This window comes from Crocuta crocuta, unplaced genomic scaffold, assembly GCF_008692635.1.
Source record: "Crocuta crocuta isolate KB4526 unplaced genomic scaffold, BGI_CrCroc_1.0 scaffold237, whole genome shotgun sequence".
Lineage (NCBI taxonomy): Eukaryota > Metazoa > Chordata > Mammalia > Carnivora > Hyaenidae > Crocuta > Crocuta crocuta.
In genome coordinates, this window is record NW_027531914.1 from 1,971,804 (window position 1) to 2,043,892 (window position 72,089).

The following is a 72,089-nucleotide window of genomic DNA, read 5'->3' on the forward strand; positions in this document are numbered from 1 at the left end:
TCTGAGGTGTAGGTAAACAGATCTTCCTGAATTTCTCAGGGCTCCTATGAAACAAACTGGCCTGCTGAGATACAGAGCTGTATATAGTATAATGATAGAGAATGTTCACCTTCACTTCCCCTAGAAATATTTTACTTTCTACATACCACGAAGATCAGATCTATAGCCCTTTGTCTAGTGAATTGCCTGATCCAGAAGGATGATAAAATTTCTTATCTCCCTGATATGGACACGTAGTTACAGCCCAAACTAGATTTCTAGTTTAAGCTCTGTGTTGTTTCCCCAGCAATTCCCAACTCTCCTAACCTCTGAAACCAACTGTGTGTCCTAAATTCAACTCATTTCTGTAATTCACTGGACAGACTTAGTGCAGACCCCGTTATTTAAGGGCTCAGTCCCCCCAGACTGTCCCTACTTCAGATGGCAGCAACAAATGGGGTGTTCGGGCTAATTTCACTTCTGCAATTTGGATTACAAATTTAGGTATTTCTGTGATCCTCCCTCAGGTATGAAATTCTCTAGAATGACTCATAGAGCTGAAGGAAGCACTACATTTATGATTATATTTTATTGTAAAAGATATAAACGAACAGCCAGATAAAGAGGTATACAGAGGGCAAGGTTCAGAAGGGTCCAAAACACAGAAAGATCCCTGTGGAGTCAGACTGACCCACCCTCCTGCCCTGTCAACATGTCCAACAACCAGGAAGCACTCTGGATCTTGTTGTTCAAGAGTTTTTTAATCAAGTCTTCATTATATAGGCACTATTGATTAAATCGTTGATTAGCAGTGATTGATCTTAATCTCCAGCCTCCCTCCTCTCTCCTGAGTCTCCTGAGGCTCTTTCCCGGGTCTCTAGCTTACTGCCCTACTCTGCAGATGTGGGCCTTGCCAGCCTCCATAATCATGTGAGCCAATTCTTAAAATAAATCCTATATATGTGTATATCATATGTATACACACATATATAATCTGGTTTTATTTTTCTAGAGAACCGTACCTAAAACAGGAGCATAACACCTGGTAGATAATGAATGAATTCATTCACTCCACAGATATTTGTTTAAACGATGAGTCAAGCAGCACATTTCACTTTATGGTAATCCGCTTCCCTTCCACTCCGCTCGCTGTTCTCCATGCTTTCACTTTCCAGTGGTTTCATTTACCTGAGGTCAATTGTCTTTGAAGAAGCAGATGATCTTCCTCCTGACAAATCATCAGAAGGTCAGTAGTAGCCAGAGGCTACATGACAGTGCCTACACAATTTACTTCATTTCGTCTCATCACGCAGGCATTTTATCATCTCCCAAGAAGAAGGGTGTCCTACAAGAAGAGTGAGTACAGTATGAGAAGATATTTTGAGAGAGAGAGGGAGACGACATTGACAACTTTTATTGTAGTATATTGTTATAACTTCTATTTTGTTATTAGTTTTTAATGTTAACCCTATAAATTCTAAATTAAACTTTATCGTAGGCATACGTACATAGAAAAAAACCAGTATATTTAGGGTTTAGTACAACCTATGGTTTCAGGCATTCACTGGGGGTCTTGGAAAACTCTCCCCTGTGGATAGAAGAAGACCACTGTATCTGTATCCTTTAGTTAAACAGGTTTACCTAGTTTAAGTACTTCTATATTCATCATAATATTTGATCCTTAGAACAATGTTTACATCTCTACTACATTTCATCGGATTTGAGGGGTGAGTCCTCAAGAAGGTGTTTTAGATTTTTTAAAAAAATGTTTTATTTATTTCTAGGAGAGAGAGAGAGACAGCGTGAGCAGGGGAGGATCAGAGAGAGAGGGAGTCACAGACTGAAACAGGCTCCAGGCTCTGAGCTGGCAGTCAGCACAGAGCCCGACGCGGGGCTCGAACCCACGAACCAGGAGATCATGACCTAAGCGAAAGTCAGACGCTTAACCGACTAAGCCACCCAGGTGCCCCTAGAGTTTTAAAAAAATATCATTTGACTCCCCAAATGGGATGTTAAAGTTGTGAAAGTGACTTTTGAGCTTAAATAGAAGAATCATTAAGTGTCATTGCTTCAAGTCTTAAAACAATTTTACTTGAAGCTGATGTTGTTTATGGAAATTATAATTGGCAATTTAGTGCCTATAAAATGATAGTTGCTGAGAAATATGAGAATAATGAAAGAAAAACTCGGGGAGGCACCCGGTAAGCTTCTCAGCAGTACTGGCAGCCATGCTCCGTGCTCGTGCTCTTGTTGCATACTGCAGGAAACTTGGCAACAGACCTTACCTCCTTGTCTTCCACTCCATTCTCCCCGATCTCTCACCCCGGCTTCCCTAAATCTCTCCCTTAACATTACCTAACCCTAAGTCCGGGTCTCAGGCTTGCTTTGGACAAACCCCCAGCATCTGACACCTAAGCATGAGAAGGGGCTGAACCTAATAACGCTAGTGGGTCTGTATCCTGTTTCTAGACTCCCTAAACACCTGATTGTTGCCTTACTCGGAGCAGTGGACCCGAATTGGTAATTCTGTTAATTCTGGCCAGTGGAGTAAATTTATAACTTTGGCTTGGAGAAATGATATTTTTATCTAAGATGTAGTTATATAGATTTTACTATCATTTGGTTTTGAAAGATGCCTGAATGTTTAGGAGCTTCAACACAGTAAGTGCTTAGGACACTTAATTTGCTAACTTTGTGTGTGATTTACTAGATGTATAAGAGTTTTGAAAATGTGTTTGAAGCAATGTGTTAAAGATGCAAGTTTGCCTTACTAAGTTTGGAGTGCTGTGGAATGGGACAAACTAGCCTTGGGGTATTGTCCTTTGAAAGGTCTGTGGGAATTTAAATAAATATGTAAGTTGGATTTAACAATGTAACCTATCCCTGAAAAAAAAAGTAACCTAAAAACCAATTAAAAACTAGTGGGCTTTCATCAAATGTGTGAAAATAAAGAACAAATTTGATTTAAATCAAGGGTGTCATAAAAATTTATAGCGTTTAATATTATACTGATAATGACAATAATAGAAAAGGTTTTTTAAATAACGTTAAATTTTTAAGTATCTAAATTTCTCCAGGGTTTTCCAACCCATAAGTCTGTAAAATTAATGTTATAAAATTGGAAAAGGACAAGACCAGAGTATTTTATCCTTGAAAGAACCCCAAGTCTCTGACCCAGACATGGAGTAAGTGAGTTGGTCTGCACATCATCAGTAACATTTTCTAAAGGATCACTAAATATGCCTGCAGTTGAAAGGAGTCATTCATTCTGCTATTTAATTGTAAACACTCCTGCTTTGATTTTGTACCACATTGTCAGACTAGACAGATGAGTGTTTGTGTTCTCTTTGTTGGTAATCAAAATTAGGGCCAGAAGGATATAAAGGTTGACCAGCCATGAGAGGATTCAACAGATTGATGGGATACATCATTGTTTTCAGAAAAAGAAAAAAGGAGTATCATTACTGAATGGACAAGCCCTGAGCACACGAGGTTCACAACAGGACTTAGAACTTACCAATATCAAGGAGATAAAGTGATAAAAGACAAAAATTAAGTTGAACCAATATAAGAAGATGTAGGAAATAAATGTACTTGATTAATTAAATACCAGTGGAAGTGTGTGGGCTTAAAACATCTCACTGACACTATAAGCAAGAGTTTCTTCTCAGGAAGCTTAAGAAACCTTAATATTAATACATATAATATTCACTAATATATAACTAGGAGCACTCCTTTCTTCACATAGCCATGCCCCCATAACCATCTACCATTAGTAAGAGCTCACTAGTAATCATTTTTAAGACTTTTTATTTTATTTAATTAAAAAACATTTTTTTAAACATTCATTTTCAAGAGGCAGAGAGACAGAGTGTTATCAGAGGGGCAAAGAGAAATTACATTAACTTTTTCTGCACATTAAAAGTTAAAATACCGAGGCTAGTTTCAAATTTATTCTTCTCTGTCATTAAGGAAACATCTGAGTGGCTACTATGTGTCAGACAATATGCTAAGTACAGGGAATGCAAAGATGATTTAGATACTGTACCTCTTATAAACTTAGAGTCAAGTTGGAAAGATATATGGATACAATTAAAATGCATTAAGTGACATAGTAAATGTTCAACTGCTAAAGGAACAAACAGATGGGAATAAAGCTTCTTAAATGATAGGGGAGTTATGGAAACTGATGTTTGAGAAGGTCTTATTTTTACTTATTTATTTATTTAGAGAGCACATGTGTGTGCATGAGCAGGGGAGGGGCAGGAAGAGAGGGAGGGAGAGAATCCCATAAAGGCTCCATGCTGTCAGTACAGAGCTGAATGAGGGGCTTGATCCCACAAACCATGAGATCATGACGTGAGCCAAAATCAAGAGTCAGAGGCTTAACCGGCTGAGCCACTCAGGAGCCCCAGAGAAGGTTTTAATGAACACGAAAATTTGCCACATAGAGAGGAGAGTTAGGAGACTGGTCTGGGTGAAGAACAGAAGGAGCAGCACCAAAGGTTCAGACCCCCAACCAATGTGTGGGCTGGGGAACAGAATTCATGGTGAGAGTAACAAGAGTTGAGGCTGAAGAAAGAGGCAGGTGCCATGTTATGGGGCAGCTTATTGTGACTATACGAAGTGGGGAACCATCTAAGAATTTTAAGCAAAGTCAGGGAGAACAATTAAGAGATTATTATAATAATACAAGTGAGAGATTAAGCTTTAAATTGATTAAGTGGCAGAGGGGACAGGGAAAAGAAAAATTGGACAGGACTTTGCTCTTGCTTGAATCTACATGATCAGAGAGGATATTGTGTTTGTGTCTGATGATCTCTTTTCTTCAAGGTCAACTCTTCTGATGTGGGGGAAGCTGAAGGGAGAGAGAAAAGTAGGAAGTATAAACAAGGTGCTGAAGGAAAATAAAGCTTGCAAATAAAGGGACCTGCAGGCTTAAGGTTGTTTGTTTCCATGCTTGAGTGTTATTAAAAGAATAATCATGCAATATTGAGGTTATAAAAATTACTTTATTTTGAATGTGAAAATATAAAAACTACTTATAAAATTTAGGGTACTGAAGCATTCAGACTCTGGGTTCTGTCTTTATCTCTTTATAAATATACTTAACTTTAATAGAGACAATATTCATAGCAGGCATAAATATAAAGAGAATTCTATCTCTAGAAAGTAAGATAAAGGAGAAAATAATACCTTCTGTCACTGATAAAAGCACAGAAGTATAGTGGCCAGTGCCATGGACTTCCCAACACACTCTCCATTCCAAAAGATCACTAGGAGACAATTACAAGGCTCTCACTGATGTTGGTAGTGACAGGGAGAATGGCCGTGTGACCCATTCCTGACCAATAAGACACGAGGAGACATGAGGGGGGGTTCGCTGAGAGAACCTCTGAGACAGGGCTTTTCAAGTCTATGAAGGAGATGCAGAAAAAGCTGCTCATCTTCTTTCTCTGGCTGCTGCTGGGTCTGAATGGGTCCATGGAATAGCTCCAGCCATCACGTCACCAGCTGGAGAATAAAGCCAACACTAAACGTGACAGAGCAGAGAGATGGAAACGACCTGATTCCTGGGTGGCATCCTGAGCCCACCCTACTTGAACTTCTTGTTCTGTAGGATTATAAATGTCCTCGTGGTATAAGCCACTTGAATCAGGGTTTTCTGCCACTTGCATTGGAGAGTCTCCCAACAAAAATAACAACTAAAGGTAGATTAAAAGTCAACAGTAACAGGTGGTTATAATGTATCGAATTACCTTTTCTCCTCTTGGTAAGTCGATTTCATTTACAGTCACTTTAAAATTTCATTTGAAGTTTACGTAATCCAGTCCCTCTGAATTGTCATTAATTCTTTTTCTATACTATCACTTCTAGCCATCTGTCCTCTCACACAGTATTGTTGACAAAGAACAGCGAGAAGAGAAGCAGCAGCTAAATCTAGCTCTCTGTTAAGGTGATAAGAGACTGTCACTCATTTATAGACAGTTTGAAGATGGTGGCAGTAAACTTTTTCTGCTGGGAGCACGCATAGACAGCATATGGAGTAAAGAATCCTGCAGTCTTTTTTTAAACTGCTTTTTTAAAATAAAAACAACTAAGCACTTTCTTAAAAATAGTCCTGTATCCTTCACTTACTTGCCTCCTGGCTATATTGGGAGCACCCATATACCTTTTTAATAACTTTAAGTAAAAATAGAACATGCAAAGCACTGAGCATAGTGTTTGGCACCAGGCATTATTATTAGCAGTGGTCTACTTTAGAACAAAAGACTGCTAAATCTAGCACCGCGTGAGTGTCCCCGTGTCCTTAAAGCTTCCCTGGCTGATCTGTAATGTTGTCTGCTTGCCTTCCTATAGCTTGGGCTTTGCTCCCCTCTTATCAAACACTTGAAAAATTCAATCTCAGGGCTGGTGTATGCCTTTCATTTTCAGAGGCAAGCGGTAACTTTGGCATTCCTTATCACAAAAAACCCATAGGAGAAAGCTGGCAAGCCCAGTGTACTTCCTGGGCGGAGAGGTTTTTCTGTCAAAGCTGGGAGAGTGTGATCATCTACCATCTTCAGAGTTTGACCGTTGAGTTGGACAGATCTGCAAAGGGGAAAGATACACCCAAGTTAGCCCAGTTGTGTGTGCTGTACCTTCTTTGCCCAAGTTGTGACATCTTTTTAAGGCCCCCAAAACAGTGACAGCCTGTATTATAGAACTTGTATTTCAATTCTATATCGGGTAAGTATTTGACCCAGATGATCTTTAAGCTACACGGGGAGAGCTGAGTCATTCTGACAGAGACCATATGGCCTGCAAAGCCTGAAATACTTACTCTCTGGCCTTTCATAGAAAATGGAACACACATAATCTATAGTAGGCACTACGATGGAGGTATAAAAAGGATAAACAGGACGTAACTTCTGGATCTGTAGCAATTTTATTTGATGGTAAGTAATTGAAAACATTTTTAGATCAGCAAATAGGTAGAAGGGAATGTAAATATTACAAGTTTAACATGAAAAATGACATAAAATTTCCGACTTTTAACTGTGCCCTTAAACCCTCTCACTCCTCTTCCCCCAGGCTATACGTATTCATTTGCATATCTTATGTCCTTAAGATATTTTGGTAGAATATATATTGCTGGAGTGAAACAAGAATAATTTTGTGTCACTAAACCAGAAGTTTCCCAAAAAAATGTACGTTTACTTTGCATTCTGCTCTTGGAATTCAAATTCAAAACCGAGTCCAAAAATGTGGAAAATATTTTGAGGACAAATGTTTTTTATACACATTTACTATTATTTAAATCAAATTAATACATGCTCACAGCAACAGATCCAATATTAACAAGAGCTTATAAAGAAAACTTTTAGTCTGCTTTTAGTTCCACTGATAGTTAATTCCGTAATTCTAAACAATGCTTACATTTCTATGATCTTTTCCTTAAGTGCTTTTAACACTATGAAGTTTTTATAATGTGAAAATTTTTATTTTATATTATTTTAGTTTTTAAAATATTTTGAGAGAGCAAGCAGGGGCGATGCAGAAAAGAGGACAGAGGATCTAAAGTGGGCTCCATGCTGACAGCACAGAGTCTGATGCAGGGCTCGAACTTACAGACCGTGAGATCATGACCTGAGCCAAAGTCAGACACTCAGCCCACTGAGCCACCCAGATGCCCCTCCAAAAATTATATTGTTGAAAATGGGTTAATGTCAGAGTTATATGTGTGTCATATATGTACTACATGTAATATATGTAGAACACTTACAAGATTGCCTTGCAGAGTAAGCACCACAAAAGTATTATCTATGATCACCATTATTCTGATAAATATAACTGGTTAATTCATTATAACCATTTTTTTCTTTTTCTTTTTTTTTAAGTTTTTATTTTGAGAGAGAAAGAGTGGGGAAGGGCAGAGAGAGAGAGAGGGAGAGAAAGAATCTCAAGCAGGCACTGTGCTGCAACATCAAATCCGATGCGGGACTCCATCCCACAAATCTTGAGATTATGACTCGAGCTGAAATGAAGAGTTGCTTGGACTGACTGAGCCACCCAGGCACTGCTCATCATAACCATTTTTAGTATTTTGATGTATATTCCTTCATTTCTTTTATGCATATACACATATATTTTCACTTAAACAAAATTGAGGATATAGTACATAGTCTCTCTCTCTCTCTCTCTCTTTTAATGTTTATTTTTGAAAAGGGGGGAGGCAAAGAGAGTAGGACAGAGCCCGATGTGGGGCTCAAACTCACAAACTCTGAGATCATGACCTGAGTCGAAGTCGGATGCTTGACTGACCGAACCATCCAGGCGCCCCAGTCTCTTAAAACTTGATTCTCTTTTCCTTAGCACTTCTTAATGTTTGCTCACACCATTGAAACATTCATCTACTGCATCATTTTAACAGCTGTTCAGGATTCCATTGTGTGAGTATATTAGCCTATTGTCTAGTGTTAGACGTTTGGTTGTTTACAATTTAGAATTATTATTAAAGATTCCTTAAGTTCGGGTCACCTGGATGGCTCAGCTGGTTAAGTGTTGGACTTTGGCTCAGGTCATGATCTCCTGGTTTGTGAGTTTGAGTGCCACATCGGGCTCCATGCTGACAGCTCAGAGCCTGGAGCCTGCTTCGGATTCTGTGTCTACCTCTCTCTCTGCCCCTCCTCTGCTTGCACTCTATCTCTCTCAAAAATAAATAAACATTAAAAAAAAAAAGATCCTTCAAACCCTATCCTAAGTTTCAGTCAGCAGAAAAATTAGTTTCCATTTAACCTTCGTTAGGTGCCCAGCTCTGGGGTCTGTACCTAAAGGCTTAATAAGATAACCATGATTGTGCTAGAAGCTATCAAGCCCACACTGCATTTATACTCTGTCCACATCCACATGAGTTTTGTTTTAGTTCCTATATCACATCAATTTTTAGAGGGGATGGAGGAGGAAACGCCATGACCATCATCAGGAAACCACAAACAAAAACAGGCCTTGAAAACATCTCTACATGTTAGTAGTAAGAGCTACTCTACATGAAATTGAGAACTATTTTCAAGGTTACATAAAAAAGTTTCAGAAATGCTTTAGGAGAGGCCATAGAGCTTAAAGGTAAATCTCATCATAAATTAATATTGCTGTGGGTTAAGATGATGAAACATGGGCAAAATAATACCTCATACCATCTGGCTATATTGTTTAATCAGCTGTAAAAACTGCTAAGGGAGGCTATCAATACATTGAGTATGAGCTTAAAGCATGCTGATTATTTCTGCATCAGGCTAGGTGAATCAGGGTACGATTTTATGCAAGATTAGTACCTTGTTTCATATTCTGAAGTCAGTAACATGATGACAAGAAATAGAAGACATGCTTGTCAAGTTTCAGATGAAAACAGCAGAACAGAATTAGCAAGTAATAGTAACCTGAATTAGGGATTATGGACAAAGTTGATCTGAGATAAATACAGAATACTACGAATATATTAAAAATATATTCACTCAAATATTTACTAATCGCTTACTATGGAAGACCTTCTGTGGGGAGTATACACATTGTTCAACTAAAAAATGATTTTGGGGGAGGGGGTGCCTAGAGGCTCAGTTGATTAAGCGTCCAACTTCATGGTGGCTCAGTTGGTTAAGTGTCTGACTTCAGAGCAGGTCATGATCTCACAGTTCATGAGTTTAAGCCCTGCGCTGGGCTCTGTGCTAACAGCCCAGAGCCTGGAGCCTGCTTCAGGTTCTGCGTCTCCCTTTTTCTCAGCCCACCCTGCTCACACTCTGCTTCTCTCTCTCTCTCAAAAATAAACATTAAAAAAAAATGATTTTTTAAAGATGATCATTGTTTAACCCTCTGAGGTCATTATAATGAACAAGCTGCAGACTGTACACTCATCAAACCTACCTGGGATACTTTTGCAACAGTTTATTTTATTTTTTGCAACATTTTAAAGAGAGAAAAGTAAAAGTAATATACACTCATGAAAAAGAAGTTAGGGTAATGAAACATCCATAATTTCATGAATTTTCCATTAATAATAAGAATGAAATGTGTGCAGAATGCAATGGGGTCTGATAAATAGAGCAAAGAGAAGAATCATTGAAGAAATTGGGCATATTTAGCCTGGAGAGACGACAATCCAATTGTCCTTCAGATATTGGAGTTATTCTGGAGAAAAAGAGGTATTTGGTATTGTTCCAGATTAAGGGTACCAAACTCAAGTACCCACAAGAGCCAAGGAATTTATACGTTCAAGTGTAGTAGGGCAGAGTCCTAGAGAGAACAGGATCATGGAGGGACTGAGGAGAACCTGCCTCAAGTAAACAGCCCCAGTTCAACTCCATCTACTTGGGAAAATAAGCCCAGAGTTGCTAGAGTATCTGTTTTTAAAGAAAAGCTGGAAATCCAGATATTTTCATAGTGGTCAGTTTTCAAATGTTCACAACTTAGTAAAAATAAGAATTAATACGGAGCGCATGCCAACCTCCCCTACCAGAAAAAAGAGGAAAAATTGCTCTCTGGACCCACTTGTCCACAGGCATGAGGTGCAGTTTCCGACCTCGGCTCCCCAGGACAGAACTCAAAACAGCAGATGAAAGGCAGAGAGAGGCTCACATTACCCTGGAGAGGACAGCTGCCTGGAGAGGCTTCAAGATTCAACAGGAGAGCCATCCAGCAGATGAATGGCCTAAACTACCCATCTGAGGTTGGACCAAAATATCTCTTAACACACTTCCAACTCTACAACTATTATTCAGGTACTTCAGAAAAGCTTTTCCCTTGTCAGCATCAGACCCAAATATGCTAAAAATACCCATACCCATTTATTTTTTGTTTTTGTTTTTTTAAATTTTTTCATGTTTATTCATTTTTGAGAGAGAGACAGGGCACACACAGGGAAGTCACAGAGAGAGAGAGGGGGACAGAATCAAAGCAGGCTCCAGGCTTTTAGCTGTCAGCACAGAGCCCAACATGGGGCTCAAACTCACAAGTCCCAAGATCATGACCTGAGCCAAAGTCTGAAGCTTAACCGACTGAGCCACCCAGGTGCCCCTAAAAATACTCATTTCAAAAAGCCAGAACTGAAATAGAAAAAAAAAGTATCTGTTACCCAAATATGTATTATTTATATTACAAAAAAGATTTAAACAGCAGGAAAATGGGTGAGTACACCACGATATTTTATAAAACATATAGCCCATTAAAAATGTCTATGAAGGCTATGTAAGGAAAGCCATTTTGGAAAACTTGTGGGTGCCCCTCCCTTTTTCTTTTCCCATTAGGATTATGTGATTACAGTTGTAGTAAAATAAAGCAAAGGGGGAAAATAAAGAATGGACCCAATGCTAATGATGTTTGTCTAAGGAAGATAGATAGGTCTTTGGAGAAAGCATGCTTACTGTCCTTTGTCAGGTTCTGAGGTTCTAATTATCACTGAAAACATCACCCATTTGCAAAGATGGGAGGAGATGGTGAGAATTTTGTAAACTCTTAATTTTTTATGCTCCAGTGTGAGAACAGTCATGATGAAGAGAGCTCCTTCCAACACACACTGGACAGAATCTTACAATGTTTTTGTGCCTGACTCTTCAAGGGTCATGGCCCTTTGGAATGTTCTGTTGAATATGGTCTCTTATAAGACATATCCAAGAACCAAAATGTATTATGACTGACTTCAAATAATCTACCTAAAAGCTACACTTCTAGACATTTTATTTTCTTGCTTTAGCCAAAACAAACAAACAAACAAACAAACCAAACTACTTTAACACTTTGAGGGAATCACACTCAGCTCACATGGTGTATTGACACCAACCCCCATGTCCTTAGTAGCAATTATACATAGGTATGTTTTGCTTTACTGACTCTGTTACCAAGAATCATAACTCTTATTTGAGCAAATAATCTAAATGTCTTGAGGGGATCTTGACATATCAAGTTGTTTTGAAATGCAAACTATTCCCTAAGTTAACTGGTAAGTTGTATTCATATCCTTCTGCGTTTGGACTCTGAGTGAGTTATATCTGTATGGATAAGTATTCATTTATAAACTTCCTGAATATTAAGAATTGTTAGAACTTGAAATCGTTGACTTTTTTTTTTTGCTCCCTATCAACACTCTCTATTCTGATAAATACCAATCAATTTGGTGAAAGTTTGAAATGAAAAAAGGAAAATTACTCACTTAGAAAGTAATCCATCAGGCCCTAAAGGTTTTACGAGGTATTTGTCCACTTCTTTGTCAAATAAATGATATGGCAACTGCAAGCGTTTGGTGACATTATGGAGGTTTAAGGCATACAGGGTTAAATCTCCTGCTTTATACCTTGGGCTAAAAGCAAATAGATTAACTCAATAACAATATTTATCTAACTTAAGCAATTAAAAACTCAGTTACAAACATAATCATGGGTACTAAGTATTAGTATCTATAATGATGATGGGCCTTCTTTTTATCCTTCTTTCATGATTACATTGGACCACTGATGTGGTCCTATTTGAAAAGATGATTTAAACTATTGCTCTTCACACTACCATTTTCTGGGGAACAGCATTCTGAGATCTTTGCTGCTTAGCCAGGCTCAGTTGCTAGGAAGCTGGTCAGCCCACCCATGTTTAAACACAGGAAGGATAAATAATAAAGTGAATTTTGTGAGTTTTTATGAATTCAAATTATAAACCATGTACACAGCAGCTTTTTCTAGCCTTATTTAAAAAAAAAAAACAAGAAAGTTAAATCTATTGACACTTTTCAGAATTTCCATCCAGACCATTTGCCTACTTCTCAGTGGGTCCTCACTATTTAAAGAGTTCCCACTCACCAGAAATGATGAATGGCTTTTTTTGGGCTACAGTTATTATTTTAATATCATCCTATCAGGAAGGACATATTAATGATTAAAAGTTGACTGGAAAAGGGTGTGTTACATACTTACTGATTGATGTTGGTACAGTGAAGGTATACTCGAAGTTTGCTGCTGTCTGGACCTTTCACTCTCACCATTAATACATGGGTGCCTACCAATTTCTTGAACAGAAGAGATAGCCAATAATCCTAGTTGGGCAGGTGGGGAGAGGAGGGACAAAAGTAGATCTTTACTTATTTCTTTATTTAACAAAAACAGTGTGAGCAAATAGTTAACGGTATGAAGACTGTGACTATTAAATGGAATACATCTTTTGATCCATGTTCCCACCATGAACCTGAGGGCAATTTCTTGTTTGCTGCTTTTTATCATTGGAGGACTGTATATCCAGAATTCCAAAAGCCATGAACTCTAGGAGATACATCTTCAAGAATGCAATTCATTGCTGAGAGAATTTAAATGTTCTTTACTGTCTATCACCAAGAATTCAAAACAAAGCTCAAAGCAGAACTTTTAGGTACACACATGTACACACACGCACATACACACAAAGGCAGGTTTTTACAATAAAATTTCTATCTGTTTAAGAGATTAAAATAGTTTATTTCTGAGACGCCTGGGTGGCTCAGTCAGTTAAGCATCCAACTTCAGCTCAGGTCTCGTGGTTTGTGAGTTCCAGCCCCCTATCAGGCTCAGAGCCTGGAGCCTGCTTTGGATTCTGTGTCTCCGCCACTCTCTGCCCCTCCCATGCTCATGCTCTCTCTCTGTCTCTCAGTAATAAATAAACATTAAAAATTTTAAATAAATAAATAAAAATAAATTAAAAAATAAAATGCTTTATTTCTTTAAGATTTTTTTTAAAATTTTTAAGTAATCTCTATACTCAACATGGGGTTCAAACCCATAACCCTGAGATTGAGTGTCACATGCTCCATGGACTGAGTCAGCTAAGAGCCTCTAAAATACTTTCTTTTAGAACCTAATGATCCCCCTTCCTGAATGGGTTAGGCAATAATCATCACTAGCTATCAAGGTAAAAAAAAAAAAGAGAGAGAGAGAGAGAGAGAAACAACTAGAGATCAAGTGCCTCTTGATGGAAGTATGCTACATCTCCTTTGAAGAATTATTCACGCAGGGACACCTGCGTGGCCCAGTCAGTTGGTTAAGCATCTGACTCTTGATCTTGGCTCAGGTCATGATCTCACGGTTCGTGAATTTGAGCCTTGCGTCAGGCTCTGCGCTGACATCATGGAGCCTGCTTGGGATCCTCTCTCTCCCTTTCCCTCTCAAAAAAATAAACAAAAAACATTTAAAAAATTATTTCAAAACAAAACAAAACCCAAAAAGCTGAATAAGCTCAACCCTCTAGGTCTAACTGCCAGTTTATAAGAAACGGAGGAACATACTAAAGGACAGTGCAGGAAGAAATTTAGTGAAATCTAGAATGTGGGAAACACAATAGAACAAATTTCCTGCTCTCTTTCAATAATTAATTCCATAACACAAAAAAGGAGCAGGAGGGGAAACTTTAAGATTAGCAGACTTGAGAGATATTTCAACCAAGTGCAATATATGGATATTGTTTGTATCCTGATGTGAATAGGCCAACTATGAAATACATTTGAAAAATAAAAAAATAAAAACATCTGAGACAATAAGGATAATGTGAAACACCCACTGACTAAACATTAGATGATATTGAGGAATTATTGTTAATATTTTAAAGTATGATAATACTTTATGTTTGTCTAAAGAAGATTCATACTGACCTATTGATGGATAGTGATATATCTGAGATTTGTTTGAAGTAATCTAGTAAGTGGGAGGTGAGGAGTGGGTAGGATTATGGATTAAACAAAACTGAGGATTAAATGCTTTTCTCTCTACTTTGAAAATTTCCATACTAAAAAGTTTGGGGTTTTTTTAGTTTATTTATTTATATTGAGAGAGACAGTGTCCATGAGTGTGCACACAGGGGAGGGGCAGAGAGAGGAAGAGAGACAATCCCAAGCGGGCTCTGTGCTGATAGATCAATCTCACAACCTTGAGATCATGAGCTGAGCTGAAATTAAGAGTTGAAGGCTTAGCCAACCAAGCCACTCAGATGCCCCTAAAATTTGTTGTTGTTGTTTTGAAGAACCCTACTCAACATATATTCCAACTCTTCCTTCTTGAGCTGAGGAAATGTAGACTCAACAGGACAAACAGCTTTTGTTTCTCTGCTTACATTGAAATTTTTCACTGGAGACAAGAGCAGAATCAATTAAACATTTACAAAGGAGACATAACTTCAGCGTGGTTTGGTGACTCGTAGGATAGAAAGCGTTCAGGCCTCAGAGCCAGGATTTGTATGGAATTCTAGAGCAACACAGGACAGCTGTGTGACATCCAGCTTGTCCCACAGCCTTGTCTCAGTTTGAACTTCCACATCTGGAAAATAGATCTAAGATACCTGCCTTGCCAGCTTCCAGGATTGCTATATAAATCAAATAAGAAAACAATCAGGTATGTTGGATTTAAGACTGATTTCCTTGGACCCTGCAGATGTTATGGGTGCCATTTACTCTTGCAAGTTTTTCTAGATGACTATGAACCTTGAGAAAAGGGGAGCCTGGGTGGCTCAGTTGGTTGAGCCTCTGACTCTTGATTTTGGCTCCGATCATAATCCCAGGGTTGTGTGACCAAACCCATCTTTGGGCTCAGCACTGAGCATGGAGTCTGCTCGGGATTCTCTCTCTCCCTCTCTCTCTGCCCCACTCCCCTGCTTGCGCCCTCTCTCTAAAACTGAAATATTAATTAATTAACTAATTAATTAATTTTAAAACAAGCAAACAAAAAACCACAAAGGATCTTGAACCAAAGATGTATGTTTGGGCACTGAAAAGATATAGACAACATAATAAATAGCTGGTACTATTTACGCTGACAGGATAAGCTGGCTAATTTCTAGGCAAAGTCAACTTTGTAGAAACTATTTATGTACCTTCCTTGTTCAAAGTCCATTTCAGAAAGGGCCAGCAGCAGATTTGGGATATTTGTCTAATGAAATGATCATGTTGGGTTTAACTCTATAGTTGATTCATAATATACTTGGGGAAGATATATTCCACTTGTTACAAGGTCATTTTTGTAAAAATTTTTTAAAAGTTATGAACCATGTGCTCTCTGAGTTGGGACTACTATAGATTAAAAGAACTTTCTTGGGAAAGCTACCTACAAACCACAAAACCTTGCTTATATTTTGTCATGTGCTTTTTGCAAAATTTATTAGCTTTCCTACAGTATTCAAATAATTCCCTTAGGAATTATTCCTTAAAAATAGATATCCTCAAATGCCATTTTAGACTACAAAAATCAAGGTCCTACTTCTCAGGGCTATATCTATACTATTCCAAGTTTTAGACATATATTTCCAGGTGGCTTTTTAGATAAAAGTCTACATCTCCTGATTTAGCACCAGATGCAGTAGGAGGTAGGGTGAAACTTAGACTGTATTCATAAATATTTTGAAGATTATTAACAAAAAGGCCAATTCTTAGGGTGAGATTTTTTTTAACAAGTACATAGTACTGATTTATCTCAAAGTTAAATAAATTATAATTTCATGACATAAATAAGTTTTGAAGCTTTGGATACTGTAGGTAATTTTAACTTTGATTTACTTTGCAAAACATTATTTTTTATCTGAGTTTGTTATCTTATAAAATTGGAGTCACAAAGTTTCAAACTGCCCCTTTAAAAAAGACATCTCAGGGTGCCTGGGTAGGTCAGTTGGTTAAGCATCTGACTCTTGATTTCTGCTCAGGTCATGATCTCACAGATCACAGATTTGAGCCCACATCAGGCTCTGCACTGATAGTGTGGAGCCTGCTTGGAATTTTCTCTCTCTCTCTCTCTCTCTCTCTCTCTCAAAATAAATAAAAAACATTAAAAAAAAAACCCATACTACACCCCAAGAAATACACATTAGAATGGATAATCTATAAGGTTTCTTCCAACTCATCATTCCATGGTTTGGTTACTTGCTGAGAGTACTGAATTTATTGAGAAGATTGACTTTTCACAGAAGGTTGATACAGGGGTGCTCAGTATATTCTATTCCACTCACAGCAACAGGAAAATAACAATCACTTACAGGTAAAGGTTTGAAGTTTTGATCCACTAAGTGGTAGTTTCCAGCTCCAAAGAGCACTTGCCTCATCACCACTTCTATGCCCATTCTGGCGGACAGGCCCAGTTTATCCAGCCACCTGGAACGGAGGGAGGCCCAGCTTTCTTCAGGTTTCGAAAACAAAAAAACTTAATTCTAATTACGCACTATTCTGATTTATTCCTCTATGTGGGAAGAATTGACAGGAAACCAGAAAAGCAGTATTAAACTTCAATAAGCCATTCAAATGAAATGAAGACTATCCTTTCCTTCACATGTTCCCACACTTGAGCATGATAATACATCCCAGAATACTGTTAATATGCCATATGAGTTTCTTTCAGGGTAAGAAAACTTCTACAAGCAGAGTAGACAAATTCTCACCCTATAGGCAATCATTCTCCATCTTGCTGGATACCCTCCCCACTCCTCCACCCATGTGAGAGCTGAAGACAGGGTTGTTTGTACTCCGCAGTAGTACAATGTGAAATAACGTAAAATCATACCTAGACTTTTATGGCTATCTCCCTCCACTCCCTCCCTCTGTCTTTGGTTCATGGCAAAAACGAACACCTTTATTCTTTACTCTCCTCCTCATGCCCCTCATGAGCAAAAAGGATTTGTTTTTTTATTCTGGATTTATAAGAATGAGGATAGGAGAGAAAAGAGAATAAGTCTCAGTGTGAGGATATAGAACTATAGATTAAGAGTGTTAATGGAGTTACGGAATGTAAGTAAACCAGTTGTTTAAAGTAATCAAGTTTGTATTAGATACTTATCCAAAAGGATACAAAAGTACTGATTCCAAGGAGCACATGCATCCCAATGTTTATAGCAGCGCTATCAATAATAGCCAACGTATGGGAAGATCCCAAATGTCCACTGATGGATGAATGGATAAAGAAGATGTGGTATATATACACAATGGAATATTACTCAGTGATCAAAAAGAATGAAATCTTGCCATTTGCAACAATGTGGATGGAACTAGAGTGTATTATGCTAAGTGAAATAAGTCAGAGAAAGATAAATATTATATGACTTCACTCATATGTGGAATTTAAGAAAGAAAACAGAAGAACATAGGGGAAGGGAAGAAAAAAATGAAATAAGATAAAAAACAGAGAGGGAGACAAACCATAAGAAGAGAGTCAAATACAGAGGACAAACTGAGTTGCTGGAGGGGAGGTGGGTGGGGGGTGAATTAAATGGGTGATGGGCATTAATGAGGGCACTTCTTGGGATGAGCACTAGGTGTTGCATGTAAGTGATGAACCACTGGATTCTACTCCTGAAACCAGTACTACATGGAATGTTAACTAATTCGAATTTAAATTTTAAAAAAAGCAATCAAGTTTCTGGTGGTTGGATTATGAGGTGATTTAGTAAGTCTTTAAACTTATTGGTAGTCCCTCTGGTGAGACCTCGCACTTCAGATTCTAAACTCCTTGGGAATCTATGAATAGAGCTATGCGTACACCGAGGATCCTTCGCAGACTCAAACCTCTAGATGCACTCTTTTACGATCGCTTTCAGAGGAAGGAACCCTTGGCACTATTTATGGGCCATAATTAAGGAACAACACTTCTAAAGCAATTCATTCACACAATGATTAATTTGGAACACCCATTAAAGATGTCCAACAAACTTGAGTAAAACACTTTCTTACAAAATGTGGCATGAATTTTGGGTCTCAGCCATAGAAACTGCCTTTGATCAGCTTTTTGGCTGACAAGCTGTTTCAACAGAATCTGTTTAATCAAAGGCCAGGAGAGGCTGCACCTAGTCCCTGGGGCAGCGCTGCTTCACTCACATAAAGCCAGCCGCATACGTGTTGGACAGCAGTGGCGCTCCACCCCCGTACGCAGAGCTCGTTTCTCCTAACCAAACCTTCTTGTGAGGTCTGGTCTCCTCAACAACCTATGGAACAGGAAAGTCCCCATTATGTTTGCAAACAAGCTGACCAACTATAGTGTTGAAGATTAAGGACATTTAAAATCTTGTATTCCCAGACTGATTTGTCCAATATAGTTACAAAACATGTTCATGATCACTGAGGCCTTGGGCAATTTACTTTTACTAGAATGCTGAATTGTGGAAGGAATTTAAATAATCCCATTCCGATGAACTGTGAGGCTATTCCAAAAGGTTATTGGGAGTATTTTTAATTTTCAATCAATATACATGGATAAGACCTGACGCTAAGGGGGGACTGACAGTGAGTAAGTACCTGTTATCTAAAATTGGAAAAACATGTAAATTTATATACTCATGGAATTTAGAATTAGCTAGACTACAAAATAAAGACTGGTTTTACAGAAGTGCCTGCTTATTGATGGTTTTGCAATTTCGGTCACCCACAGTCAACTGTGGTCTGGAAGCAGATGATCCTCCTTCAGACTTGTCATCAGAAGGTCAATAGTAGCCTAATGGTATGTCACAATACACATGTCATTCACTTCGCTTCCTTTGTAGGCACGTAGGAATGCCTTCATCACGTAGACATTCTATCATCTCACATCACCACAAGAGTGAGTGCAGTATGAGAAGATATTTTGAGAGAACACATTCACATAACTTTTACTACCGAATATTATTAGAATTGTTATCTTTTAGTATTAGTTACTGTTGTTAATCTCTTATCGTGCCTAATTTATAAATTAAACTTTATCCTAGGAATGTACATATAGGAAAAAGTATATATACGTTTTGATATTATCTGTGGTTCCAGACATCCCCTGAGGGTCTTGGACCATATACCCTACAGATAAAGGGGATCACTCTACATTTACAAAAAAAAAAAAGACTATTACCTGGAAAATTTTTTGCACAGATGAAGTAAAAGTGTCTAACACATCAGGGTTTAGAAAATCCTCTTTGGTAGCAATTCGTCCATTCACGTAGTAGCTAAATTATTTGGAAAATATTCAGAAACAAACAAACAAACCTTACTTTCTGCTTTTAAGTTAGTTGGCTACCTTGCTCTACTTCCTACCTCTTCTTACCCCTCTGCTATTTAATAATAAAAAAAGAAGTTCTAGTAAGAAGAGACCAACATGGAGAGGAATCAGTTATTTTGTTTTGAAAAGACATAGTCTGGGGAGCCTGGGTGGCTTAGTTGGTTAAGTGTCCAGCTTCCACTCTGGTCATGATCTTACAGTTCATAAGTGCAAGCCCTGCATTGGGCTCTGTGCTGACAGCTCAGAGCCTGGAGCCTGCTTCGGATTCTGTGTCTCCCTGTCTCTCTACCCCTTCCCGTTCACACTCTGACTCTCTCTCAAAAATAAACATTAAAAAAATTTTTTTTAAAGCAAAGACATAGTCACAAGTGCAGGTACTTAAAGGTTACCCATTCTTTGGCAAGCATATTGGATTTAGCTACTTACCTGCTCCATGATTTAAATGACAGTATGCCTTGATCTTATAGAAACTACCACATTAAAGTTTAAATTTTTGTTTTATTAATATTAAGTGTCTAGTACAGTGCTGCTGGAGATATTATTTGTTTCTTATTTGAACTATGTATTAGCGGTTAAATGGAAATAATTTTTTGAAAACTAAGTAATAAATAAGTAAAATTAGCAGTTTCTTAGCCCGAAGAGCAGGAGACATACTTACTGGTGCCATGTAACTGAATCAATCACTTCTCCCCCAGCCTTCAGGAAACTAGAAAAAAAAAATTATGATGATCTTCACTTAATCCTCATATGCACAATACATATACACACAATATATGCACAGGAGTTTTATTTCCTAGAAATGGGCTGGTTACTGCTTTAGGATCAGGCAAGAACAAACGTCCTAATTCTTACCCAAATTACACTCCAGGTTTCATTTGCTTCCAGATTCTTGGTATTCTGAGCCAGTCAGTGTTTCCTCTTTTGGTAAAACATTTGCTTAGGTAGCAAATGGTTTACTAACATGAGGATTCGCCACCAGAGCGCAATATTATTTTTAAGAAAAGTGGTTCTGCTTCCTCTAGTTCCTACCTCGTTAGCATCTTGACAGTCTTTCCTCGAGGCTGGCCAATATCAGGACCATAGAGATTCGCAGTTTCGAAAGTGGATTTTCCTAGAAGTTTATGCAACTTGACAAAATCTTCTCCTAACTGCAATCCATCGATGAAAATACCAGCCTTCTTCCGGAAACTGTTAGGTTCTGAAAGACAGCAGTTCTCAAGATAATCACATATATAGAAATTGTGCATTTAAAAGCAAACACAATGGCAGCATATAGAAGGAGGAAAACATTTCTCAATTACAAAGACTTACATGTAGTCCAAAGGCAAGAATAGTAAAACCTCCCCTTATAAAGAAGATACTTCAATGAAACAAAAATTTAAATGACAACACTGAAGTGTGAGAGGACATCAAAACAATTTGAAGTTAATAATGGGGATATTAAACTAATGGATATTTGGGAAATCGTATACATCCAGTATTTAATAAACTAATTTACTTTAAAGCGACAAAAAGTTTCCTGCTTTCTCCTCTAGGGTTTTGATGGTTTCCTGTTTCACATTCAGGTCCTTCATCCATTTTGAGTTTATTTTTGTGTATCGTGTAAGAAAGTGGTCTAGTTTCATTCTTCTGCATGTTGCTGTCCAGTTCTCCCAGCACCATTTGTTAAAAGGACTTTTTTCCATTGGATACTCTTTCCTGCTTTGTCAAAGATTAGTAGCCATACATTTGTGGGTCCAGTTCTGGGTTCGCTATTCTGTTCCATTGATCTATGTGTCTTTATTGTGCCAATATCATACTGTCTTGATGATTACAGCTTTGGCAATGAGAAAGAATGAAATCTGGCCATTTGTAGCAACATGGATGGAACTGGAGGGTCTTATGCTAAGTGAAATAAATCAGTCAGAGAAAGACAGATACCGTATGTTTTCACTCACATGTGGATCTGGAGAAACTTAACAGAAGACCATGGGGAGGGGAAGGGGAAAATAGTTACAGAGAGGGAGGGAGGCAAACCATAAGAGACTCTCAAATACTGAGAACAAACTGAGGGTTGATGGGGGCGGGGGAGAGGGGGAAGTGGGTGATGGGCATGGAGGGCACTTATTGGGATGAGCACCAGGTGTTGTATAGAAACCAGTTTGACAATGAAATATATTAAAACAATAAAAATAAAATGGCAAAAAACTTAAAAAAAAAACAAGTTTGGGAGGGAAGGGAAGACATTTAAAAACTAATTTCTCAATGTCATTAAAAGCCTTATTTAGACTGTTTATTCACAAATCATATGTGCAGGTGAGCTTGGAAATGGCCATGCTGAAGACATGGGAAGAGAACACAGAAGTGTTTGATCTACTTCCCCCAAACCCCCTGCACAGGCTCTCCCTTCTCCTTCTCTCTGGAAAACAGACCTTTCCTTGCAAAATGGAGCCCAAGGAAGAGGGAAGCGTGATGGCATAGCTCTTTTATCTTATTCTGAAGAGCAGAAGGAGTTGGGAATAGGTACAGTAGAAAAGTAGGGAGGGAAGGATATATAGAGATGCTTAAGGATGAGTTCAGACAACCAGTTATCCATGTTGCTGCCATTATTCAAAGTTGTTCAGCATCTAGCTAAGATATGGTTACCTCTGCCCCTATATTCTATGCCCTGTGCTTCAATTTGCCAGTAACCCTCAGCAACCTGATCTCCAAATCTGCATCTAGACATTACTATAATACGTACCACTACAGACATGTATCTTATTTTTTTGCTTGCTTTCTTGTTGACCTGGTTCCCTTCCTCTAGAATGGATCTCCCAAGAAAGCAGGGACCTTGCTCTGGAGCCAGACTGCCTGGGTTCAAATCCCCAGTCCTCCACTTGGCAGTCCAGCATCACACAGCTATTTAACTAAATTTTTGTGCCTGCTTTGTCATGTGTAAAATGAAGGTCATACCTATATTCACCCCAGCGTGGTTATAAAGATAAAATAATACTTGTTAAATGCTCAGAGCTGTTCCTGGAATGGAGTATGTGTCCATGATATCACTACATCTCATTTCCCATTTTTTTTAGTTCCATTGGCTCATGTGTGGTAAAAGCGCCATTAATATGTTTAAATGAATGTGGCTAATCATTAGTACTTTAGTTGGAATTTACAAGTTCTTTGCAAAAAAGTGAAGAGGGAAACAATCAGGAGCTTGACCTGGGCAGGATTCTATACTAGGAACTTCTAGTTTGAGCATATCATGATGGTTGGGATGGAGTTGCTAAGGTTAACTGAGAAGTAGAGAAATAGCGAAAGAAATGGAAGGAGGTAAAAGCAAAATGCCTGCTTTACAGTTTTGCTGAGTCCAGCCCGCCATCCATAATAGGGTTAAGTGACCCTAAAAATGTCAAATGAACCTGGGAGCCATGGAAGTTTCTGGGTCCAACTATTGTTTTCAGCTCAAGTGTAACAAAACTGGTATTAACAATAGGTTCTGGGGTATATAAAGGAGTTTTCTGCCATAAGCAGTAAAGTGGCACTGTTGAGTACTGGTACAAGTGTGCCGAGCCAGAAAAATATTTACTAACAATAAAAGAATGTCATAAATAGGAACAATTAATGCCAAAGAGTAATCTCTTTATTAGTGAAATGTTCCTGGGAATGCAAACTGGTGCAGCCACCAGTAACCCTCTGGAAAACAGTATGGAGGGTTCTCAAAAAATTAAAAATAGAACTAACCTACGAGCAAGCAATTTTACTACTAGGTGTTTATAAAAGGAACACAGGTACGCTGTTTCGAAGGAGCACATTCACCCCAATGTTTATAGCAGCACTATCGACAGTAGCCAAAGTATGGAAAGAGCCCAAAGGTCTATCGACAGATGAATGGATAAAGAAGATATGGTGTATATATATACAATGGAGTATTACTCAGCAATCAGAAAGAATGAAATCTTGCCATTTGCTGCTATGCAGATCGAACTAGAGGGTATCATGCTAAGCGAAATTAGTCAGAAAAAGACAAATATCATATGACTTCACTCATATGAGGACTTTAAGATACAAAACAAATGAACATAAGGGAAGGGAAGCAAAAATAATATAAAAACAGGGAGGGGACAAAAACATAAGAGACTCTTAAATATGGAGAACACACAGAGGGTTGCTGGAGGGGTTGTGAGAGGGGGGGATGGGCTAAATGGGTAACAGGGCTTAAGGAATCTACTCCTGAAATCATTGTTGCACTTTATGCTAACTAACTTGGATGTAAATTAAAAGAAAAAAAAAAAAAGAAATGTTCCTCAGGGCACTTACCATTGCCTAGTTCCCAAGAAATGTTATAATTCTTAGAAGAGCAATAATCCAGGAGCAACTGAGCATTGGAACTGTTCCACTGCAAATCTGCTGTTCGTAGTAAGGCATTTAGACCAAAGATCAAGTCCAGTCCTGAGCAATTTGCAAAAGTGTACAGCATATCCACGGAGCTCCCTAAAATAGTGGCAATATAATAGTTAGGTCAGCATCTCAATAATGAAGCCTCCAGATTTGTTCTCCAGTGAATTACCATTTTGGTCGTTAAATTGAGAGTATTCCAATCCTTAATGAGTTATAAGTAAGAGACAAAAAATGGACAGGCAATTTTAATAAACATTTTAATAAAAAATTTTAAAAATTTTTTAATAAAAGATTAAAAATTAATATGGCTTAATTTACTTCCGCTTTTGAATAAACTTTCCATACTGCACCATGTAAAGTACCAGACGCTTTGGTCGGGCTCTCGGGTTTTGTTCAAATGACCTCAGGTGAATTCATGCACAGGCTGACTGTCATTAGCCAACATAAGCCCCATTCTTCATAATTTAAACATCTCTACTCACAAACGCAGTCACAAAATATTTTGGTAAATTTAACTCTATTTAAAGTATTTTTTTGGAAAATTCATGTATATGATTTATTAATTATAAATAAGTAAAATTGGACATTAAAAAATTGGCCCAGGGCTATCGATCTGTGGTTTCCAAACTATGTGCCAAGGCCTCCTGGCAAGCCTCAATACATTCACCACATGACTGTCAGATTCAGAAAATGAAGATATAGGCATCTAGTTAAATCTGAACTTCAGATAAACGAGTAATTTGTATTGCAGGTCTATGCAATATTTGGGAACTACTTATAAAAAAAAAATTCGTTTATCTGAAATTCTAAGTTAACCAGGCAACCCTACTCCCAGGAGCACTATAGAAGCGTTTAAACTTAGAAGGGAAACAGGGTTCCTGGGTGGCTCAGCTGGTTAAGTGTCTGACTCTTGATTTCGGCTCAGGTCATGATCTCACAGCTTGTGAGTTGGAGCCCTGTGTGGGGGCTCTGCACTGAGAGTGTGAAGGCTGCTGGGGTTTCTCCTTCTCTTCCTCTCTCTGCCCCTCCCTCCCTCCCTCTCTCTCAAAATACATAAATAAATTTTAAAAATAAATAAATAGGGGCACCTCCGTGGCTCAGTCAGTTAAGCGTCCTACTCCTGCTCAGGTCATGATCCCACGGTTCTTGGGTTCGAGCCCCACTTTGGGCTCTGTGCTGACAGCTCAGAACCTGGAGCCTGCTTCAGATTCTGGGTTTCCCTCTCTCTCTGCTCCTCCCCTGCTCACGTTCTGTCTCTCTCTCTCCCTCAAACATAAACATTTAAAAAAATGTTTTTAGGGGCGCCTGGGTGGCTTAGTCGGTTAAGCGTCCGACTTTCACTTAGGTCATGATATCTCGGTNGATGAGAACTATTACTATTAGGCTGTTTGGACCCAAAAACTTAGTAATTGAAACTCTTAGGTATTTTCTTGGGGTAAGTCAGATGTGAAAAAACTTACTGAGTCACTAAAGTGCCATAAAGTTTTGGGAACTTTTGAACTCAGCTTTCCTAGCCATTAACTCACCTAAAATTACTTCTTGAGAGTAGCAACAATGTGTTTGAATATCATCTTTAAGTCAAGTATCATATGGGTATAGTTAGAATTGTTTGCTGAACAGAAATTCACTCTCTGAACTCTCCTAGTTTAAAAACATCTAAGTGGGAGGTGAGCCTGGGTAGCTCAGTTGGTTAAGCGACTGACTCTTGGTCTTGGTTGAGGCTCAGGTCATGATCTCTCAGTTTGTGAGTTCGAGCCACGAATCGAGCTCTGCGCTGACAGTGAGAAGCCTGCTTGGGATTCTCTCTCTCCCTCTCTCTCTGCCCCTCCCCACTCATGCTCTCTCACTCTCTCTGCTCTCAAATAAACTGAAAAAAAAAAAATCTAAGTGAATTCCTGGGATCAGCATAACAGTGAAACTGCCGATAAAGGCTAGGGGCAGAATGAGTCTAGCAAGTTGTTCGAGGTGGTTAGGGTGTTTGCTGTGTCACCCACTTCCACGGGGCTGCTGCCTATCATTAAAGAGTTACAGACAACAGGAGCTGAAAAGCTCTCCAGTCCTGTGGCCCAGCATTCCACTGGACCTTGAGGCACAGTTTGGGACAGCACAGAGCCCTGGGGGTTGTTGACTTCTCCTCAAACCTCCACCCCCATTTTCCTCTGAGGAAACTGGCACCAAAGAAGTGAAGTGCTTCGCCCAATACCACATAGCTATTTGGTGGCAGTGCCATTACTAGAGCCTGTTGCATAGGGGTGACTCGACTGTCTTAGTTACAGCTCCGAGTTAGACTTATATATTGCAAAATCACGCAGCAGAAAGTTTCCTGGATCAGGAATCCTAATACCTGAGCTCCAGCCCCGCGCTCCTACTTACAGACTGTATAATGAGGTGACCCCTTCACCCTGCCTGAGCCTCAGCTATGCGTCCACAATCCTGGAACTGGCACCATCACGTGCCCACTCACAAACCTGGGGTGGCAACAACAGATGTGAAAACCCTCTGTAAGTCATAAAAAGCCCTCATACACGTTAGGCACTGGTATCACCTCCTCCCTCTAGGGCATTTTCACAAAGCCCGGAATGCTTGCATTTTAGAGTATTTATCCCACTTATACTTTACTCTTTTTCTATTTCATCTTTCCAAATGCATTTGGAATTTACATAGCTTAAAATTTTATCATACGCTTCCTACAACAGAAGAGTAACATCTAGAATGTGGGCTATACACTACTGAGGTGGAAACTACTCTTAAAAATAAAACCAACCAAACAGCACCCAGCTTACTCCCTCCTCAAAATAAGAACAGTTAGAAAACTCAGCGCTAATTTTCCAATTCCCAATCATTACCCAGTCTCTTATCTCTTACTCTATGAGAGGGTGGAAAGATCCCTGGGACAAAGATAATCTAAACGGCACATGAAAAGCTGGCATTGAAAACAACAACAAGAAGAAACCAAACGAGAAGAAACAAACAACAAGAAGAAACAAGAAAACAAAACAAAACGCCGGCACTGACCCTTTCCCTGGCGTTGACAGGTGTGTGTACGTAAATGTGTCCAGTTCCAGTGGGGGATAGAGGTGGAGGAGTCAATTGATGAAGAAGAGAGGTAGAGAAGGACAACAAAGAATTAGCTCATTAAATATGATGATTGTAAGAAGGAAGTCCTTTATGCAGTCAGCTGCACCCAGAGTTACATCTATAACATTGCTTCCCTTTCCTGCCTACACAGGTTTACAAAGTTTGTAGTCTTGTGACAAATGTTTCTGTCATCTTCTACTTAAGTGAAACCCACCATCTAATGGGTCCTGTAATTAGAAAACTTAGCTGTATCTTCTAAGACACCTGTTTTAAGGGTGCAGGCCACTGACTGGGCAATTACCCTGTCCTCACCACAGGAGACTTTTGCTGTCCCCTCCATGGGACAATGCCAGCCCAAGGTACTCACGCGTTACCAACATCAATGTGGAACATCTGTGTGGACATCAGTGTGGAACAATGTGTGGAAAATAAGCTTCTGAGATACTTGTCACTATACTGAGCTGGGGCCCAGATGAAACACAATAGATTCCTATCTATATATGTTTCTAAGACACGTATATTGAAATAAAAAATTTCAAACCTGGAGTCAAATATTTATTAAATATTGGAGCATTGTCGAAAGAGTGGCTGCAGTTTTAACGACCTAGTTACACAGTCAGGGAAGGAACTAGGAAGGCCCTAGTCCTGTAGGCAGGGGAAAAAAATGGAAACCTATCATCTTGATTCCAGAAAGATAATGTGAGCTAGGAAATCTTTTTTTTTTAGAAAAATTAAAGATAAACTAGTATAAAGTTTAACATGATACAAAATAAAGTAGAAATCAATAGATTACCTAATACAATGGAGTCTTCTCTAGCAGACCTATATCATAATGAGTTATTACAGGTGAGACCTTACTGATATTGGTTTCCTGTGATTCCTTTCACGGGATCTGAGACAGGCCTGCCTTATGCCAAATTCCATTCAACCACAGGTCATTTAACTAAAATGTCAGAGTAGTCCCCCTCCTTTAAAATGCAATAAATAATTTAGAGGACTCTATTAACATGTAAACTACTTTCTGATTTCCTGTGTGTCACATTTTTTTTCTGTACCTTATAAATAAAAAATACAAAAATAAAAATCCACCAGATACATTGAAATCCACATAGTATACAGTAAAATCTCACAAAGACAAATAATCTACTTTCAACAAATATGCTCTTAGAAATGCCAAAGGACTCAAATTAACTTCAAGAGAATTTATTTTTCAAAAATCAGAAGAAGACAGTTGTATCTGAGTGGATTATTTCCTTAACTGAGATCTGGGGCAATATCATCCCTTAGTTGGGTATAAAACATCAACTTTCAGATAAAAATAGTTTTTATAGTTAAGTGAGGATTGCTTGGTTCCAGTTGTTTTGAAGCTCTGCATGACAACATCATCCCATTTTGAAGACTGGATAACTGTTTCAGTGAATGGAAATAAACTCCTAGTCAGTCGAGCTAGTTCTACACAAAACCACAGAGCAAAGAGAGAGAGAGCTGCTTGGTGGCCAAGACTTGTATGACTTGGGCTTCCACTGCCTAATGTTATACCTACTCATACCTACTAATGATAGGGGTTGCTTCTGGGAGGAGAGAGAGAATGGATGACGAGGTGTGAATGGTTTTCACAATTTACTCTTTAAAAAAAAAAAAGATTTTAAGTAATCTGTACACCCAGCATGGGACTCAAACTCACAACCCTGAGACTAAGAGTCACATGCTCTACAGACTGAACTAGCCAGGCACCCCCACTATTTATTCTTCATACTTTTGTACTTTACTTTCACCCATGAAGAGTGTATCCATGTCTTCCTTGACTTCCTAGTTCTTCAGAGCAGTAAAGGTCATTATTAGCTTGTGAATGAATGATTTTTCACTTCATATCTAATAGACAAAGTCAGGTGAAGGAAAGAAAAAAAAACCCAGAAGTTCAAGATTTTCCATTAACTCCTGATAACATTTGAGTATTATGCCGCTTTATACAACTGCAGTAGGATTTATGGGATTCAAGTCCAAGTTCAAACTCTCCATGTATTCTGGGGGCTGGGACACCTGCAGGTGCCTTTCATCTCTTACTTGAGTAAGTGCTGTTTTTGAACTTCTTCTGATACTGTTCTCTGAGTAGCAATTGCTCCTGGAAGGGCCATTCCAACTGTAATCTCTTCTCTACATCAGAAGGGATGGATCCAGATTTACAAATATCTGCAAATGGAAGAACTAGTTTAGAGAATCTGTTTTCACAGTGATAAGGTTGAAATCCCATATATTTATTTAGTTACCTATTTATGTGACTAAAGCAGGATAATTATGTTCTTGGTTTTTAGGAAGAAGATCAGAAAAAGATACATTCTGTTACATACATCAAATTTGCAGCTAACCAATCACCACACAAAAAAACAACCAAAGGGCAGGTTTCCTAAGAGACACTGGACATACACTGGACACAAATATACTGGGCATAACTTCAAGTTATTTAACAATTCAGAAAACTCCTCAGAAACTTGAAATTACTAGAGAATCCCACTGAAGAAAACAGTTCAGAAATGCCTGGATCTCGGTTAAGTGTCTGACTCTTGATATCGGCTCAGGTCATGATCTCACAGTTTGTGGGTTCAAGCTGAATGTCGGACTCTGCACTTCACAGCGTGAAGCCTGCTTGGGATTCTCTCTCTCTCTTTCTCTCTCTCTCCCCCTCCCCCACTTGTGCTTTCCCTCTTTCTCTCAAAATAAAAAAAAAGAGAGAACAGTTTAATTCTCTTAAGGTTCACTTTCAAGGTACATAAAAATTTGTTTTGCTGGACTCTATCTGCTTTGTGATTATTTGTTCTTGCCATCATAGCAGGACAGGAAATGTTGACTTTTTCTTTTCCTTCAACTATGGTGTCCTCAAAGCTTCTGAGACCAGACATGTACACTTGGAAAACTCAGCCGCTACACTGTCAGGCTGACTGTGCTTCTTTATCACAAGCCAGCAGAGCCTCTGGGCGCTCGCTACCATGGCTGGCTGATCTGCCCGCAACTTCCTTTCTGGGAAGCTGCACATTCTGGCTTTCTGGCAGCCGCTGCCTCATCCATCCCTGGGCTCACAGAGGATGCTTCAGAGGCCACGGCACTTCCCCTCTACCACCACTTACACACACAGGATGAAGAAAATGGATGGGGAAAGGCCAGTCCCCGGTCTGAACTCAAGACCTTTCGGACACACACGACTGACGGGCAGTGTCAAGTCCGGACATCAACTATTCCCATATGTTATGTTAAGAGAACTCTCCTGCCTTTTTTTTTTTTCCATTTTTTTCTAATTAGTCTTCTATCAGTTTTGGCCCAATTACTGATTAACTGTTCTGGACACTTCCTAACTGAAGGAAACAGAAGGAAAATATGTAACATATGAAATAATGACATACCATTCACTAAGACAGACATTATCATAATTCAATGATGTATACCTTGTTTTTCATAATTGTTAGGATAATGACTTAACTTCCATTTGATGGCTGTATAGCACTTAGGAAAGACATAGAGCAAATCCTCATCACTCCCTAAGGCATTTTTCTCAGGAGGAGCCAACAGACTTCCAATATCAGGATCACCTGAGGAGCTTCTAAACTCATAATCTAAGGTTGGAACACAGAATCCAGATATTCAAACTCACCCCAGCTGACTGTGGATGGTCAATAAAGTTTGACCATCACTGCCCAATCAACGCAGTCTTAAAATCCATTCTAAGAAGCAGAATGTATCTCCACAGCCTCTTGTCATACCTTTCATCCACATTCTATTTTCAGAATAAATGGATTTCAGTCCATAGCTTGCGTCTTCAGCTGGAAATACTCTTTTCAAATCAACACATTTCTACCACACACTCTTGCTAAGCAGCTGTGTCCTTCAGCTACAATCATTGTCCTATTTACAGAACCATTAACTCTCAGTTATACCCAGCACACATTTTTTTGGTGAGGTCTCACGTTCGTGAAAACATCGGGAGGAGGAAACCTGCCCACTGCTTCCTCCTTTTGTGTGGGTACCTTCAGTGGTCAGTTGGGAGCCCTTGGTGTCTTATTAATTGTTAGATCTTGGTAATAACGCTTCTCTGAGAAAGCTCAAGCCTGACTCAAGTGAATCAAAAGATATCGTGAGTCTTTAAAAAGTTCACCCTGGTTGACTTGAGACTGCCAGTAACTTCTCTCTTCAAAGGTTGGTTCTTTCTTGGGATCAAAAATGAGGAAGTCTGTCTTGGTGCCACCAAATCTCAGGAACGCAGGAGACAAACCTCTGGCCAAAGTGCGAAGCTTTGTGGAACTGTTGGAAGACAAGCAAGAAATTAGAGTTATTTTTTCCCAAGACAATCCAGTGAAACCTGTTTACCCTCGTCTCTATAGGTGGACCTATTTCTTAATATCGAGTTATACGGGCCTTGGAGGGAGAAGTCCTATGGCTATCATGGGGAAATCTTCTCAGTCTGAATCTTTTTCTTTTTTAAGTTTATTTATTTATTTAGAGAGAGAGAAAGAGAGAGAACCAGGAAGGGGCAGGGAGAGAAGAGTAGAGAGAGAGAATCCCAAGCAGGCTCTGCACCGTTAATGCAGAGCCTGATGCAGGGCTGCAGCCCATGAACCATGAGATTATGACATGAGCTGATATCAAGAGTCAGATGCTCAACTGACTGAGCCATGCAGGTGCCCTTCAGCCTGAATATAATTGCAAGGTCGCACTTCAAGGCACCTGCAGGCAACTTGGAGCTCTGACTCTGGCAAGAACTTTTATTTTAACTTGACAAGTAAGCAAGTGTTCAGTACTTTCAAAAAACCTGTAACCTTTTATGATCGATGGAGGAAAAGAGGTTAAGAGAGTGGAAACTACAGGAAAGATGACTCTGTGTTTCTTTGAAAAATAGATTGTTTTCAAAAAATTTTATGTTCCCAGAGAAGTTCATAAATGACTTAGGATTCTTCCTCTTCTCCCTAACTCGAGCTTTCAATGAAAGCCATTCTTCTAAATGTAAGTCAGATGAATTAGACAGATAAGACTCTAATTCCTATCATTAACAACTCCAACTTGAGCAATTCTTTTTTATTTTTATTTTTTATTTATTTATTGAGAGAGAGAGCGAGAGAGACAGAGTGTGAGCCAGGGAAGGGCAGAGAGAGAGGGAGACACAGAATCTGAAGCAGGCTCCAGGCTCTGAGCTGTCAGCACAAAGCCCTTCATGGGGCTCGAATGCACCAACTGTGAGATCGTGACCTGAGCCAAAGTCAGATGCTCAACGAACGGAGCCACCCAGGTGCCCCTTCAATTTGAGCAATTCTAAATGCATATCTCATCAAGTAAAAAATGTTTCTGATAGGTGCCTAGTATGTGCTCACATGGCACCAAATGCTACAGAATGGAAGTAGAATGATTTATAATCCTTTCCCTCAGAAAGGTCAAGATGTCATGAATATTTAAGTGAACAAAATGAAGAGAATAGAAGAGCCAGGTGACAGGGACACCTGCCATACATTTCTGAAATCTCACACATGTGATTCTGGCCACCCTGTGCTCTGAATTCTCTTTAAACACATAAAATCCATGCGGTGTAGTTCTTTGTCATGGTCCAATCAGTTAATGTGCATGTAGGTCCTTTCATATTGGAAAATCATTCTAGGAGGACTAATCGACAATACCTCTTAACGCCCTAATAAAGAGAGACCTTACCTAAACTTTGAAATTTAAAATTTTTTGAATCTAAAAATTTAGGGTATTGCTTAACTATACATACTGCTATGTAAAATGTTTGAAAAATGTCTTTAGGGGCTCCTGGGTGGCTCAGTCAGTTAAGCACCCAACTTTTGTTTTGGCTCAGGTCATGGTCTCATGGTTCATGAGTCTGAGCCCCATATCGGCCTCTGTGCAGACAGCTCAGAGCCCACTTGGGATTCTCTCTTCCCCTCTCTCTCTGCCTCTCCCCTGCTTGCTCACTCTCCTTCTCAAAATAAATTAATAAACTTAAAAAAAATTTTTAAAAGATAATTTTATTTATGCTTAGAAAAGAGAAATTAAAAGATGGAAATGCACCAAAGGATAAGTCTCCTGCATTAAAAATTTCAGTGACTCCTCCTCACTATTTTTACTGTACTCTGTAGGCACTTTTGCCTTCATGATCCAATTCCTCTATTAAAAAATATTTAAAATTGTATTTTATGATGACATTTCTATAAAGACAAACACTATTATATTGAAATATTTTCTTTGACCTAAAAGTTCATTTTCTTTGGATCTTAAAAGAACTTAGAGGGGCTCCTGGGTGGCTCAGTCAGTTACACATCTGAATTCACCTAGGTCATGATCTTGTAGTTTATGGGTTTGAGCTCCACATTGGACTCTGTGCTGACAGCGCTGAGCCTGCTTTGGATTCTCCCCCTCACCATCTCTGCCCCTCCCCTGCTCGAGCTTTGTCTCTCAAAAATAAATAAGTAAATCTTAAAAAAAAAAAAAGAACTTAGAATATTTTCATGGGTGCCTAAATATGTTGTGGGTCCTAGTATGAGGAAATGCAGCACAAAGTCAGGCTTCAGAAATGAAATCCTCACACCACTTGAAAATAAACAGAAATGCTAACTTGGACTATGTAAGGATCAGAAGAAAGCCATTTCCACTTTGCTACAACCCCCCCCCCCCCAAAAAAAAAAGGCTGTGGGGAGGGGAAGGGAGTGCTGTCGTTGGCTGGGCACAGAGTTTCAGTTTGGGAAGATAAGAGAGTTTGAAGATGCTTGGTAGTAATGGTTGCAGAACAGTGGATACATTTTTTTTTTAATTTTTAATGTTGATTTTTGAGAGACAGACAGAGTGTGTGTGAGGGGGGTGGGGCAGAGAGAGAGAGGGAGACACAGAATCTGAGGCAGGCTCCAGGCTCTGAGCTGTCAGCACAGAGCCCAAAGCAGGGCTAAAACTCAAGAACTGTGAGATCAGGACATAAGCCGAAGTCGGACACTTAACCGACTGAGCCACCCAGGTGCCCCAACAGTGGATATACTTAATGGCACTGAATTACACACTTAAAATGGTTCAATGATACGTTTTATGTTTGGCATATTTTACCACAATTAAAAAAAACCCACATAGTGTGATTTCAGCAATGAAAATAATATATATAGAAGGAGATAACAGGGGGCATTACTATGTACTGAGATGGATGGTAGACTCTTTTCTGATTTTAGGAGTTTTCCATAATAAGCAAATGACATTTTAATTCATACAAGGTGATTTTGTATATATGTTTCTATATTTTTAAGACTAGGTGAAGAAACCAGAATTTAGTGAAGGGAGACATAGCTATCCACTAATCAATAAATATACATGGCAGGCCATTCTGCCAGGCCTTATGCTAGTTGCTGGGGATAAAACAGCAAACAAGAGGGGCACCTGAGTGGCTCAGTTGGTTAAGTGTCCAGCTTCGGCTCAGGTCATGATCTCACGGTTCGTGGGTTCGAGCCCCACGTCGGGCTCTGTGCTGTCAGCTCAGAGCCTGGAGCCTGCTTCAGATTCTGTGTCTCCCTCTCTCTCTGACCCTCCCCTGTTCATTCTGTCTCTCTCTCTCTCTCTCAGAAATTAAACAAACAAGCAAACAAGACAGAGATTGCTCACGTACAATTTACAATCTTGCATATATACATATATACAAGGAAGTAGGCAATTCCAAAAGAGTGTTATGAGAACATACAAAGGGGATCCTAACCCAGATTTTGGGGCTGGGGATAGGGTGTAGCTAGAAATTTTCAGAAGAAGTAGTTTCACTGTTAGACATTCAAAAGGAATAAATCTGATCCAGATCAAAGATAGGTGGGACTGAAGGAAGTGTTCCAGGCAGAGGGAAATGTCTGTGAAGACCAGAGGTACAAGAGAATACGGCACCGCTGAAGGGCTAACAGGTGTAGGTAGAGCCTACAGATTGAGGGCAGGGAGCTGCAGTGGAGGACGGACTGGAGAGGCAAACAGGGGCGCACCATGGAGGGACTGTGAGCCGCCATGTCCTGGACTCCAACTTTCTGTGAGGGCACATCGGGTTACGGAAGGATTTGAAGCAGTGGGATAGGCTCACTAGACCTCTATTTTGGAAAAGAATCTCAGATTGTAGTGTAAATAATTGAAGAGAAGGACCGAGACGATGGTCATATTTACATAAACAGAAAGTGATGGGCTGAGATAACAGCAGTGAGGATGGAGAGAGGTGGATACATTCAAGACCCCTGTGGTGGTAGAACTACCAGATTTGGTGTTTAATTAGACACTGCAGAAGAGTCAAGGATTACCTCTGGGAAGCGTCTTGGAAGATGGTAATGTTGTGGAGATAAAGAACAGGTGATAGATTGGAGACGGGGATGAGGGCAAGGGGAGGGTATCAGTTTTGTAATATTTGAGGTGCTAAAGGAACACCAAAAAACGTTATTTCCCTCTGGCCCTCGATCACGTGTAATAGGAACTCAGAACGCAGAGTCCTCGATCAAACTGTCAAAAACTAGTAACCCCCAGCCCACAGGTGCAAAGACACAGCCCTAAAACTGATACAAGGTACTTCCTCAGAGTCGCTTCAGACTGGTTCCGTTCCCTGTGCCTTTGGCCAGGCACTGATTCCAGTCCTTGGCATTTTGATCACATTGGATGATAGAGGAAGCTCATTTAGATTTGTTATGTAGCTGGTATTTGCAAGCAATACCAGACGCTGGTGCTTTCTGGGAAATGGAGAGAAAGCTAGCACAATGTAGAAGGAGCTATGGTACCTCAAGATACCTATCTGTGCACAGCCCACGTCAGATGCCCGGGTCCCAGAGCCTGCTTCCCAGAGATAGTGACTACACCACCTTGGGGTCACTCTCGATCACAGTGCCTTGCATGTTCTTCAAAGGATTCATTGCTTCCTGAAATTAACTTCCTTATTTATTTGCTTGGTTTACTATCTGTCTCCTCTCCACTGCTGTAAGCTCTTATCTGTCTGACTCATCGGGATCTCCTTAGCACCTACATAAGTGCAAGGCACACAGTGGCGCTTAATAAATATTTGTTACGTGAATGAACAAAGGAGTGCATCCTGGTGAAAGGGCAAGTAGAGCCAACAAAGACTGTTTTCTGAACACGATCAAAACTCAATGCTATAGCTCCTGCCAAGTAAAGGAAGTCACATGCTTCAAAGTATTAGTATTAAAGACCTTTTGACAATCTCCTTTGCAGGGAAACATTTCCTTGTTTTGAGAATACAATACTGATGCCCTCTGACAAAAACCAGACTTTAAACAGCTGCAAACCCCGCTTCTATCATATACAGAAAAAGTAAAGGGGGCGGAGACTCTACCACCAGCACGTGTTACGGAAATAACAAAAGAACACATAAAAGCAGCCGCAGATCTTCCATTTCCGGAGCACTTTGTTAGGAGAAGGAAAAGACTGCAGGTATTTTTATCTTACCTTAGGTGTAAAAATAAGCTGCTTATCTCCGACAAAGAAGCAAAGGTGTGCTGGGGCTCATAGCAGCTGTGACAGCCAGTTGTTGTATTTTGAGAACAAGTTGTTAAACTGTTGGCAGTCTGAAATCAGCCATGGGGGAAGTATTTGTACCACAGAAATCAGAAAAAAATAACCACCCAGAAACAAACAAACAAACAAACAAACAAACAAACCCATAAATCAGTTTCCCCTCCTCCCCAAGAGCCCACTGCCAAACATTTTCTAGCACACCACTTAGGAATTCAAGCCCTGGGAAGGGGTGAGACCACTCAGGAGATTCCGTGATGTGCAAAGAAGGCCTACGGAAGGCCTACGTCGAGGCCTGAGGAATGTTGAACATTTGAGACAAGCTAGAGAAAGAGATGAAGTGTTAAAGAGGGGGCGGGGAAGCCCCAGAAACAGAGGCAACATAGAGTTTCGATCCTGAACCTTGCCAAATGCTTCCAAGAGCCTCTGTTACTTTGCTAGGACTGCAGTAACAAAGTACACAGGGACATTTACTGTCTTAAAAAAATTTTTTTAAATGTGTATTCATCTTTGAGAGACAGGGAGAGACAGAGCATGAGTGGGATAGGGGCAGAGAGAGAGGGAGACACAGCATCTAAAGCAGGCTTCAGGCTCCGAGCTGTCAGCCCAGAGCCCAACACAGGGGGCTCGAGCCCACATACTGTGAGATCATGACCTCAGTTGAAATCAGACACTTTACTGACTGAGCCACCCAGGTGCCAATATATTTACTTTCTTTTAGATGTGGAGGCTAGAAATATGAAATCAAGGTGTTGGCAAGGCCACACTCCCTCTAAAGTTACTGGGGAAGGATACATTCCAAGTTCTCTCCCAGCTTCTGGTGATTTCCCTGTGGCAGCGTTAACTCCAGTCTTCACACAGCACTCTCTCTGTGTGCGTATCTGTCTCCGAATTTCCTCATTTTGTAAGAACATCGGTCATAATGGATTAGGGCTCCCTCTGTTCCAGTACAACTAGTTCTTAACTAATTATATCCTCAGTGGTACTATTTCCAAATACGGTCTCATGCTGAGGTACAGGGCTAAGACTTCAATGTATGAACTGTGGGGGACACTGAGAAATTCAACCCATGACTGAGACCGAATAAGATACAGACTGAAAGGTGTTGATTGGATTTTGCAGTAAAAGGCCATTGGTGATACTGTAGACATTGACATGTTAGGGACATCGTGAAGGTGGACCAAGGGAGGGGTGGGCAGTAAGGAAGTCCACAAAGGGGAGGAGAGAAAGAGGGCAGTTACTGCAGAGGCACACATACAAGGTGGCATTTGAGACAGGAAAGACTTGAGACGTTTCTACGCTGTGAGGAAGGACCCAGGCAAAAGGGAGATGTTAAAGACAGGAGAGAAGACAAGAAGAGATGACTGATACAGCAAAGTCCTTGGGGGAGGTTGCAGGGGACAGCGCAGAGCTAGAAGCACTGGCCTGAGGAGAGAAAAAGGAAGAAAGCTAGATGTGGCCATGGTATGGGTGCAGGTTTGGTGGCAGGTTTGTCCAATGACTTCATTTTCTTTGGAAAGCAGAAATGTGGTCATAGGCTGAGTGGTGAGGCAGAGGTGGTATCAGAATTGTAAGGACATAGAGCATGAGAGGCAGGGAAATGAAGAATTAAGGGGTAGCACTAGGGCCGAGTAAGTCCAGAGGTCACGAATTTATAGGGCAACCCATGTGGCTGGGACATTCCCCTCGGCCCCAGGACCTAATAGCCCAGCTATTCAGGGAGGCACACTAAGACAGGAGGCAGAGGCAAATACATAAAAGTGGTGTATTAATATGCACTATGATTCATAATTAGGTAATATTTTCCCTTCCCAGACTTTGTGGTAACCTTCCCCTGGAAAGGAAAACTACAGCTGGACTAAGCTTGGTTTGGGTTTAGCAGGAAGAACAATGCGGCAGGAGTTTGGGGATGTTCCCACAAGAATGATTCATGTGGTAAGCCAGGTGAGATGTAGAAATAGTAGAGACAGGAAAAGGCTCTTCAGTGGAGGTAGGTAACAAAGAGTTGTGGTGGATCCACAGAGTGAAAATGTAAGAGGGTAAGGAGTGTAGTCTAAGAATCGGAGATTTTCATTTAAGTCTTCAGATGTTGAAAGGTTCTTAATGATGAAAAGAGGCATGGCCATGGCATTAGGTGGTTGAAACGGGGTGAAGCGGTATGTGCTAGTAAGCTGGCTCCCTAAAAGCAAGTGAGCTGTTGTTTAGCACTTGCCAATTTCCATGGTGTAAATACTCACTAAGGCAGATTCAAGATGGCAGCATTGATGTCAGTGAATGTGGAATTGGGAAGAGATGCACACATTTTCATAAGACAGCACAAGCTGTTTCCAATACAACACCGAGTAAAGAGGATTGTGAAGCGTGGATGTGAAGAAATTGAGAGACAGTTTATTCAAGTACACTTGAAGCCATCTAGGATGATGGCGGAACATGGGAGAGGTGAGAAAATTGAAATCAATGCTGATCTTTAATCGATAAGAAGAGTCAGAGCAAAGCACAGTGCAGTTAAGGAGCATAGGATGAGAGCCAAACATAGAGGGAGTGTGCCTCACAGTGGAGTCATGACCGTCATCTCTAGCATGCACTAGGTTTGTGAAAACTCAGTGTTTCGGACACTTTGCATACATTATTTTACTCAATCCCAAAACAAACCAGTGAGGAAGGTGTCATTATTATCCTCTTTTTACAGACAAGGAACCTGAACAAAAGAAGGCTACTGCCCAAGGTAACAATCCAGTAGGGATCTGAACTACATTCAAAATGGTGGGTACGTTGGTGAACCGGAAAAGGGCTGCGGTACTTGGAGAATGCACAGTTTCTACTCCAAAGGGCCACGTCTACTTCTCCACTTGGGTCTTTAGAGAAGAGCCAAGTTTTAGCTAGGGTGGGAATATTTTGTGAGGAGGATAGAGCAGGGAACTATGCAAAGGGCTCCAGGGAAACAAGGAAAGGTGTGGGAGAGAGAAGGGAACAATGAGCACTTCATCAGGGAGAGAGTGCTTGGCGGGGGGCAGTGGGGGGGGGTCATAAAATGTGAGTCTATGGCTTGTAACTGTTCTCAGTTCTCGGTTTCTCTGGCTGTGGTTAATTCTCTCAGCAACAGACACACAGAGGGCCTGAGGTTATTTCCAACATCGGTTTTCAAAACATGCACTTGACATTGATTATAAGTGACTTTCCAAATATGAAAAGCAACTTTGTCCATGAAGATGCAGGGATCTGATTATTGAAAGTCATTATTAATAACTATTTATCAGACTGGCAAAAAGGAACGAACTTTGCTGGAAAAAAATAAGCAAACCTTTATGAAAAGCAAGCGCAGCTGCATTACTACTGCTGTCGCCATTCGGCACCACCTTTCTGCTCTGTAGTCCCTAGGAACTCTAGCACGGACTCGCGCTCTACTTTTTTACCTTGTATTAGAGGACTGTGCTTGTGTGTGTATCTTGTGTGCACTGTGGGCTTCACTGCCAGGATGGTAACCACTAGCCACGTGTGGCTAGGATTTGACATGTGGTTAGTCTGAATTGACATGTGCTACGACTATAAAATATACACCAGATTTTGAAGACTTGGTTCGAAAAAGAATGTAAAATATCTCATTAATATTTTTATATTGGTTACATGTTGAAATGATAATACTTCGGATATTTTGCGTTACATAAAATATATTATTAAAATTAACTTCACCAGTTTCTTTACCTTTTTTAAGATGGCTTACCAAAAAATTTTATTTATTTATTTATTTTTGGTGTTTTTATTTATTTTTGAGAGAGAAACAGAGAATGAGCAAGGGAGGGGCAGAGAGAGGGAGACACAGAATCCAAAGCAGGCTCCAGGCTCTGAGCTGTCAGCACAGAGCCTGATGGTCGAACTCACAAACCGTGAGATCATGACCTGAGCTGAAGGTGGATGCTTAACTGACTGAGCCACCCAAGCGTCCTACCAAAAAGTTTTAAATTACATATGTAGTTTGCATACAAGTCTCATGTTGTATCTATTGAGCCGTGCTGGTCTGAATGCTCGCTTCTTTGAGGGCCAGTGCCTCTTCGGAGCTCTGCACATAATCAGGCTTAGGAAGTTTTTGATCGGGTTGTTGATTAGGTACCTCTGGGAAGAAGGCAAACTGAAAAGATGTCCTTTCCAATTCTAGAGCGTTCTATCATTGGAACTTAAGTTCTGTGCACTCTACATTCTCTAAATGCAAATGCGGAGGAAAAAAACCCCACATCTGTTTGCAGTGATGGGAAACCAGAACCATGCCATCTGATTAAATTTGCTTAGGACTCTGTTGACACACCTCAGAGATTTGGGCCCTGATCTTCCTACTCTCGGGTCAGTGCTTCTTTTCATTACATCAATCTTCTCAATTTGTTTCTGGACAATCTGTTTCCTGTATGCCCTACCCTACTGCCTTTATAAAATAGAAAGTGCTTACTTTAGTTTTGTATACTCACGTGCCTGCAATTAGTATCTAGGTTCAGACTCTGCTCCTTCATGAATAGCTGGCTGACTAGGGGTCAGTAACCGAGTCTCCCTAAATCTCAATCTGTTCATTTTTCTTTAATTTTTAAAAAATGTTTATTCATTTTTGAGAGAGACGGAGCATGAGCGGGGCAGGGGCAGAGAGAGGGGGAGACACAGAATCCAAAGCAGGCTCCAGGCTCTGAGCTGTCAGCACCGAACCCAACGTGGGGCTTAACCCCACCAGCCCTGAGATTATGACCTGAGCCGGAATTGAAAGCTTAACCGACTGAGCTACCCAGGTGCCTTCTTCATTTTTTAAAATGGAGGTAATAATAGTACTGACCTCATAGTTTTATAGGAAGGAATAAATGGATTAACACCTAGGAGATGCTACAAACTGGGCCTGGCATAGGACAAAGGCTCAATTAGTACCAGCTATTTTAATTACCCTCTCCTTATTACTTCAGCTTTGCTCTGCTCAGCCCTCGCCATCTTTGCCCAAGCCTCCTCCCCTTTGAGGAACTGTACCAGAACAACCCCATCTCACAGCTGTTAAGCTTAGCATTGCCTGCTGAGATGGCCAGGTCACTTTGGGCACTGTGCTAACCACCTTGGGGTGAGGGACTCTCAGACCCTCATTCAGAAGCTAGGTCTTAGCTGAGAGCGAGAGGGAGGGTGCGCCTGCTTATCTGAGGCTCAGTCTTTTCAGGTCTCAGCTGAGAACAGTATGGGAGTGTTTGCAGAGGCCCCTGGGGAGCAGGCATGGGTGACAGCCGCTGCCAAGGCAGGGGACCGGAATGGTCAGGAGCCAGCCCTGGGAGAAGCCCACATGAGCAGGAATACGCTGAGTTTTGTAAACCAAACAGTTATATCTATTGCACAATATACTCTTTTGGTTTTCATCATCCTCCAGCCTTTAACAAAAAGGTGGGAGCCAGTGGGGAAGAAAGAGAGCTATGGGAGACCAAGAGACAAAGGTATCACCCTTGCTGATCTGCAGACTGGAAGTTACGTGTGTGCGGGGGGTGGGGAGGATGGGGATGGCGCTAGTCAACGTGTTAGCTTGACTGCAGGGGGATCAGGCCTGGACCCTAAAAGTCATGCTGTAGGTGTTTTCTCTTTTGGACGCGTTTCTCCAGGAAGAATCCCCAGATGCCTTTCCTTGGGGAGAGATGGGCACTTGCTAGCTGCAGCAGCAGAGTTCTCCCGTTTCAGGAAAGTGGTTTAGTCAGTGCCTCTGTTTTTAGCAAGGCACCCCCACACCCTCTCTTTTCCTATCCTCACCCTCCCCCCCCCCACCTCCTAAGCCAGGCCTGGGGTCCTCAGACATGGATCCCGGTAGTTCAGCGTTTCTGCAGAGTAATCTTTCTGTCTCCCAACCACCTGCTGTGCCGTATTCAGCTTCCTGTTTTCAAGGGGAAGGTCAACACGTGGGGGTTCCTCTCCACCAGGAAATTCTCCCTTTTCTGCCACAGGGGAAGATGGAGGTTAACTCTGACCAAAAGAAACACATAGCGAACCGGTGAATGATTAGCAAATACTCCCCATTTTCCAGGAAGAGGCAAGGAGCTTAAATTTTGAGTACTTTGTGTCAAACACTGTGCTAAGTACTTACATATTGTCTCATGATGTCCACAAAACAATCCTACCGAAAGGCTTCAGAAGTTCTATGCTACAGGTGGAAGAATAGAGGCTTGGAGTTGCCAAGCAACCTGTACCAAGCAAGCCACCCAACTGTGGCAGAGTTGGGAATCAAGCCACTGTGGTCCTACTGCCAATCTCGTAACCATTAGGCTACCTGCTTTTATGTGCAGAATAAATTACTGAAATTAGCAATGGCAGCTCACAGTGTGGGCACAGAAAGGACAGGATGTAGGTGTTTGGCAATAATGAGATTCCCAGCTGTTTGGGTTGGTTGAGGTGTGGCCATCTCTGGAGGCTCTCATGACCTAGATGAGTGGCCTAGATGACCTGGGACTGTCCCTGCAGCTCCCTGTCCTGGGATCAGCCTGCACTTAGGAGGCAGGGGCCAGTGAACATGCACCGGTTTGTCTCTCTCGGGGGAGGGAAAAATTACAGTTGATTTTGCAGCCTCAAGTTGGAAGAATACCTTTTTATTAAGGGTCTGTAAGTCACTGCAATAGTCTCCTAGGTTTCCTTTACTTAATATTTAGATTTTTTAAAGTTTATTTCTTTATTTTGAGAGAGGCAGAGACAGTGAAAGCCAAGGGGGGACTGAGAGAGAGGGAGAGAGAGAACCCCAAGCAGGCTCCGCCATGTCACCACAGAGTCCCGTGAGGGGCTCGCAGTCATGAAACCGTGAGGTCATGACCTGAGCCCAAACCAAGAGTGGGAAGCTTAACCAACTCAGCCACGCAGATGCCCCTAATATTTAGATTGCTTTTTAAAAAAGTGTAATACTGGGGCTCCTGGGTGGCTTAGTCGGTTAAGCGTCCGACTTTCGCTTAGGTCATGATCTCGCGGTTCGTGGGTTCGAGCCCCGCGTCGGGCTCTGTGCTGACTGCCAGCNTAAAATTATATTTTATACACGCACACACACAACATACACTGCTACTCTTCTTTAAAACTTTAACATTTGACTTGTTTTCTTTTTCTTTTTTCCTTTAACCTTCCCAACGGAGTTTGAGAGAAGGACGCCTGGTCCACAATCTTACCTGTCCTACACTGTGCTGCAAGTTCAAGGGCTCACAGCCCCCCCCCCCGTCACCCCACCCCCCGGGGCACCCTGGCCCGAGTCCCCTCCTTCAGAAGTGTTTCTGGGGCAGGGGGGAAGTTACTTTTCCAAATTTCCCGGTAATACCTGCAGCTTAGTTGGCGCTCAGGCAACTCTTGCTGAACGAATGAAGGAGGGAAAGAGCGGTTTGGGGGCGGCTGTCGCGGGAGAGGGAGGGAGGAAAGGTGGGACGGGATGAAGGAGAGCGACAGGCACAGAGAGATAAAGGGTCTCGGGCGTGGCTGTCAGGAAGACAGGACCCAGGGACAGGCGGAGGCCGGCGCTTACCCCAGGAAGGTGAGGAACCGCGGGTCCGTGGCCAGGTTGGCGTCGATGGTGAAGGACAGGAAGGCGGGACTCACCAGGTGCACCGGCCGCTCGGTGGAGAAGTCCAGCGCCACGGGGTCCTCGGCCTGCGCGAGGGCCACCGGCGCGCGCAGGGAGAAGGGAGCGAGCGACCCCAGGAGCAGCAGCAGCTGCGGCTGCGGCAGCGGCAGCCCCGGCTGCCAGCGCAGCAGCATCTCGGTCTCACCTGGTCGGCCCACCCGCGGGCGCTTGNCCCACTGCGCCCAGCATCCCTCCCACTCCTGCCCCGCATCCCTCCCCCCCTCTCCCTCTTCTCGCCGCCCCGCCTCCCCGCTCACTCCCACTTCCTAGCACCCGTTCCCCCGGGGCCGGTCACGCCCACTTTCGAAATCACCCACACTCACTCGGAGGGTGCGGACGTGGCCGGGATCCAAGTGTCCGGGAGTGGAGAGGGAGCGCCCGCGGACCAGCGCGGGGCGCCTTGGACCCCGGAGCCCAAGGTCGTGGCGCACGTGTCCCACTTCCAGGCTTCACCTGGGTGGCGCCAGGTCTTCTGACCCTCAGCTAAAACTTCCAATTGAGCATTCGTCGCTCTCCCTCTCTTCTGGCTCAGCAACACTTGCTTGTCACCTGATTAACCGTGTGTCCTTTGACCAGAGAACTGTTTCCCAGGCGTATTACTTTCACCAGAAAAAAACAAAACAAAACAAAAAAACTGACCTGGGCGTTGGTTCACCTACAGCTAGACAGAGATCAACTCGCAAAAATTCCTTACCAATTTGTCATGAAAACAGTACTGGGCAGAGCCTTAACAGATCAGGGGCTCCAGTACCTGAAACTCAGGACACAAAGCCTCCACACAAGTCCGGGATAGTGACTGTCCCTTGAATTTGGAGCCTTTGCCAAATTCCCCCTCGTATATTTATCTTTAGCTGTTGGGCAAAACTCCTTCAGTTTTCCCCTGATGCCTTACATCGATAAATAACCGTGACAAGCACCCTGCACTTAGGGCTTACTCTAAGCCCTAAGAGGTGCTTTACTTGTATTCTCTTCTCTTCATTCCCACAACTCTGCCAAGTGCGCACTATGCCCCATTTACACATGAGGGCCCAGTGTCAAATTGGGATGTGAAGACAGTCACACAAATCCTGAGCAAATGGCAGTCTGTCTCTGCTGAAACATAACTTCCTCAAAGAAGCTATGCCTGAACCTCCAGGCAGCTGAAAGTCCCCATGGCACGCTCTCACCGCACCCCGAATGGGCTAGAAGTTACCACATTCGCTAGTATTGTGACTGTTGCTCCCATATTGGGCATCTGCTAGATTGTAGACTCCATGAAAGCAGAGATGGCATTTGTCTTGTCCATTGTACTTACTAAACTCATGGCTTTGTGCTTGGCACTTAGTAGGCATCCAATAAATATTTGTGGAGTTAACAAGTCACACCAAAATGCTTAGAATTTTCTACTGAGATTGGACCACCTATAAAGCAATAAATGAAAATGGATTAGGGGGCACCTGGATGGCTCAGTCGGTAGAGGACGCAACTTGATCTCAAGGTTACGAGTTCAAGCCCCATGTTGGGTGAAAAGCTTACTTAAAAACATAGGTAAATAAAAATGGATTCTTTTAAAACATATCTAATTTACATAGATCTGTCTATTCTTAGGCAACTTAAAAGTTAACTATATAGTTAGTTGGGGAACCTGACAGTTTGAAGATTGTGTGTGTGTATCAGTTACTATTTTGCAACCTGAATGAAATTTATATCCTGCAACTATACATAAGAAAAAAATTCATTCATAAGGCAAGTTACCAGGACATCACATGGTGGTAGACATGCAAGCAGAAAAGCAGATGCCTAGGCTCTTTCTCTGCCTTTGCCACGACATCGATCCCCCATACCAACTCAAAGGGCAAAAGTCACAACAATTTCTTTGGACTATTTGGGTGCTTTGAAAAGTGGATCGTTGCTAGTTTTCTAAACAGTGAGTCCTCATGACATCCTGAGACGTGGGCCAGTGCAGTTGATATGCAAGTTACTCATATAGAAACTGGGAAGACATAAATGAGGAAGCAAAGAAGAGCAACTTGCACATGCAGTGGTCTGTGTTTGAGATTAGATTGAGTTTCTGGCTCCTGGATATAAGTTGGTTTGATCCATATGCCAGAGAAGAGGACTTTATGAGCACATAGGAAGGGGGAATATACAGCAATATTAACAGAAATTATTTCAGAGACACTTTGTAATTGGACACTTTACATTTTTATGGCAAGTTCCAGCTTACATACATCCTAGTTAGAGCCCTTCTACATGCATCCTAGCCCTGCATCTTGAAAGGTTGAGTCACTTTTTCAACCTCCCAGAGCCTCAATTTCCTTATCAGTAAAGTGAGAATAATAGTACAAATTTCACAATGCTTATTTTGAGAATTTACTCAATATATGTAACACATCTAGCTCTGTATACAGTATGAAGTAAGTATTCAACAGATATGTTTTTTTTATTATTATTACTTCATTTAATCTTAACAATACATTGTGAAGTGGATTTAGACCCACGTTTCTGATTCCAAGTCCAGAGTTTTTCTACTATGTCACACAGATTTGGTGACTCACAAATTATGTGATGATAATGACTTACAAATAAAAATCTTTTGGCACAAAAACATACACTCAGGTCAATGGAACAGAATAGAGAACCCAGAAATGGACCCACAAACATATGGCCAACTCATCTTTGACAAAGCAGGAAATAATATCCGGTGGAATAAAGACAGTCTCTAAAACAAGTGGTGCTGGGAAAACTGGACAGCGACATGCAGAAAAAAACGAACGCTTTCTACACTATACACAAAAATAAACTCCAAATGGATGAAAGACCTAAATGTAAGACAGGAAGCCATCAAAATCCTCATGGAGAAAACAGGAAAAACCTCTTTGACCTTGGCCGCGGCAACTTCTTACTCAACATGTCTCTGGACAGTGACTCTCTGGAGGCAACGGAAACAAAAGCAAAAATGAACTATTGAGACCTCATCAAAACAAAAAGCTTCTTTCTGTACAGTGAAGGAAACAATCAGCACAACTAAAAGGCAACCAATGGAATGGGAGAAGATATTTGCAAACGACATATCAGATAAAGGGCTAGTATCCAAAAATCTATAAAGAACTTATCAATCTCAACATCCAAAAAACAAATAATCCAGTGAAGAAATGGGCAAAAGACATGAATAGACACTTCTCCAAAGAAGACATCCAGATGGCCAACCACCACATGAAAAAATGCTCAACATCACTCATCATCAGGGAAATACAAATCAAAACCACAATGAGATGCCACCTCACACCTGTCAGAATGGCTAACATTAACAACTCAGGCAACAACAGATGTTGGCAAGGATGTGGAGAAAGAAGATCTCTTTTGCACTGCTGGTGGGAATGCAAACTTGTGCTGCCACTCTGGAAAACAGTATGAAGGTTTCTCAAAATATTAAAAATAGAACTACCCTACAACCCAGCAATTGCACTACTCGGTATTTATCCAAGGGATACAGGTGTGCTGTTTCAGAGGGGTACATGCACCCCAATGTTTATATCAACACTATCGACAGTAGCCACAGTATGGAAAGAGCCCAAATGTCCATCTATGGATGAATGGATAAAGAGGATGTGGTGTGTGTGTGTGTGTGTGTGTGTNGGAATCTACTCCTGAAATCATTTTTGTGCTACATGCTAACTTAGATATACATTTTTTAAAAAAATTAAATAAAAATACCAAAAAAAAAGAAATAAAAATTTGCAAGGACACCTGGGTGGATCAGTTGACTAAGCGTCTGACTTTGGCTCAGGTCATGATCTTACAGTTCATGGGTTCGAGCTGCACATCAGGCTCTGTGCTGACAGAACAGAGCCTGGAGCCTGCTTCAGATTCTGTGTCTCCCGCTTTCTCTGCCTGTCACCTGCTTGTGCTCTCTCTCTCTCAACAATAAATAAACATTTTAAAAATTAAATAAAAAATTTTAAAAAAATAAAAATGAAATAAAAGCCTTAATATGAACTAGGACAGTTCATATGGATTATTTAATCATTATAAAGTGGTATCATTTCCATGTGGCCTTTCTCTACTGGCATTGGGTTTTGAGGGACTCACAGAGGTTTACCTGGTCAATAACTATAAATACTAATAAGACAATAGGCTGACTTCAGAGCACCTTCAGAGAAGAATAAACTTTTCACTTGCCTATCTAGAAAATTAAGATTTTTCTAATGTAGAAATCTCTTACTGGGGCAATTTCTGAAGCATTTTTTGTTCCCTCTAGGCTGTGTAAATAGTTCATGTAAACTATATTGTTTTGAGTTATTGGGTTGGACTTACTTTAAGCTTTGGTTTAAATTCTCTGGTTATCGAACTATACTCTGAAACAAGGGGAAATCAAAACAAATGTGCGATAGGGGCTGGAAAGAAGGACGTTAATATGTATTCAGTGCACTCTGTTCTTCAAGGTGCTTTCCCATATTTCTCTATTCATCTAGTCATTCAAATATCTGTTGGGTGCCACCATATGACAAGCATTCAGCTAAACAGCAGTAAGATTACATTCTCTTCTTTAAGTTAATGTCCATACGTACACCCTCTAAATATATATTTCTCTGTGTCTGTAGGAAAATGATTAATTGGAGCCAGTAAGTAAGCCAGAGGGTTCCAGAGAAAGTAGGAAATGTCCCTAGAATAAGAACTCCTAAGTTCCAGCGGTCACACACACAAACACACACACACACACATACACACACACACACACACACACACACTAACCAGGTGGGTTATTATGGTGTAGGCTGAAGGATTATTCAAAAGTCCCCAGAGGAGGGCTGACTGCCCAATTCTGATCACCTGTCTCTGGGATGATGAAGGCCCTGAAGACCCTATTAATTATACTCATGCCAAAAAGGCACACTAATGTGAATTAAGCTAGATGTTATTTGTTGTTACTCCCAGGCTCGTGAAACGGTGTAAGCAGTATATACGTGGGACAGAGAAGGGAGAGCTCCAAGAAATCCATTGGAAATAGGGAAGTGGTTGGGGTGGGGAGATAGGGAGGAGATGCCTCATCCTAACATTATAGGTAGGCAAGACTCTCTATTCTGTTCTTGACTTTTGACCAGGGATCCAACTGCTATGCTACTGGGTATTTACCCAAAGAATATAAAACCACTAGTGCAATAGGATATATGCACCCTTATGTTTATTGCAGCATCATTTAAAATAACCAAATTATAAGAGTAGCTCAAGTGTCCATTGATAGTTGAATGGATAAAGGAAATATGGTGTATATACATATAACGGAATTATCATTCAGCCATAAAAAAGAATGAAATCTTGCCATTTGCAACAAGAAGAGTGGAGTTAGAGACTATAATGCTAAGAGAAATAAGTCAGTTGGAGAAAGACAAATCCATATGATTTCATTAATATGTGAAATTTAAGAAACAAAACAAATGAACAAAGATTTAAAAAAGACACACACACACACACACACACCCCAAGAACAGACTCTTAATTATTGAGATTAAACTGATGGTTACCAGAGGGGAGGTGGGTGGGCGGATGGGTGAAATAGATGATGGGGATTCGGAGTACACTTATCATGAAGATCCTTGAGTAATGATGTACAGAATTGTTGAATCACTATATTGTATACCTGAAACTGATATAGTACTGTATGTTAACTATACTGCAATTAAATTTTTAAAACTTAAAAAACAGAAATAAAGAAGTGCTACGAAGTGAGCTGAAAGTATTTCCTGCTTTGTTGGCTCCAGTTAATCAGGAAGATGGAGTGTGTAAAAAATAGTCCTTGCAGTGGAAACTATTTAGTGGGAGTGACTGAGGCCTTATAAGGGCTACTGTTTGCATCCAGCAGAAGTGTGTGTTGATTGGTCAATGAGTTGGGCAGACAATTGCTTCTACAACTTTTATTGAATAGTTGGTTCAGGCATGATTGTGCAATTATTTGGATATTGCATTAGACTTTGTCATTAGTTAATAAAATGAAAAGAAAATGGAAAATACTATGAATGAGAAACATGGCCTCATTAAGTTCCTTCTTTGCAACAGGTGGGAAATCATTATGGAGATTATGGACAAATCTCTATCCTTGATCTGATGTTCTTTGGTTGTAAGCAGACCAAATGTGCATTTACTTCTGAAGGAAAAACTCATATTAAAGAACTTACTCAAAAATGCTAGAGGGGCACCTGGGTGGCTCAGTCAGTTAAGCGTCTGACTTCAGCTGAGGTCATGATCTCATGGTTTGTGAGTTCAAGCCCCATATCAGGCTCTGTGCTGAGAGCTCCGAGTCTGGAACCTGCTTCAGATTCTGTCTCTCTCTCCCTCTGCCCCTCCACCACTTGCACTCTGTCTCTCAAAAATGAATAAACATCAAAAAAAATTTTTTTTAATGCTAGAAATAGCCTTATTATAATTCCAGCTTAGACAAATAAACTTTATTTAAAAATTTATGAGGCAATTGGGGAAACATGGACTGGATAGTTATTGACATCAAACAGGTTATTGTTAATTTTCTGAAGTCAAGATAATGACGTGGCTATTTTTCAAGATTCCTTATCTTTTAGAGAGCTAGGCTGAAGTGTTTGTGAGTACACTGATATGGTGTTTGGGATTTGCTTCAACATGAGCTCAGCAGGAGGAGGGAGGAGGGTACGGGTTTGGGTGAAATAAGAATGACAGTGAGCAAACAGTTATTGCAGCAGAGCGATAGGTATGTGATGCGTGTGGCATCTCTGTTACCTGTGCATTAGGAAGAAGTCTGTGTTGTCTTCTCCCAAAGTGGAAATGGCTTTGTTTTATTTCTATTTATGAAGTGAATTTGTGTTCTTTTTAGAAAATCACTATATCTAGAAGCAACTCAAATGTCCATCAATGGGTGAATATAATATAAACAAATGTCATATATACTTACAATGGACTATTACGGAGTCTTAAAAAGGAAGGAAATCTTGTCACATGCTACAGCATACATGAGCCTTGCAAGATAAGTGAAATAAGCCATATGATTCCACTTACATGAGTTCCTACATTAGTCAAATTCATAGGGACAGGAGGTAAAATGGCAGTTGCCAGGGGCTGGGGTAGGTGGGAAATTGGGAGTTGTTTAATGGGTACAGAGTTTCAGTCTTGCATGATGAAAAAGTTCTGGAAATCTGGTTCACAACAATACGAATAGCCTTACCACGACTGAACTGTACACTTGAAGATGGTTGAAATGGTGAATTTTATGTGATTTTTTTACTACGATAAAAAAATTTTAGCTAGTACTTTTAGAAAAGGAATAAAGCAGAAAATAAATATCTCCCTAATCTTGTGGCCTAGAAATAATTAGCATTAACTGATATGTACCCTTCCACACACTTTTCCTGTGGATATACACACACATACACATACACACATGCGCACACACACACACAATCTTAATTAAATATGGGATCATACCCACTTCACAATAAAGAAGATATCTTTTCGGGGCGCCTGGGTGGCTTAGTCGGTTAAGCGTCCGACTTTCGCTTAGGTCATGATCCCGTGGTTCATGGGTTCGAGCCCCGCGTCGGGCTCTGTGCTGACTGCCAGCTCAGAGCCTGGAGCCTGTTTCAGTCTGTGACTCCCTCTCTCTCTGACCCTCCCCTGCTCACGCTGTCTCTCTCTCTCTCCTAGAAATAAATAAAACATTAAAAAAAAGAGAGAGAGAAGATATCTTTTCATTCTCTAAACACGTTTTCACGCTCTGATTCAATGGTTGCAGAGTNGAGAGAGAGCACGTGAACAGGGGAGGAACAGAGAGAGAGGGAGACACAGAATCCGAAGCAGGCTCCAGGCTCTGAGCTAGCTGCCAGCAGAGTCCTACGCGGGGCTCGAACCCACGAACGGTGAGATATTGACCTGAGCCAAAGCCTGACGCTCAAACGACTGAGCCACTCAGGCACCCCAAGAACCATTGTTTTATAGATATTACTCTATATCCTTAATTTTTTTAAATTTCAGCATTATTAAGGTATGGTGACAAATAAAATTGTAAGATATTTATGATTATACTATGTCGTTTTTTGATATATGTATACATTGTGAAAAAATTCCTCCAACTAGTTAATTAACACATCCTTCACTGTACATATTTACTTCTGTGTGTGTTTGTAGGGAGGGAACATTTAAGGTCTACTTTCTAAGCAAATTTCAATTATACAATATAGTATTATTGACTATAGTCACCATGTTTCACATCAGATCCTCAGACCTTATTCGTCTTATAGCTGAAAATTTGCATCCTTTTACCAACCTCTCCGTGTTCTTTTTTTTTTTTCTTCTTTCTAGCCTTCCTTTTGAAACAAGTAGCCAGCCAGGCTCTTTGTGAGGGGTGGGGGGTGGGGGTGGAAAGGCAGGTGAAAGGAAGAAAAGCTTTCATTTCCAAAAGTCTAAACTTAAATCCTTGAAGGAGATTGTATGAGGGGCATCAGAGGTGAGATTTCACAATAGTTGCAGTCTCCTGACCTTGTATGCATCTTGACACACATAGACAATTGAAGCATTTGCAGGGCATTCTGGGAAAAGCTAGTGCCTTGGAGGAAATCTATATATATACTTGGTTAAAACTGCATTCCACTTTGGATGTTATATAATTATGGTAAGAAAAAATAAGTACAGAGCGTATGTTTGATAAATATCTGATTTATATACAACTTCCAAATATTATTTCTTCCATTTTTTTAACAAAAGACTGGAGTTTGATTTCATGGATAAAACTTTTTAATATCCACCATTGTGTTTCAAATGGCTTATCCTCATCTTGATTAAAAATTTTAAATGTTAATCCCTTCAGATTCTTTAAAAAAATTTTTTAATGTTTATTTATTTATTTATTTATTTATTTATGTTTATTTATTTTTTTGAGAGACGGAGACAGAGTGCAAGCTGGGAGGGAGGGGGGTGGGCAGAGAGAGAGGGACTCACAGAATCCAAAGCAGGCTCCAGGCTCTGAGCTGTCAGCACAGACTTGAACTCATGAAGCATGAGATCATGACCTGAGCTGAAGTCAGATGCTTAACTGACTGAGCCACCCAGGCGCCCCAATTCAAATTCTTTTTTTCAACTGAGTATAATTGACACACAATATTACACTGGTTTCAGGCGTACAACGTGGTTATCTGACAAGTCTATGTGTTATGTTGTGCTTACCACAGTGTGGCTACCACCTGTCAGCATATAACACTATTACAGCACCACTGACTCTATTCCCCAAGATGAACCTTTTATCCCCGTGACTTATTCATTCCATAACTGGAAGCCTGTACCTCCCACTCCCCTTCACCTATTTTGCCCATCTCTCCACCTCCAAATTCTTCATAAAATTTTGCTCACATAAGTAGATTATAAGCAATTTTCATTTTTTTAAAAACAGTGGTAATTATATGTAAAGAATCTCACAGCAATTTTTTTTTTTGTGGCAAAGATAATGTTGGAATTTCCTGATAAAGTGAGTGGACTTTTAGATATAATGAACTTTTTCACAGGAAGTGCTTCAAAAGAATGATGAAGCTGCAATTGGCAGAAAGCGCTTGCAGATGACCAGGGAGCAGATGGACCATTGAAACTTCCCACTGACATCAGGGTGGGCGGATGCCTGGAGGACCAGGGCTGCCCCTCCCTTGCCTGCTCCCTACATGCACAGCACCTTGGCATTGCCTACAAGCACCCTAGCATTCAGATACAACCCTATGGAAGAGGGAAAAATCCTAATTGATTGAGATTGCATCTACCCCTCCTATGCAATATGCTCAAAACCAAAATTGTTACAGAAAATGTTTTAAAGTTTTATATTTAGTGCACACCTCAGTTTGTGCTCTGAGATTCATTTCTGCACAAGTGTTTATTTAGTTTGTTTCCAAATGTTTTGTCATGATAAACAGCATTTTGGGAAACTTCTTTTCCATTTAGCTGGGAAAAAATCAGCTAAATTATGATTATTTCCTTAAATTAAGTTGCTGAAACAGATTTGCTGGATCAAAGGTTTGTGGCATCTATCATCTATCTATCTGTCACCTATCATCTATTTACGTCTTGCTTTTTTAAATGTTTATTTATTTTTGAGAGAGACAGAGCATGGGTTGGGGAGGGGTAAAGACAGAAGGGAGACACAGAATCTGAAACAGGCTCCAGGCTCTGAGCTGTCAGTGCAGAGCCCTATGTGGGGCTCGACCTCCAGCACACTGAGATCATGACCTGAGCCTAAGTCGAGTGCTCAACAGACTGAGCCACCCAGGAGCCCCTGCCTTTTTTTTTTTTTTTTTTAAAGGTCTTTGTTACATGTTGGTCGAATAATCTTAAAAGTTAACTACTGGGGCACCTGGGTGGCTCAGTCATTTGAGCATTTGACTCTCGATTTTGGCTCAGGTTATGATCTCAGGGTCATGGGGTAGAGCCCTGAATTGGGCTCCTTGCTGAGCATGGAGTCTACTTAAGTTCTCTCTCTCTTTCCCTCTGCTCCCTCCCCCATGCACACTCTCTCTCTTAAAAAAATAAAAAGTTGTTAACTGCTTAAAAAAAATTAAAATGTAAGGGACGCCTGGATGGCTCAGTTGGTTGAGTGGCCAAACTCTTGATTTTGGCTCAGGTCATGATTCCAGGGTTGTGGAATTGAGCCCTGAAATGGGCTCCTTGCTGAGCATGAAGTCTGCTTAAAATTCTCGCGCTGTCTCTTTCTCTCTCTCACTTTGCCTCTCTTACCGACTCGTGCTTTCTCTTTCTAAAAGAAAAAGGAAAAAAAATTAATTTGCTAACTACTCATAACTTTTTCTATCATTTTATTATAAAATTTGCAGATACATAGAAAAGTTGAAAGAATCATAAACACCCATATAGCCACCACCTCAGTTCTGTAATTAACATTTTGCTGTTCTATCATATGTCCATCCAGCCAACCAACCCTCTTATTTTTTAATTGAGAAACAATTCTCATATCATAAATTCACCCTTCTAAAATGCACAATTTAGTGGTTTTTCTTATATTCACATAATTGTGTGGCCATCACCACGAATTCCAGAACATTTTCATCACCCCATTAAGCAGTCACACTAAATCTCCATCTGTCTCTATGGGTTTGCCTATTTTGGAGATTTCATACAAAAGAAATCATACAATATGTGACCTTTTGTGTCTGGCTTTTTTCACTTAGCACTGCGTTTTCAAGGTTCATCTGGGTTGTAGCATGAATCAGTACTTCACTCCTTTTCACGGCTGAATAATATTCCATTGTATGGATATACCACAGCATTTGTCCTTTTATCAGTTGACAGACATTTGCATGTTTCAACTTTTTAGCTATTATGTATAATGTTCCTATGAACACTTATGCAAATTTTTGTGTGCATAGATGTTTCAAATTCCTTTGTGTATATACCTTGGGAGTAGAATAACTGAGTCATACAATAACTCTATGTTTAACATTTTGAGGAAATGCCAAATTGTTTTCCACAGTGACTATAATATATTACATTCCCATTAGCAGTCTATGAGAGTTCCAATGTTTCCCCATTTTTTCAAACACTTGTTATTTTCTGTCTTTTTGATTATAGTCTTATAGAAGTGAAATGATATTTTCTTGTGCTTTTGATTTGTATTTCCCTCATGACAAATCCTGCTGAACATCTTTTCATGTTCTTATTGGCCATTTGTATATTTTCTTTGGAGATATATCTATTTAAGTCCTTTGCCCATAATCTTTTTGTCTTTCTTTTTAATATTACAATGTAAATTGCAGATTGTATACTTTACTCTTAAAGAATTCAACATGCATTATAATCATTACCTACAGTTCAATATTTGTTTAAGGTTCTTTTTCTTTTTAGGTCAAATTTACAAACAGCAAGTTAAAAACAAGACAATAGGCCTCTAATGGAGTCACTTATATACTAAATCCCATATCTCCAAATCTAGACTTAATTACAGTTTCAGCTATCCCAGAGATGGAATCTCAAACCAGTTAATTAGGAATCACATGATTGGCACAGGTAATCTGCCTGAGAGACCCCTGCTATCCTCTAAAGAAGAGTGACCTTGCAATAACTAACCCACTTTTTTTTTTTTAACCTACTATAAATTCCTTGTTCCCACTCCTTCTGCCTATAAAAGTCTTTCATTTTGGGGGCACCTGGATGGTTCAGTTGGTTAAGCATCCAACTCTTGATTTTGACCCAGGTCATGATCTTGCCGTTCATGGGTTTGAGCCCTGCCTGGGGCTCCACGCTGACATGTGAAGCCTGCTTGGCATTTTCTCTCTCCTCTCTGCACTTCCCCTGGTTGCACCTTCTCTCTTTCTCAAAATAAATAAATAAACTAAAAAAAAAAAAAAGGTCTTTAGGGCACCTGGGTGGCTCAGTTGGTGAAGTGTCTGACTTCAGCTCAGGTCATGATCTCACAGTTCATGGGTTCGAGCTCTGCATTGGGCTCTGGGCTGACAGCTCAGAGCCTGGAGCCTGCTTCAGATTCTGTGTCTTCCTCTCTCTTTGCCCCTCCCCTGGTCATGCTCTGTCTCCCTCTGTCTCTCAAAAATAAATTAAAAAAAAAAAGTTTTTTATTTTGTAGTACAATTGGGGTCCTTTCTATCTGCTAGATTGGATGTTGCCCAATTCATGAATCATTGAATACAGCCAATCAGATCTTTAAAATGGACTCAATTGAATTTTATTTTCACAAATGCACAAATCCTAAGTGTAGCATTGGATGAGTTTTGACAAATCCATGACCCCAAACCTCTAACACTCCAGAAATTTCTTCAAAGCCTTTCTGGGCAAACTGCTCCCATCCCCAGAGGCAGTCACCTTTCTGCTTTTATTCATCTTATATGAGTTTGGCCTGCTCCAGAAGCACAAATACATAGTCTTGTGTAATGCTTCTCTCACTCAAAATACTATGTTTGAAACTAGGCTGTCGAATGTATCAGAGTTCATTCTTTTTTTTTTTTTCCCTTCCCTAAGCAGTTTCCATTGTATGAATATATCCCAACTTGTTTATCCATTTTCCAACTGATGGGCATTTGAGGTTGTTGCCCATTTGGGGCTACGATGAATAAAGCTGCTAAGCACATACTTCTCTCAGTCTTGTTGTGGACATATATTTTCATTTCTTCAGGGTGAATAGTTAGGAATGAAATTGGGTCATAGAATCGTGAATGAAATCGCCAGAAGTTCTTCTCAGTGATTGTACCATTTCACACTCCTATGGACAATGTATCAGGATTCTGGATACTTCTATGTCCCCACCAACATTGAGCATTGTCAGTTTGAAAAACTGTAGCCTCTATATGCCCGGACAGGACTGAGCATATCGTCCTATCTCACTGTGGCTTTTTAATTTTCATTTCTCTGATGACTAATGTTTTTTATGTGCTTATTTGCTATTTGAATAGCTTCCTTTGTGAAATGACTGTCCAAACCTTAGCTAATTGTATAACATTTTAACATATGTTGGGTTGTATCCCCTTACAGATAGTAAAAATTAAAAAATGAATACATGGTGCTATGAATTCCAAGTTTTAAATGTCTGAAGAGCCAAAGAAATGCAAAATGCATTGGCAAGATGGGCCCGCCTCGGTGACATGTCAGAGTTCTGTGAATTAATGTTAAGAATTAGGGCCTGACAAAACTCACACCCGAGGACTGGACAGTGACCAGGGTTACATTAGAACTTTCACAGAATCTGGGGCACTTCTGCCTTTGTGAGAAAAAACATTAGAAATTGTATTCTACTATTGGTATAAAGATGACTAGAATCCAAGCTTGATTTAGTATTATATACTCACTATTATTGCATAAATATTTTTCTTCTGATTTTAAAAGAAATGCCAATTAAGGTATATTTGTGGGTACCCAAAAGTATGGTAGGCCCAGACACCGTGCCACTCTCAAAAATGAATGTCCTTCCTGTTATTGACCACTTCTTCCGTGAATTTTGGCAGAGAAAACTATAGTAATTATAAAAGGGAACTCACCCTAGGTCTGGGCTGTGAGAAAAAAAAATACACACACACACACACACACACACACACTGGCCTGGAGGTCTGTAGTTCAGACTCAGTGTCCAAGCTGAATGAATCTTCTGGTGGTTCTGCTAAGAAGGCAATTGCCTAAAGGGTGGGACAATGTAATCTCTTCCTTGGTGGGGGAAGCATCGGTATCAGAAAGTACCATGTATAGGAATGTTTAGGAAAGTCACACCTACACATGAATATTTGGGGATGAAAAACTATACATATTTGATATTAAGGGTTTAAGTGATTTGGGCCTATTGGAGTAATATTTTTAGCTTTGTAATTCCCAACTAAACGTATCATCCAGCAACTGATTTAGCTCATGATTTTAATTTCAGATGTTATACGTTTAATCTATTAGATTTTAACTGGACTAAGAACATAAGAAGGTTTGTTGGTTCAAGTAGTACTTGAAAGAAAAATCAACCATCTTTAATGTATCAATATAGTTGGAAATACTTAAGGGAATCTACTCACTTTAAAGATCCTTCTTTAAGGCGAGGGTTAAAATTGTCTAGATTTATCAAGAGAATTACGAACTTTTTAAAACTGTGACTTCTTAAAAGCTTAAGAAATCGATTTTGAATAATCTGAATACTAATTTTTTTTAATAGTTTATTGTCAAATTAGTTTCCACATAACACTCAGTGCTCATCCCCACAAGGGTCCTCCTCCATGCCCATCCCCCCCTCCCCCCACATCCATCAGTCCTCAGTTTTTGTCAGCATTCAAGAGTCTCTCATGGTTTGCCTCTCTCCCTTTCCCCCACCATTTCCGCCCTTCTTCTCCCCCTTGTTCCTCCGTCAAGTTCCTCCTAATCCTCCTATACGTGCAAACATATGATATTTGTCCTTCTCTGCCTGACTTATTTCGCTCAGCATAACACCCTCAAGGTCCATCCATGTTGCTACACATGGCCAGATTTCATTCTTTCTCATTGCCATGTAGTATTCCATGGTATAGATAAAATACTAATTTTTAAAATGAAAATAACTCTCTGTGCACAAAAACCACCCATGAGGACACTTAAAATATGGCGCTGACGATGTATATTGTGCCAATGAAGGAAACTTGTTTAGGTAAGTGGTGAGGACAGGCTGAGTAAAGCAGGGATCCCAGTGAACGTGTGCAAATAGGAGCCTGCTCCTCTTACCCAGGCCTCATATGTGACACTTTTGGCCCTTAGCCCCAAGCTCTAACATATATCCCTGAAGTCATATGGCCTATGCCCTAGATACTCACACCCCAATGTCAAGGCCCATGTCAATCAATTTGCTATGGTCACCTTCCTACAAAATGCATTTTAAATCTTTCTATCAGTACCTGGTCTCTTAAATATGGCTTCCTTCTTGGCCCAGGCTCTCTACTTCTGCATTATTTATCTGGCTATTTATTCCACTCAAATTCTTCTTTTTACTCCCTGGGTGCAAATTAGAGCTTTTGGAAGCAATCTCAAAGTTTTGAGTCACTAGGGTCCTATTTACCCTCATTTAACAGAATAATAATTCCTTAAATGATGCCCTAGTGGCCTGAATAAATAGATGCCCCCTTCAAATTGCCTAATTTGCATCCTGAGCATGAGTTAGCCACCCAGCAGCATCTAGAATTCTATTTTTATTTATCTCATTAGTTAACTTTCTAGTTACTTCGAGAACTATTCTCAGAGTAGCCATATCATGTTGCTTGGATAAGGGAACTAACTAAAACCACTGAGCCAATGTGGGTTATTTTAAGTTGCTATATGAGGTCTAATGCATATGTATAACATATGCATATTCATATGCAAAAAGCATCCTTCTTTAAATGTGGTGGTCATGATATTCCGATATGCAGGCACTTTCAGATATATTAATTTCACATGCAAGTTACCAAGTTTTTGTTCCCTGCGATATTGTCATGCGCACACTACTCTTCATGCCTCTGAGAACTGCTCCTCCCACCTGTCCACAGAGTTGATTCTGTGCAGCAAATTTGCACCATGTGATGGCCACTGTTGATTGACCAAGGATGGGAATGCAGTCTCAACTTGGTCATTCCTTTTTGGGAAATTTGGACAAAGACCCAGGAGTATGTCCTCTGGCATGCACGTGGGAGGCTGCGTGAACAGGGTTCAGAAGCTACTGCTGGGGGGCAGCCAGCCTGTACCCCATCCGTAGAGCCCAAGGAGCTCATCTACAGAGAGGGAGAGGGAGAGAGAGAGAGAGTGAGAGAGAGAGAGAGAAGCAGATGTGTGGAGCAAAGTAAAGGTAGATAAGGTCAAGGCAGCAGGGGAAAGAGACAGAGCAGCTAATTGCTTATGGCTTCATGGTTCCCAATCCCATGTGACCCTGAGTGCACATCCTGTCCTTGGAATCTGTGAGGTGACCCTGCATTTTATAATAAATTCTCCTGTTCCCCCTAGGTTACTTTGCTTGGGTTTTCTCTTACTTGTAACCCAAAGAATCTTGACTAAGAGATAAAGACCACTTATTATATAGTAGGTACAAAATCTGAATCATTTTTAAAAGTTTATTTATTTCTTTTGGGAAAGAGAGAGAGAGAGAATGCGTGCAAGTGGAGGAAGGGCAGAAAGAGAGGGAGAGAGTCCCAAACAAGCTCCACACTCATCTCCAAGCCCAATACGGGGCTCTGTCCCATGACCCTGGGATCATGACCTGAGCTGAAATCAGGAGTCGGACGCTTAATCCACAGAGCCACCCAGGCACCCCAGAATCTGAACTTTTTTTATTTTTATTTTTAAAATTTTTTGGTAATATTTTTATATATTTTTGAGAGAGAGAGACAGCATGAGCAGGGGAGGGTCAGAGAGAGAGGGAGACACAGAATCTGAAGACAGGCTCCAGGCTCCAAGCTGTCAGCACAGAGCCCGATGCGGGGCTTGAACCCACGAACCGTGAGATCATGACCTGAGTCGAAGCCAGATGCTCAACCGACTGAGTCACCCAGGCACCCCTGAAGTTTTTTTTTTTTAAATTAACTTATTTAGGATAAGTATAATGCAATCTCTTTCTGCTGTGTTGTGGGTTTTTTTGTTTGTTTGTTTTGTTTTTGTTACATTTTTATTTTTAATTCCAGTATAGTTAACATGCAGTGTTGTATTAATTTCAGGTGTAAAATACAGTGATTCAACACTTCCATACATTACCGAGTGCTCATCACAAGTACACTCCTTAATCCCCATCACCTATTTCAGCCATCTCCCACACCTTCCTGTCTGGTAACCATCAGTTTGTTCTCTGTAGTTAAGAGTCTGTTTAAGAGCAGTGCAATTTTAAATGAAAGAAAGACCATCATCTAAATGGTTTTACTAGGTTCTACTGTTGTTAGGATTTCCCTTCCTATCTTAAATTAAGTAAGTTCAACCTAAAATACTAGCATGAACATTGCATAAATATAAGCACATTGTCATTTTCCCTTGATTTCCTCAGAAACTTTCCCTCTCCAGTGGAGATTTGTGAATTCTGTAATTCAGCTTAGCTCAGATCCTTTAGCAGACATTTAATAAGCATAGAAGAAATTGTGCTGATATGGGGAACACAAGATGAATCAGATTGGTTTTTGCCTCTAGAGGCGTGCCCAACACATGAAGAGAGAATACCAACATATGTAAGTTCCCTTTCTCCCCTTTCTCTGCTGTTGGGGCTCTATGGGAAGATGGGGTGTGGTCACGAATGTCTACACAAGCCACTTCCGTGGGGACTGATCTAGCAGAAAAGCACTGAATTAAAAACCTCCTTAAAACACTGGGCTTTTCCAACACTAACACAGCTCTGTGGAGCCTTTTCCTAGGCCAGTTTTCCTGTTTATATTCACAACTCTGACTGGGGCCAAGGGAAATGGAGAAAGGGACTCACAGGGTTCAGTTGTAGGAAATGGATGCCACCCCATGTATATTTTGCAGAAAGGGATTTTTAAAAAGGTAAGCATGTACTTACAAGATTGCTGCTGGGGCTCTAAGAGAGAGCTCTAGGCTGGACCTCTGGGATGGTCTTCAAAGACAGCTTGTAGAATGGCCTGCCCAGGGAATCAGAGGCTGAAGCGGGACTTGCTGATTTCAAGGACACGCTTCTCTAGCCATGGTCCAGGACTAACTGCCTCTGCACACCCATGAAAACATCAGAACCCCACTACAGAAAACCCCAGGACAGTCCTTGCCAAAGGAAGACAGCCAGAGAGCAAGAAGATGGCCGGGGCCTCACTTCCACCTTCAAAATAATGATGGTAATAAAGCTGACACTTACTGATAACTGTGTACCAAGCTAAGCAATTTATAGGATTTAACTCACTTAGGCCTTGTAACAACCCTATGGAGTAAATGCTGTTATTATTTATCCCCGTTTTACAGGCAAGGAACTGGAGGTAAAGAGAGAGTAAGCATATTCGGGTCACACAAGTAGTAAGTAACAGTAGAGATGTGCATGCATCCAATTGGTGCAATTGATTTCCTGTTTGGATCCTTGCTGCAAGGAAGTGTGGGAAGCAGAGCATGACTTTTGTTTTTCCCACCGCTGCAGCTTTCGAGGGGGTCTGGAAGGCAGCAGCAGGGCTCTCCACCACATCCATCCCCACAAGGCAGCTGCAGACCCGGGGCTTACAACGCCAAAAATGCCACAGCAACAGTGATTCAGCACAAACAGATTCAATGCACTGAATCTGTCATCTGTTACCCAAAGATTAGCTCACCACAAAACCCTATCAAAGCGATACCGGCAGCTTCTAGATTGGATCTGACGCAACTCCTGCTTGAACAAGGCTTCGTGTAGTTGGTTGTCTGTGTTTATTTCATTCATACAAAGGTACTAACTAAAATTTAGTGTTTCAGGTTTACTCATTCTTGGCAAAATACCATGGGCTTTCCTTTAAAACCAAGCAAATCAACTCTGAGAAATGATCGCGAGCCTATTGGACATCAACGACTCCCCTTCATTTCTCAGAACCAAACCCAAATGTCACCTCTTTTGCGATGATTTCCTTCTAGCGTTGAGTGCTTTTGTGCATTAATGGTATTCTCTATGAGAATATAATGTCGGCATGAGTTTGCTCGGGCTGCTGTAAATGGACTTGGGTGACCTAAAAACAGAAACTTGTTTTCCCTCTCTTCTAGAGGCTGGGAGTCTGAGATCAAGGTGTTGACTGTGTTGGTTTTTATTGAGGCCTCTCTTTGTGGCTTATAGACAGCTGTGTCTTCAGGCGGCCTTCTCTCTGTGTTTCTCTGTCCTAATCTCCTCTTCTATTTATTTATTTATTTTCAAATTTTTAAAAAAAATTTATTTCTGAGAGAGATAGAGACAGCATGAGCAGGGTAGAGCCAGAGAGAGGGAGACACAGAATCTGAAACAAGCATCAGACTCTGAGCTGTCAGCACAGAGCCCAACTAGGGGCTCGAACCCACAAACCTGAGATCATGACCTGAGCCGAAGTTGGACCCTTAACCGACTGAGCCACCCAGGCACCCCTACTGTCCTCTGCTAGCACCACCCATATTGGATTAGGGCTCACCCTAATGACCCCATTTTAACTTTATTACCTCTTGAAATTCCCTCTCTCCAAATACAGTCATATTCTGAGGTACTGGGAGTTGGGCTTCAGCGGATGAATCTAGGGGGATGCAACACAGCCATGATGTTGTTATCAACATCCTTTGCCAGAGCACCTGGCTGGCTCAGTCGGAGGAGCATGCAATTCTTGATCTTGGGGTTTTGAGTTCAAGCCCCATGTTGGGTAGAGAGATGACTTAAAAATAAAATCATTTAAAAACAAACAAACAAACAAACAACAAAAAACCAATGATACTTTGCCAATTAAACTATTGTCCTCTCAGCATTTTTCATACCAAATTCATTTTTTCCAAATCTAATTTTATTTTTAAATGCAGGAGTTAAAATGTTTTATGTAGTCAAACATGCTCGTCTTTCCTTCAATTCTTCAATTATAGTTTCTTAATTTGTTGTTCTATTTATTTATGTAACTAAAGTCTCGAGCTTATTTTGGTATTATTCAAGCGAGAGGCTAAATCGTTTTCATTTCACTAAATTTTTAAGTGATTATTCCAACATCACCTTTTGAACATGCCTTCCTTTTTGCATTTGATATGTAATGATGTCTTTTTTATCAATAAAGTTATTCGTATGTAACTCTATTGCTTGGCATCCACGACCTACTTATAGGTTTAGACCAGCACCAGAAAGAATGGGAGAGTGTTCTTTCATGTTCCAGTTAGGGCATCCCTCAGCCTGTGAGGGGCAGCTGAGGATGGTCACTTGCAAATCTGCTTCCCTCCTTGCTCTGGTCTCCTCTGTTGTCCCCTGGGGTCCAGACTCCATTTTGCTACATTCTCCGTGGTTGAGGCTTGTGAAATCATTTGCCCTTTGCATCGGAGGCAGGCAAAATAGATTTTTCTCTCCATTTCAGAAGGCAATGGGTCTTTACAGCCTTCAGAGATCTGATGGAGATGCAGGTTTGAAATAGCCATTCTGACAAGTAAAAGAGGGGACTAGTTGGTCAGAGAAATATAGTATGATTTCTGGGCAGGACTGAATCCTGTTTAAATTTGGTGGCCATCGGGACTCGGGATGGGGGGGGTGCTCAGTCAGTGAAGCATCTGACTCTAGATTTTGGTTGAGGTCATGATCCCACAGTTCGTGAGTTCGAGCCCCACATCTAGCCCCGCATCAGGCTCTGTGCTGGCAGCGTGAAGCTTGCTTGAGATTCTCTCTCCGCCCCGCCCCCCGACTCTGCCCTTCTCCACCTCGCTCTCTCTCAAAGTAAACAAGTAAACTTAAAACAAAAATGAAATAAATGTGGTGACCATCAATTATGGTGAAAGCCAGCAGCTCCATTAGGTGCAGAACACTTTGGGAGGGACTAGGGAGATTTGAATTCCTTTGTATGGGAATCTTTGAAAACAAGAGCTGAGAGGCTGAGATCAGAGAGATGGAGAAAATGGGGCATTATCTGATTCTAAAAGGGATGAAAAGATTAGCCTGGGACAAGAGAGAACACTATCCCCTGAGGAGGAACAGAAAGGGATTGTGTGAGTGTGTGTGTGTGTGTGTGTGTGTGTGTGTGTGTGTGTAGAGGTATGTGCAGAAACGGAGTCCCTGCCTGACGTGTCACAGTGTCTTCCCTCTCCTTGGCCCAGGAGGTATGTGCCAGGATCCCTCCAGCTGATGCTTACCCGGGACTCTGAAACTGGAGCAAGTAGTTGTTCTTGGCAACTGCTGTGTTGGTCTATTGAGACGGCAGCGTGTCTGGTGTCGCAGTATCCTTCCCAACTGCCATGGCTGAAAGATGGTTTATGTACTTCCTTTTTTTGTTCCCTGCAGCTTCCTTCATTCCAGCTGGTTTTCCAAGTGTGGCCCTCAGGCCTCAGGCCAATGTTGTAAACCTGCATTATCCTTCTGTTAGACTTGCCAGTGTCAGGGGCGCCTGGGTGGCTCAGTCAGTTAAGCGTCCAACTTCGGCTCAGGTCATGATCTCATGGCTCGTGAGTTCAGCCCCGCGTTGTGCCTTGTGCTGACAGCTCAGAGCCTGGAGCTGCTTCGGATTCTGTGTGTGTCTCTCTCTGCCCCTCCCCTGCTCATACTGTGTCTCTCTGTCTCTCAAGAATAAGTAAGCATTAAAAGAAAGGAAGGAAGGAAGGAAGGAAGGAAGGAAGGAAGGAAGGAAGGAAGGAAGGAAGGAAGAAAATTGCAAGTGTCAGTTTCTGTCACTTACAATGAAGAACTCTGACTATTGCTTGGGGATAGGCTTTGGAACTTAAGCACAGGTTTTAATGTTGTTGTTGTTCTTTTTATTTATTTATTTATTTATTTACTTANAAGTCGGACACTTAACAGACTGAGCCCCCCAGGCACCCCTTAAGCACAGGCTTTAGTCTTGTCCTTGGTACTAGCCCTGTGGCTTTGGACAAGGTACTTAAACATTCCAAGCCCCAATTCTCTCATTTTATGAAGTAAAAAGAAGAATATATGCCATATAGAGTTGTTAGAATCAAATGAAATAATAAGTGTCAAATATCCTCAATAAGACCAGCATTTTGGTAATCATGATAAAGAAGAGTTATTCTGTTTTTTAAAAGTTTATTTATTTTGAGACAGAGTGACAGCAAGTGTACAAGTGTGTGGCAGAGGGGCAGAGAAAGAGGGAGAGAGAGAATCCTAAGCAGGCTCCATGTTGTCAGCGCAGAGCCTGACACAGAGCTCGATCCCATGAACCATGAGATTATGATCTGAGCTGAAATCAAGAGTCAGACACTTAACTGACTGAGCCACCCAGATGCTCCAAGATGAGTTATTCTTTTACAGAGTGCTTTCACGTGTATAATCTCATATGGTGTTCACACAAGGCAGGACAAAGATCCCAATTTTACAGATTCAGAAACTAAGGTTCAGAGAGGCTAGGTGACACCCTTAACTCACACAAGGAGTAAGTCAGGGATTTACATCTAGGTTTTCTGATTTGTGGCCCAGCTTTTCTAGAGCCCTGGCTGTGAGCATGTAGATGGATACAGGAGTTTCATGGACACCTTTGGAGAAGGGTAATTTAGGGGCGGGCGTTTGGAACTTAGGACCAGAGAGCTGCATTTTTATCCTGTGATTATAGTGAAGAAGAAGAGAAGGGGCACAGCCTGTGTATGCCAGCTCAGAGGAGAAACGGGAGCAAACAGAGGATATGGCTTGGTTCACAGAGAAGAGGATCAGTGTTTTCCCAGCACCTGAGAATAATAAGAGCAGAGGATGGAGTGACGGACTTAGGCCTTTCAAAGGAGTCAAACAGAATGAGGACTGAGAACAGGCCATTGGATGCAGCTACAGAGAAGTTGCTAGTGCTCAGAGCTCCACAATGTTTTCTCCAATCTACTCACCAGACCTACCTGTGTCATCAAATTGACAAATATTTTAAAGCCTTTGTTTCATTCACAAAAGTAAATATAACTAAATAGAATAACATCAATGACATTTTCATTAAACATACGGTATTATGTTTTTCACTAATTATCACTAATCCTCTAAATGGCAATATTCCAGGGGCGCCTGCGTGGCTCCATCGGTTAAGCGTCCGATTTCGGTTCAGGTCATGATCTCACGGTTCGTGAGTTTAAGCCTCGTGTCGGGCTCTGTGCTGACAGCTCAGAGCCTGGAGCCTGCTTCGGATTCTGTGTCTCCCTCTCTCTCTCGGCCCCTCCCCTGCTCATGCGCTGTCTCTTTATGTCTCTAAAAATGAATAAACGTTAAAAAAAATAAATGACAATATTCCAGAAAGTGTAAGAACATAATAATAATAATGTCTAAAGTCATCCGATAAAGATGAAAGGATTTTCTTATTTTTAGTACATTTTTTATTGATCATTAGAAAAAAAATGAATAGCTTTCCTGATGTATGTAAGTGCACAGTTAAAAGCTAAAAAAAGTAGATCCAGCACCACAAGTAATATAAAGCTATTTCCTAACATATAAAAACAGGAAGTATGTGGGGCACCTGGCTGGCTCAGTTAGTGGAGTGTGAGACTCTTGATCTTAGGGTTGTAGGCTTGAGCCCCACATTGGGTGTAAAGATTACTTAAAAATAGAATCTTAAAAAAATTGTAGGAAGTGTGTAATACCAGTAAGCAATTTGGAGTGTGTGTGTGTATGTGTGTGTGTGTGTGTGTGTGTGTGTGTGTGTGTGTGGTTGAATATAAATGAACTCTTTGCCTGACAGGTTCACTCAGCTCTAAAGTCTAAGTTAAGGCTGAGCACATGATTTGAAATTGACTTTGGAGATCAATCATCACAGACAACAGAAGGGAAAAGCCCTTACCTGAGCTTTGCACGCTGTCCTCTGTATCCTCTGGGGATAATAATGACAAAGCATTTTCTTTATGACAATAAAAAAGATATTATTAGAAAGTTATTCTATTCTCTTGTGTGAATTTCTTGGAAATTTATTTTTAAATATATTTTAATATGAATTTAATTTTAAAAGATTTCCATGAAAATGTGTCACAACCCTGTTTGCATCATGAAAATTCGTAAGGACGAAAGAGAGATAAGCTTAAGGCGGACTTCAGGAATGTGCCCAACAGCATGACCTTAGAGACCCAATCCAACAACCAGAAGTTCGTCATCTTAGTAAAGTTTGAGCAGCCATAACTGCTTGAACAACGTATGGCAGAACCTGGCTCTGTGGCTTCGACTCCCCCTTTCTCCAGCACCCCCAAAGCAGTTGGCCATTGGGGCTGAGCCCAGATGGGTTTCCTCCTACTGCTTATCATGCCACACTGGCCCCCTGGGTGGCTCAGAGCTTCCTGGCAGCGGGAAGACTGAACACTGGCCCATCCGGCCGGCACTGTAGGCTCCAGCAAAAAAATGCCAGGCAGCACAGGCTCTTCTGCTAATGTTTTTGGTCGGGTGTCACAAACACTCATCAAGAATGGAGAAAAGAAGAAAACCAAAAGGTTTGTTGTCCACACGTGATCTAAGTGGCTGTGCTAGTTATCAGTTTATTGCTACTTGGCTCAAAATCTACCCTTTATTGTCTGCTCTGTCGTAATGGGCTAGACACTTTGAGCACTTCTTGTTTGCAGCAGGCATTTTGTTAGAGTTAGTCAATAGAAGATGCTGGAAGGACACTGCAGGAGGAAGGGGCTTCTCCTTCTGGTCTGGTTTTTCCATTTTTTTCCCCCCAGATTAAACACATTTGCCCAGCCAGGCCAAAGCAGCCCTGGGCGGCAGCAGCACCCCTGAGGTAGATGGTTGGTGTTGGGGGGCCTAGATCTCCCTTCCAGCAGGTGTGCCCACCCCCACTGTTGCTGTGGTAGATGTGGGGGGGGGGGGTCGCTGAATCCACAGTTGCTGCCTTGACTCAAGAATGGCCTCAGCTGCGTCGCTGCTGCCCGGGAGGCTCTGCTCCGCTCTCACTCACCCCTGAGCTGCCCAGCGGCTGACTGATGAAGGGCACTTCCGAGCTGCGGTTTGTGCCCCAGAGAACCGCCAGGGGATCGCACTGAGCGAGGCTTCCCGGAGACCACACGCTTGCTTCACTTTACTCCCCGTCCCGCTCTGCTTCCCCCATCCTGCTTCTCCCATAAAGCACTTGCAGCGAATTCGCGTCTCAGGTTCTGTTTCTGGGGAGCTCGGCCGAAGGCCCACCCGCAAAGGGAGGACGCCCCTCACCTGGAAGGGCTGCGGGCAGCCTCATTCCTAAGAGGAACCCGAGAGAAGGCAGAGCTGGGTAGCAGCCCTGCGCCTTGTCCCAAACTCAGCAGCCCCAGCTTACTCCTCCTCCGCTGGACGAAGGGGTAGAGAAGCCAGGGGTTCTCGTGAGTACTGGAACCACAGAGCTCCCTCCATCCACACAGAAGACAAGAGCGGGGAAGAAGTATCACCACTGGCTCCATCAGATTATTATTTTTTTTACTGTCACACCGTTGTATTCGTTTCCTAAGCCTCCTGTAACTAAGTACTGCAGACCGGGTGGCTTAACCCGACAGAAATGTATTCAAAGGGCCCCTGGGTGACTCAAGGGGTTAAGTGTCCGACCTCGCTCAGGTCATGATCTCCTGGTTTGTGAGGTTAAGCCCCTGCTTTGAGCTCTGGGCTGACAGCAGCCTGGAGTTTGCTTCGGATTCTGTCTCTCTCTCTCTCTCTCTCTGCCCCTTCCCCACTCACATTCTTTCTCTCTCTCTCTTTCAAAAATAAATAAACATTAAAGAAATTTATGAAATCTACATATCAGCAGGGATGTCCTGGGTTTGTAGACGCATGACTCCAATCTCTGCCTCCATCATGACATTCTTTCCTGTGTCTTTGCATAAGGACATCAGTCCTACTGGGCTTAGGGCCTACTGTACTCCATGGCCTTGTCTTACCCTTCTGCAACAACCTATTTCCAAGTAAGATTACATTCGGAGGGCCTGGGGTTAGGACCTCAGCATATCTTTTTGGAGGGCACAATTCAACCTAATGATCACATAGGTCAAATAAGATTCAGCTAGAAGGCGGTCAACCGGCTTACACCGGTGTCCCTCCTCTGTGTTTTCTCAAGCACCTGCCTCTGTGTGCAGAGGGCCCATCTGTATTACAGCACCTGCTACATTGTTCAGTAACCATAGCTCTGCTCTGATTTCCTCTTAGGCCGCAGTGTCTTGAGGGCAGGAGCAATTTATTACTTGGCACCCTCAGTGCCTGGTATAAAACCTGCCACATAGGATTCACTCACCAGGTGCTTGTGGAATAAAAGGAGAATGATTCTAGACTCTCCGATACAAATTGGCTCAGATTACTGGGTCTGTGGCTTAGCTCTTCTGAGCCTCTCTAGTTTGCTCTTTGTAAAATGGAATCAACCAAAACTAACCCGTGGAACTGTTGTGGATAAAGTACCCAGCCCAGTGCCACAGTCCAGAAAGCGTTAGCTTCCAAGCCTTCCTTTTGTTGCGTTTCCCTCTTTGAAGGTGCGGGGATTTACTTGGTATGCCCAGCGTTGGCATGAAGATGATCTTAAGCTGAAGCTATTTGAGATTCAACAGATGTAGAAAAAAGCCTCCTTGGACCTTCTCTTATGTGACTAAAAGCAGAAACTTCTGAGAAATGAGCCTGCCACAAATTCTCTTTGGGGTGGTTTCTCCTCTTAGGAGCAAGACCAGGAATAAACGTAACCGTATATACCCTCTCCAGGGGTGATTCAAGGCCATGAAGACAGAAGACCGCCTGCATCTGTATAAACACATGTTATCACAATGGGTTTCCTATCCCCCCCTTCGTTCTCCTAAAAATCCATTCGTCTTTGCTAAAGGAATCTATTTGTTCGTCCCATAGAAGCTGTTAGATATATAAAGCTTTAACTTGAACCATTCAACTAGCCAGCTGCTTCTTTTACTGGCTCCTGTGTATACACTGCCAAACCTTTTTCTCCTGTTAATCTGTCTTTTTCCAGTTTAATTCACAAGCCATGGGCACTAAAGCTAAGAGAGTAGAGGAAGAAGTCTTTTCTGTCCTACAAAGGCTTTGGAAAAGAGCTATTGTTTTCATTTGTTGCTGTGTGTCTCGACTAAATACAAATACAAGCATCCTGGAACATTTTCTTAACAAGGATGGATGATTCTGCCAAAAACCAACAAACCAAAAAGCTCCAAAAAGCCAAATCACTGTGATCATTATTGTACTCATCAGCTTCTAGCAACTGCTGAACCATGTCCAAACCACAGATGTCCACAGTGACCCCTCCCTCCCTTACGCACAAGGAATACGCAGCAAGTTTAATTACATTGTTAAAACGTGTACAGTTTGCAAGGGAAGAAGGAAAGAATACAAACCAAAGTGTCAGCATGAGGTATTTCTGGATGAGGACATTTAAACATTTCTCCTCCTCCTCCTCCTCACCTCCTCCTCCTCCTCATCCCCTCCTCCTCCTTCTTCCTTTTTTTTTTTTAGTTTTTCTTTATTTTCTAAATCTTCAGCAGCAAATGTCAGTTTTATGATTTAAAAAACCCTCTTTTCTCCTTAATAAATATAATTTTAAAAATAGGGGCACCTGGATGGCTCTGTCAGTTAAGCATCCAACTCTTCATTTTGGCTCAGGTCATGATCTCGCAGTTCATGGGATGGAGCCCTACATCAG

At 41.1% G+C, this 72,089-nt stretch overlaps 1 protein-coding gene across 1 annotated transcript; it reads right to left on the reverse strand.

The window, feature by feature from the left end:
- Window positions 1-4,971: 4,971 nt before the first annotated feature.
- HPSE (heparanase) lies at window positions 4,972-44,643 on the reverse strand. Its single transcript, XM_077774791.1, has 12 exons — window positions 44,377-44,643; window positions 31,537-31,682; window positions 29,457-29,582; window positions 24,234-24,407; window positions 20,982-21,150; window positions 20,611-20,658; window positions 19,806-19,899; window positions 18,806-18,912; window positions 16,978-17,092; window positions 12,912-13,030; window positions 12,161-12,307; window positions 4,972-6,570 (listed from the first exon to the last, which is right to left on the reverse strand). Exons 1-12 carry the CDS (start codon window positions 44,607-44,609, stop codon window positions 6,411-6,413), a joined length of 1,638 nt encoding a protein of 545 aa, XP_077630917.1. The 5' UTR covers window positions 44,610-44,643; the 3' UTR covers window positions 4,972-6,410.
- Window positions 44,644-72,089: the final 27,446 nt, after the last annotated feature.

Bases quoted from the DNA above. Each gene is read 5' to 3' on its own strand.
- HPSE (XM_077774791.1), bottom strand. From the start codon at position 44,609: ATGCTGCTGCGCTGGCAGCCGGGGCTGCCGCTGCCGCAGCCGCAGCTG. The intron at 21,151-24,233 runs GTAAGTGCCCTG...GCTGTCTTTCAG, and splicing joins TTCTTGGGAACTAGGCAATG to AACCTAACAGTTTCCGGAAG. The intron at 20,659-20,981 runs GTAGGAACTAGA...TTTTTTTTCTAG, and splicing joins ACTGTCAAGATGCTAACGAG to TTTCCTGAAGGCTGGGGGAG.